Source organism: Pempheris klunzingeri, chromosome 16, assembly GCF_042242105.1.
Source record: "Pempheris klunzingeri isolate RE-2024b chromosome 16, fPemKlu1.hap1, whole genome shotgun sequence".
Taxonomy (NCBI): Eukaryota; Metazoa; Chordata; class Actinopteri; order Acropomatiformes; family Pempheridae; genus Pempheris; species Pempheris klunzingeri.
This window is the reverse complement of record NC_092027.1, coordinates 24,158,357-24,230,445: the sequence shown is the minus strand read 5'-3', so window position 1 is coordinate 24,230,445 and position 72,089 is coordinate 24,158,357. Positions and strand designations below refer to the sequence as shown.

General features: G+C 43.3%; 1 protein-coding gene across 1 annotated transcript; it reads right to left on the bottom strand.

The window, feature by feature from the left end:
- Positions 1-22,601: 22,601 nt before the first annotated feature.
- Positions 22,602-49,568, bottom strand: trim71 (tripartite motif containing 71, E3 ubiquitin protein ligase). The gene is made up of 7 exons (XM_070846891.1): positions 48,645-49,568; positions 33,685-33,852; positions 28,935-29,069; positions 25,036-25,278; positions 24,346-24,843; positions 23,458-23,598; positions 22,602-23,174 (listed from the first exon to the last, which is right to left on the bottom strand). Exons 1-7 carry the CDS (start codon positions 49,380-49,382, stop codon positions 22,602-22,604), a joined length of 2,496 nt encoding a protein of 831 aa, XP_070702992.1. The 5' UTR covers positions 49,383-49,568.
- Positions 49,569-72,089: the final 22,521 nt, after the last annotated feature.

The window sequence follows — 72,089 nt, the reverse complement described above, 5'->3', positions numbered from 1 at the left end:
TGTTATGATTGAAAGCTAATGAACAAATACTAAATGGACCTTGTGTTTAGATTGTTTTGTTGATTACTGTGTCCAAGGTCTGTTTTCAGACCTGTTGTCACGAGCTAAACTCTAAACTGACTTTTGTGAAGTGCCCCTTTAACAGAGATGACTGTTGACAAATTCAATAATAGTTTAAATCAATGAATTTTGCTACTATTTCCAAGTATTGCAACACAGTAGTTAGTCCAAGTGTAACCTTGACAACAGCCCATATTTGATGTTTTAAACACTCAATATAAAATATTCACTTTTGTTTCGGCTTTAAAGCGAATAAATAGAAGAAGTGGGTAGTTAGTCTGAGCGGTGGCATCCATCTAAACAGAATGCCACCAACAGAGACAGCAAAGAAACAGGATGTCATGTTGCTGCAATTAGTGCAAAAGATGGAAACAAAAAGTGTTAAAGTCACTGCTGAAGACTGACACGTATTTTTTCAGACTTACAACCGGGTTATGTTCAGTGATGATCCACTCTGAGCTGATGGTTCGCTCCGTCAGCCTGGCCCTGCATCTCACTGACCAGATACGGGGCCGTCCACTTTCAAGGCTATTACAGAGAATGGAAACACTTTGTTTTCTGGGCCAGTAGTTTTTTATTAATATCAAAATATCATAACTTATGATTTATTCTAAAGGGAGTTTCCTGGAAAGAGAAACAGTTAACTTTACTACTATTTAACAGATTACATACAGGAAGTCTCCAAGAAAATGATAAGGATGTCACCCATCCATCGTATCCTTATCCTTAGGAGTCGTTGGGGGGCTGAAGCCAATCCCAGCTGACATTAGGCAAGAGGCGGGGTACACCCTGGACTGTCAGTCAGTCACAGGGCCGACACATAGAGACAGACAACCAGTCACGCTAACGCTCACATCTACAGGCACTTTAGAGTCACCAGTTAACCCAACATGCATGTCTTTGGACTGTGGGAGGAAGCCGGTGTACCTGGAGAATATGCAAACTCCATACAGAAAGGGTCAAGGTTCAAACCACCAACCTGCCAGATTTGCCCATACGGACGTCATTGTAAAGTAAAATATATGTTAATCCTACCCAGTTAAGACCCAACCTGGAAGACAAACTGATTGGTTTGAGAGATACAATAATAATACTTATTTTAAACTTTCTCCTTCACTGGAGCAACACAGTCATATCATTGAGATGCTGTAGGTCTGGAAATGAGACGCTAAACGATGGTAATCAGAGCTGACATGAAGGAATTAGTCACACAGCCATGACAACAGCCACACTGAAATCCAGATAGTCATTTATGTGAGTACACATGCAACCTCCCCCTCACACACACACACACACACATACACATACACACGCACACACATAGATGCTGACAGGTACATGGAGCTCCCAGCTTATTGCATATGGATGTACGCAGTCTTGGGCCCAACTGAAGTACAGTATGCATGGTATGCTTGTGTGCCTCTGTGAATCATAATGAATATTTCATATTTGGCATGCCTGGTCTGGATCAGCAGATGGTACCTCTTCTGCCAGTCTCCTGTGCACCTGGACCCCATTCACGTATCAGCATTTAAGGATGTCTAGACCCTCTCTGCCTTTTCTCTGTCTTTATGTCTCCCTCCCTCTCCCTCTATCTTTTCTCAGTCCAAACCAGCATCTGATTAGTTTGGTTTGACAACATGAGATCAGCTGCTCAGTTGCTTCCCGATTTCCACCACATTTTGTTTATTGTCAATATCAAATGGGCTCTGTACTAAAAATATAAACTTTATGCACCAGTTGAAGTCAGCCAGCAACAAATTATGGTTTCTGGCACTTGGATTCTTGTTTTTTTTTCTGTACACCAGCCTTGTTTGTGGTTAGACAGTAAAAAGAATTTAAAAAGTAAACTGTATGGACAGGGCTGTTTTTCATGCTAGAATATGTTATATTATTCTTGCTATACACTAAAGCATAACCAACAATCCTCATCTTTCATTGGAGGCTGTCTACCAAAATCTTGGTCTTATACTGTTGTTGACTCAAAATCAAAGAAGACTTCATTCTAAGCTTGTGAAATGTACCTTTTAACATTTGACCAAAGGTTAAAATAAAGAAGTCTAAGTCTAAGTCTAAAGGGAAGAAAATCCTTACAAAGCCTCCGTCTGTGTTTTTCATGCACTGTGGATGCAGGGTGGCTGTTAATGGAGATATATTCTCGTGCAGAGTCACCATTACCCATTCCACGGGCATCCCATTAGTCAGCCATGTGGTCCACATGATGCCAAAATAAAAAAATTTTAAAAAAAGAAGAAGAAAAAGCAATGTGAATCTACAGAGAATCCCACAGAGATGAAGCCAAATGCGAGAGGCTGCGCTAAAGCTTGACAGACGATCTCAGAGCAGCCAAGCCGCCCATCTCCCAGATGGCTCCATCTACAACAGTTTGGGGGGTGTTCGCTACAAAATTCCTTGAGGAATGAATACAGCTTCTGTCGCTGTGAGAAAACTGCTGAAAAAGAGATGACTGAAGACATTTAAATTTGGTTAAATGTTGTTAAATTGAACATGAAAATGCTCTTTTTGATCAAATTTCTATTGACTTTGATTTTATGGAATACTTGTAAAACCATGTTTACATTTATGAGTGGAGGCCTCTTACTGTAAAGTACAACAGTCCTGATTATCAGGCCGTGCAGGACAACGTGGAGGAAATTGACTCTGGAGAACTTAAGACCAAAATCAATCTGCACCGCCGTCTGCCTGAGAGGCTGTTAATTAGAAAGAGGGGATGATAACATCTCTGTTTGTGTCCCTCCATCCCACCTTGTTGTTTTCTTCTTTTTTTCTTCACCTTCACTGTTTATCAGGGGAACTGCCACTACAACACACTGCTGATCAAAGAACCAACTTTTTGTAAATTTGCCCCAATGGTGATTTTACCCAAAACACAAAAGGGGGGTCACACATTCGTGAGCCTGGTACAGGTGACTCTACAAATGATTTCTATTGATCTTAAAACAGAGAAAGGTGCTAAAGGTGCTCTCTGGGGTTAATGACCACAGGTGGAGCTGCTGAATAGTGTTTCACGTTGTACCTCGTGTTCTACCAGCACAAGGATGAGGATGAAGATGAAGATGATGTGATACATATTTCTGCCAATGGTAATGTTTGGTGAATGATGAGCAAGAGATTTTTTGTGCTGACAGTTCAACTGTTCCATACCAATTTTAATATTTGTCTTTGTAATGGTTGAATGTGTACAACTGCATCCTCTATTCTATAGTAAGCCAAGCATTCAAAAAGTCGGTGTAGTCCTCTAACCATCCGGTATGAGTCTGATGTACATCACTTCCAAACAGATGCTTTGACTTTTAGCCAAGGGTAAACACAATCTTCACTTTCCTTTAAGAATAACTTCAGTGTCAACATTTTAAATTTTTAACTTTTACCCTGGAGCATTTCCATGCTGGTGATGTGATTCTACTGCCACTGATCATTAGTGTTGATGCTGCTGAAGCGACCCCCCTGAAAGAGAGCTACACAAAGCTACAACACTGTGTGGGTTGGTGGATGTAAATACCACACATCCCCATCCATAACAGAGTCTTTAAAAATGTACTACAGCTCTCCGGCAGCGTCACATCACTTGTTGTCATTGCTGACAGCGAGGACAGCAGTAAAGTTTCTAATCTCTCGGTCCGTGTCCTGTTCAGCTTGATGGATGCATCCACCATCACCACATGTCAAAATATAGCAGCATATGGTTGTGTGTCTGCTGCTCCAGGGGGATCAGTATCACAGGGGCCCAGGTATGGTGGTGGAAGGTGGATTGTGGGATGCAGTTGAAATAAGGGTCCTTCTCACAGTTATTTCCAAACATCAAAAGTCCCTCCAACTCTGAAAAAAGGCTTCCTAAGTCAAATAATCATCATGATAATGAAGTTTATTCTCAGCTGAAAGTCTTCCTCTGCCTCTCCGTCTTTATTTATGTATGCCTGCGGACCTTTATGGTGACGTGTGATTATGAAGTCTCTCTGGTCTTCATTAAAGTTTTTTATTCACAACTTCTGTTACAGAAGGAGAGAGAAAGAGAAAAGGGGATAAAGGGGAAAAGAAATGGACTCGGGGGAGAAAAAGACAGAGGTGGGGACATAAGAAGATGGTTGAGATGAGAGAGACATTAGAAATGAGAACAGATTTGCACTTCAAATGCTGTCATTCGCCTCAACCGGCATGTATACACGGAGCATGAGAGTAAAGGTAGAAGTGGTAGTGTTTAACTGTGTTTAACTGTGGGCACATTCGATACAGAAAAACTGGAGCTTACCATGGGTACATGTAATGAAGTGTAAATATCTAAATATGCATCAAACCAGTGGCGTATAATTAAAGCTGCAGCTTGTGCTGATAATCACAGAGAGGTGGCCACAGTGTCAACTGTTTTAAATATGTAAAGAAAAGCGAAAGAAGTCTCAAACACATAAGAGACTGCGGAGATGTACCTCCAATACCGGCTTCACCATAATGAAAATAATATGACTTAGCAGCTATAAACTATAGATGTAGTTTACATCAGCAGTGTTCAGTAGTAGTGAAATCATTTGAATGATGATGAATGTCTGTCTGTGAAACATCTCGTTGTGCGAGTGGCTGCTTGTCTGGGTCCTTTAAAGTTGATCAGTGGGAGAAGGATCAGAGAAACAACACAGTATTGTTAACCTCCTGCATTTTTAATGCTTATCGCTTCAATATTTGATGGGCCGAGAAGCTTCACAGATATTGTGGCATCAGCTGACAGATGACGGCTTTACAAGTCGAGGGAAAATCTCTGAGTCGAGAAGTTTATGTCTCAATTTTAGAAAAGTGTACATTAAGTGTTCTCTGCTCGTTTCTGCCTCTCTTTAATTGAATGTATTTTCAGTTGTGCTGTCGTGATTTTCTATCTAGGTGACGGCTGTGTTTCTTCAAACCTGGATGAACCGATTTTTGCCCCCCTGGGAGCAGCATATCAAGCTTTGACATATCATCACTATAAAATTCAAATGTTAGTCATGTTTACACACTGAGCTGCACCATTAGCATTATTTGCACACACTAGCACCTTTTAGCTTTGATTCAATTCAATTCAATTCAATTTTATTTGTATAGCCCAATATCACAACAGAGTGTCTCATAGTGCTTTACAAAGTTCACTGAAATAAACAAGTGTAAGCGAACAAACAATCTCTCTTTGATTTGTTCTGCCCGCTCATCAGCTGGTCACCAGCTTTGTCAGTATGACAGTTATGGAACAGTGGATTTTAGAGCTCAAAACATTAAAGCTACAGGCCATAAAACCAAAACAACAAGCTGAAAGAGGTTAAAAGGGGGAAGTGAGAAGAGTTGTAATGGTTTTGTCAATATGAAAAAATGCTTTAAAATTACACATAGTATCAGATTACTTATTGATACAAAAATATTGGACTGCTGATTTAATATCAGCTTCAATACCTAAATAGTTTCTTTTTCCTCAAATCACTGTTGTGTTGAACTTAATAGTTTCCATTTTCAGTTTGAAATCTATGAAGGGATATACAGCACTTAATACCTAATCATCCTACACCCATGTGGTTTCAATAAGTAACTGCTGGCGTGCCACTTAATCGATCAGTGATCTGTTATGCCAATAGCTCTGTGTTTACTGTACTCAACTGATATTGACTAAATCATTATCCCAGCAGAAGCAACGACGCCGTTCCAGCCTCTTATCTCACCATCAGATGACTTCTAAATGTTGTGCACACATCATTCAGCTCGATCAGCTGCTGTCTGCGCCGTCAACGAGACTTCAAAGTCAATCATATGTTCCCTGTAGATGAGTAACACTGCTGCTCTACGCCAGCACGCCAGGATTCATGATGGGTCGATTGTGATTTCCAAAGCAGCTTTAAAGGGGGGGCGCTTTCTCATTCTAATAAGACACCTTGTATCAGGCATTTATAAGATTGAACTAATTACTATATTTATGGATGATAGATCATTTACTTTTCAAGCTTTAATAACAACAATGTTTGGGTTGCCAGGTTATGAGAAATCTTTCAGGCCAATATTTAGGTTCTTCAGAACAACTTTTGACTTTTCTTTCCTTTATTTAACTTTTGCTAACGTTTACACCGCCAGACAGATGGACAGGTGGGTTCTCACTTTCTAATAAACCAACATATCTGCAGTTCTAAATGGTAAACTTAGTCCCCCTGGTGTGTAATCATAGACTTAAATTGCATGCACAAGGTGTTGTAAGCTTGTATTATTCATACCATTTCTAGTCCTTGCAGCCTCTCACACTGAAGCGCTTTTCAGGGGACCTCACTGAGGTGTGTGAGGATTCAGGGTTTAGGCCTTAGGGTGGATTTTGGGATTGGGAATGCCTCACAATACAAACATGAAGCAAACTTTGATGCACTTCACAACTGGGTCCTCTGCTGTCGTCATAGAGGACAAAATCCTTGTGTTCAAACAGAAAACTATGAATTAGTGGGATATAAAGCAAAGGACAGAAGAGAACACAGGGAAGATGGAGACGCAAAATAAAAATTGGGGGTGTTGCAGGAGGAGAGGAAGGTGTGTGATGTACAGTGCATTACTAGTGTTTGATCTGTGTTCATGTAATGACCCATATGTGTCTGTGCTGACCTTTTCACACCATGGCAACATGGGAAATCTCCCCCTGGCTGTTTCCATTTGTGACACACTTGTGAGAAACAGGAGCAAGACAGACAAACAAAAATGCTGAATGAATAAATAATAAGATTATCATATTGACAGCTGCGCACCTATTTATGTTTGACTGACTTGTAGGAGGTTGATGTAACAAACAAGAGGAGTTAGGGAATGGCAAATTGGCTGGTTAAACTATAAAAAACACAGATCCGTGGTGAAATCAAACCACTCTCTGGAGAGACCGAGAGCTTTTCCTCAAACAACAGAAATGCTGAAAAAATCAATGAATCAATGGGTAAATATTCATACTTCAAATGAAAGGAGGGAGGCCTTTTTCCGGAACAAAGCTAGAAGAGTAATGGGATGAGGAGTCTTTTTTCTCCCTTATGTGGCTTCAGATGTCCGGATGTAACTGCCTGTCTTCATAAAACTACACCAGCCAGTGCAGGACATGTTAGTCTGTGTATACCAACACTTTTACATGTGCTCTTGTCAACTGTGTTCATAGAGTCCATACAAATGGCCCCTCTTGCAGTATTTATGAATCTGGAAGTAGATTCCAGATTAGTAGTAGTATGAGTTTATTAGTTGGTGGATGGTAAGTTAACATACTGTCATGTTAGTTGTGTGTCAGAGGAAAATGTTGGTATTCCACTTGGCAAGTCAGTGAGTAATAATCAACCTTGTTTGCTGTTTCAGGTGTCCTGCCCACAGTTCTACAAGCATGGGGATTTTTCATGTTTATGTTTAGCTTGCTGGCTAAATGCTTTAGCTACTGTTACAAGAGCTTATATGCTGATACAGTATTCAGTACAGTGCATGGACAATTAACAATAAGTGCACTGGCTGGTGTAGTTTTACAAAGAAAGTTGTGCCTGGTGAATATATATACACATCTTGATCTGATATTTGATAGCCTTTTACTACATTTTGTCAGTTTCAGGGCTCCTTTTACCTAAAATTAAACAATTTGATTCAGTTAGAATGAAAGTTCCATAAGAGGACACATCAGAGCAGCAAAAACTCCCTCACTTCCTCTTCCTCTGTGGTTATTTCTCTCTTTGTCACACACGCATGAAAGGGCTCAGATTTCTGGACAGCAGCGGGTTATATCTGTGATCCACAGTCGGTCTCACTTTGCTGGGAGGATGCATGGGATGGATGGACGTGTAATTTGCGCCAGCGAACACAGCGCCCAGAACAGAGCAGAGGTCAACGAGCTCTTCCATGGTTCCATCTTGCATCTGTCGCTTTGTATGGTTATCAGTCCACTGGCTGCTATAATGGATTGGTCAGGTGTGTGTATGTGCACGCACGAGTGTGTGTGTGTTTCATAAACGTCCCTGATGCATGATGACTAGGGAGAGTAGTGGTCAGCCTAGACAAAACTTGAGGTCACAAGGCCGCGTCGAGTCTATAATCCTGTTATTGGTTTAAGATCCCCCCACGTTATTCACATTCAATCACATCCTGCCCGGCGACGCCGCTATAGTGGGGTTGCCATGACTCACTGACAGGAGGGGAGGAGGATAGAGATGTCATGATCTAATTCGTCTGTGGAAGAAATTAATCAAAGGACATCAGATAATGCAATGACTATAAGTAGCCACATGTTGCAACGTCAACACAGTGTCATCCAAACTCACCTGTTCCGTCTCCTCCAAAGAGGTTCACCTAAAAAAAACACTCCCGTCTCCAGGAGAAAAACAAGCCACAAACTGACTCAGAGTGTCTGTTCAGTCTGCCTCAACAGAAAAGTGGGCATCATCTCTTCAGTGTTGTCAACTGCTTTCATTGAGCATCATTGTCTCTGAAACGTGTGTGTGTGTGTGTGTGTGTGTGTGTGTGTGTGTGTATGTAGGTTATGGACTGGCTTAAAAGTGGGTCCCCTTTCTACCTTTGGTATGAAGGATGGTAATTTTAGGTGTTGCTGAGGCATTCCCATGCTAATAAGAGTACAGTCATGGGTGGGAAAAAAAAAACAAACACAACTACACAACACTGAAATGGATGGTTAATGTACAGTAGATGAAGTAATTTCTTGGCTTGCAGGAGAAACAGTGAATAAACAACAGGCACTGTAAGACATAAGGATGATATTCGCACCTTCTCTTTAGCAGAGCTGAGAGTCTGTACGTGCCTGTCCACCGCTCTGTTCATGCTGCGACGAAAGGCATGAAAAGAGGCAACAGAAAAATCCACACCACACACATTACGTGACACAACAGACTATAAGACGTGGAGGGGATTTCAGAGGCAACGTGACAAAAGAGAGCGAGTTCCTGCAGATCTAAAAAGAGGTCATGTGATATGTGAAATATCCAAACTACTGCGGAGGCATGAACCCTTTTTAATCAAATCCACAACATCCAGTTACAAAAAGTTGGTTTCCATGATTTCTCTTTGTGTATCTTGTTATTTTTCTGCCCTCATTATCTCATGTGCACGGTTGTTCTCAGGTGGCTTACATGAGGAGGCACAGAGCAAACATGTCTTGACTGCGCGTCGGAGTCAGTGCACATGAAAAGTCTTGAAAAGAAGGGTGTGAAATACGAGAGATAATAAATGTCTGCAGGGCCGGCTCTAGGCATAGGCCATATAGGCGGTCGCCTACAGCGCCAGCTACTGGAGGGGCGCTGCTGCAAGCCGGTAATAATTTGCATCCCCGAGTGGCGCCCCCTGTCCGGCGCTCCTGAGACGCACGCATCCCCCCCCCCCCCCCCCCTCTCCTCAGAACCGGGGGCCAATTACATGCGAAGGCACCTCTGTGGGATCACGTGCTTCTGGAGTTTTGACTCCGTCACATTCTCCGTCACCTCGACGTCAAGACTGCGTCAGCTGCTTGCTCTGCTCTGTATGTGAGAGGTCGGTCAAATTTGCCCACGCCTCAGTATCTCAGGTTAACAGTAAGACAGCCGTCTACGGCCTGCTCAGAAGGAAATCTAGAAGAAATTAAAGCTGCAAGCAGCGTTGAAGGGCCCTCGCACCTGTGCAGGAGGACCTGACCTGGGGCGTAAACACATCTGAGCTGCTGAAAAAGGCCCAGCAGAGACTGTACTTTCTGAGGGTGCTCAGGGGGAATAATATCTGTCAGCGACTGCATTTTGACTTACTGCATATGCATATGGTCCACCAGCTGCACAGTGGCTCTGAGAAAAGTGCTTCAGGGGTCATAAACACAGCACAAAAGACACTTCTCATCCCGGCCATTCCCTGTTTGAACCTTTGCCATCAGGTAGACGCTTCAGGTCTATCAAAACACGGACAAACAGACTCAATTTTTACCCAACAGCAATAACCACTCTCAACTCTATTTTGAAATGAGAGGAAAATATGTACACTTGTGTGTGTGAGATGTGAAATTAATTTATTCTCGTGTTTTTTATTTATTTAAGCTATTTTTCTGAATGATGCACTGGCTGGATGGCATTCTATTCTATTGATAAATAGTTACTCCTACAGGACACAACTCCTCAGTGAGGAAAGTAGCTATAATTACAACAATTTTTTGGATAGACGGTTTTAACTTGACAACATTAACAATTGATAACGACCAAAAAGAGACAATAGAAAAAACTGTCAATGGCAATGTGAGAAAATGATGGCAACTAGTCTGGCCCTAATTCAGGTTCAGTGTTTGGTTTTTTTCAGACCCCCCTCCACACACACACGCTGTGCTGGCTCACAGAAAGAGCAGGTCATCTTCATTTTGGTCAAGGCTTTCTATGGCAGGTTTATCAACTGAGGGGGGGGTGCGCGCGTCTCGACAGCGGCGGACGGACGGGGGGCGCCACTCGGGAATGCAAATTATTACCAGCTTGCAGCAGCTGGCGCTCTAGGCAACCGTCTATATGGCCTATGCCTAGAGCCGGCCCTGCATCCACGGCATGGGTACCTGGAGCGTGAAGGAAGGCGGCTTGCGAGGGCAAGACTGGGGGGGCAGTCTATCTCCCCAGCATTTCCCAAGGGTGGAGTAAGGGGTTATGCAGCTCATTTTATTGAAAAGCCACAAAAACACTTTTGCGATTTTGCTCATCATTATGCACTTGATTTACAGGGAAAAATATTACTAAGTGTTTTAGCCCACTTTGAGGCTCCAACCAGGTAGAAGGTACTTTTGTCTAGGTATTTTCTACCTGCCTACCGTCCCAAAGTGGGGTTAAACGCACCTTGTTGTAATAAATCACTAAAGAGGGTTCACAAATGATCAATTTCACATTACACTGAATCCATGACCATGAAACACAGGACACAGTCTGCTATATTTCCACAGGACCTTCTGTTTGGATCCACGGCTGATTCAGGTTCTCCTGCTGCATCCTGGAAAAACACAAAAACAGCACAACTTTTATCTAAGAGTGACCAGACAGAAGGTTAAACTGGTCTGTTCATGGATCATTTGGAAATTGTTCTCTTCATTTTAAATAAAGTTTGATGTGACGACATCCTGTGTTCATATTTACTGATTCCTCAACTCTTCCCACCAGACACCTGGATACTTTTATTTTAGATTCTCCCTTTACAAACAGGCACCAATAGAGAGAATTATCTACTGCAAGAATTCACAAATCCTCAGTGTTTATTGCGCTCCAATTCCAACATTTAGTGACATTAACATTATAGAACTGTTTTCTACCTGTAAATCATCATATTAGAAAAGTGGAACAACAAGTAGTTCAGGGAGAAATCAGAGTTTGATATGGATGAAAATGATTACTTTGCTCTGTGAGGAGAAAATACAAGCTCACATTTCATGTCTAAACACATTCATCTGATGTTCTAGGTAAAGTTGAGTGTTTTTACCACAAGCTGTTCGTGTCCCACAGGTTCTTCAGCCCAGAGGAGCAGCCACCTGCAACAGGAAAGAGATTTACAATAAAACTACAGCTCTTTTGATTTGATTTGTCTCAAAGGGCTCAGCAGAGCAGACAACCTGAGCTCCAGGTGACACCACAGGGAGCAACGTCACTGCTCCTGAAGAACATCCCCTTACAAACAGGCCACCTGCTAATGCTACATGCTAACACTAGCCAGCATGTTAGCCACTGATTAGCCACATTAGCAGCAAACTCACTGCAGACACACTTACTAATTAAACAGGACTTTGATTAACATTACACTAAGACTGAGGTTTAACTCTCCTGCTGCTGCAGAGTGTCTCTTTCTCCCTCTGAGGAAACAGCTGCGAGGATCGTTGAGGAACTTCTGGAGGTTCTAGTGCAAACACAGAGAACATGAGAACCATCAGTGTAAAACTGTTGTGCCCTTATTAGCATATACATATATATATATATATATGCCTCAAATGGCAGTAAAACGTAGCAGCTGTGCACATTAGCTAGCATTAGCTAATTAGCTAACAACTGACCACTGATTTGTTTGTTCGGCCATTCAGCCTCAGACTGACCTCATTAACCAAAGCCAACTCCACATCTCCATGATGTTTTCCTCCTCTCGCCCTCCAAAGACTTTATGAAGCAGAAGCAAAGCGTCCGATTCTTTGTAGCTGAAGGAGAAGAGCCGACTGCCGTCAGGAGCGCCGCATGTTCAGACTGTTATTGTGATGGACACACCATGCGGCCAATCACATGCGAGAACAGAGTAAGATAGGATCATACCATTATGTGAAAGTAGGAAGGGAGACGCTCTGAAGACAGCTAGTGAGGTGGTACAGTCCAGGTACAGAACCACAGAGAGACGGGAGCCAGGTTTAAATGCAAGCGGGTTGGGAAAGAGTGAACACTTGACTTTTAGTTCAAGAAATGAGCGAAAACCGTAAAAGAAGCAGCATCTGGCCTTTATTGATTTATTTGATTTGTTTGCTGTGGTTCTGTGTTCAGTTGATCATTCAAAGGTTTGATTAAAATATTAAACAATAGTAACTGTGTATTTTTTTTGTAACTCATTGTTCCAGGAATCATTCCAGCCGTGTCATAAACACTGATTTATTGTATGTTGATGGATATAAGAATAAACTGCACAATGTAAACATACAAGAATTATGACAACTGAGATATTTGGTAGTATTATTTGACCTCTGCTCTCCAGAAACCAAGGATCACAAGGATCTTTGCTTCTTACATATCACTGCCAATGACCACACATATTAATACAATGTACATAGTCTGCACATTATCACACAACTTTCTGAGACTCCATTGATGTATGTAAATAGAGATGTGATGTATGTAATGGAAAGAATAATTCAATGAAGTATTTTGCTACTATATATAAAGACATTATTCTTTCACCACTCATTGTAAACCAGTTCACAGTTCACAGTTCTACAGGTGAAAATGCCAGTTTGTAGATTGTAGTCCTGGTTGCCGTTGTGCAGGAGATGACAGGAGAGCCCACAGGAGGGAAGGGATCTGCGAGCTGTTGCCACGGTGACAGCGTTTGACAAAACCTCGAGAGCTTCAAAACTTAATATCATCCACGTCTTGGGAATGTTTGGACCAAATTTGAGGTGGCTGTGGTTAACCTGCTGAGAGAGAGACATCTGGGAACAAAACATGCACTTCCTCCCGCCACCAGGTGGCGCTATGACTATGGTTCTAAATTAGCATGTACATGTCTTCAGAGACGGACAGTCATCAAACAGTATAAATGTGGTGAAGATAGGACCTTGTAGAGTCGAGTTACTGCACTTTAAATTTCGATCGAAATTTGCCGCGTCGCCACGGCAACGCCTTTTGATGAAAACTCACAGTTTTCACTACGGACCAACATCAACGTCTTGAGTCTTTCCTGACTAAATTTGAAGTGGATCCGGTCAACTGGCTGGCTTGAGACATCATAGCGTGAAACATAGCACTTCCAAGTTTGAAGTGGATCGCTTCAACCCCCTCAGACTAGTTCATTCATTTATGACCCCTGTAAATTGCCAAAAATATACGGAAAATCCAATATGGCCGACTTTTTTGTACATCTTGAAGAGACACATGAACCCACCAAATTTTGTACATGTACATAAAACACAGTTCCGGGGCTTGAAATTAGGGGGCGCTATGGAGCCATTTTGCCACGCCCATTTGCAAGTGGAATACTTAACCTTTAATTTAGAGGCTATAACTGATATTTTTTATAACAATGCACCAAATCAAAAAAGCAAAAAAAAGGTCTAAAGTTCATTTTGACAGAGAAAACATGATCATATAAAGTTCTACAAGTCATTATGACAATAAGAATGATGAAATAATTGATTGATAATGATTTGAGTTTTAATTATTGTTTTAGTTATTGGTTCCTTATATATTTTACACAGTTTACTCATATTATTCATTTCATATTGAACACTTTGGGGCTTCACTGCTTCTGGATCTTTATGAGCCTTTTCCTGATGCTCAGCGCAGACGAGTCAGTGACTAAAACTATGATCATGTAATCCACCTCTGTGCTGACCAAAGGTGACTGGCGCTCTCGGCTCTTTCCGGCACGGCAGCTAAGTTTGTGCCGCCACCAAAGCGAAACAGTCTGGATGTCTGTGCTCTGTGGTGCCTTCTCAGTCTGCTACAGCTAATTGGCTCCTCTGAGAGCCACATACAGCCACTCATACACACAACAACAGACTAAGACAAACACACAAACACACACACATACACACCAACTGAGGACCTCCCAGCCGTCTGTTGGGGCCTCGCACATACAGGTGTTCCTCTGCTCCTGCTGTCCCACCTCAGTGCTCAGGAGATGTCTGGGGTCCCGGCAGCCTGCTGCTGTGTTTGATCATACGCCGTGTCGTGTCTTGTCATTTTAATCTCACAAACCTGCACTTCACGCCTCATCTCTGTCCAAACAACCACTGCTCTCACTGCCTCCTGCCGCCCCTGACTGCCACATCTCTCTGCCTGAGAGCTGGAAACATGCACTTTGACCATGATATCTCAATCACACCGATGCTCCATACAGTACATTTCACACAGCTATCGCTCTCATCCTGATTCTCATCTTACTAAGCTCATTCATTAACACACTGCAGCGAGCCCACAGCGCTGCTCTCAGAGAGACTCTCAAATGTGGCGCTGCTGACATCAAGCTGTGGAGGCAGGAAACTACAACTGAGTCTGATGCTCTTTATGTACTTGTCAGTGTTAATCCGACTCACTCAGTCCGCTCAGTAACAGCAGGAGATGGTTCAGATACTCGAAAGGAAACTTGGCAGGTTGTCGCTGTGACTAATTTGTGGGTCACCATTTCTGCTGTACTAGCACTACGTTTTCTGTAGGCACTTCCTCGTCTTGTTGGGCTGTTTTAATCGATGAGACATTATTGTTTAGTACATCTTTGTGTTAACAGCTATCTCTACTTCCAAACTGTTTCAGGAGTCTGAGACTTTCATGTTGTACATATTGGAAATAATCTAATGTGTACATGTTGACACGGGGCTCGACCTGGGAAGACACCTGGGTTGGCTAATGTCTATTTATGTTATGTACCCTAATGAAATGCGTTTTTGGGTTGAAGCATCTACTCATTGTGCAGGTGCTCAAGCTACTGATATAATGTTGGGATGTGGCTTAGATTAGCATTTTTCAAACAAATTAATTCATATAAAAATGTATATGGAAAAATTCATTTGTTTTTTGTGGAAATGAGTGCTCAGGACAAAAATAATCTCAAGGTTGTTGAAACGTTTACTGGGAAAAGTAGGAGATCGGTAACCAAGGTAACAGACACCACTTATTGAATAATCACAAATGAAGGGATTACCATAGTAGTAACAACACAGATGCTACTAATAACATTAACAATCCTTCCATTATATTCAAGTGTGAATTGGAGTGCACAATACCAGCGCCATGAAACTGAAGAAGCTAAATAGAGCTCAGCCATCACTGATAGTACGAGCAGTAATAAAAAGGCATAAGAGGCTCTCTTTTAGGGAACCAGTAGTAGTAATGGTAGTCGTGCTCTCTCCCTGCCCCCAGTGAAAGGGTCCAAACCAGTTTCAGCATCACTATGAAGTGAACACTTCTGTCCAAGTTTTGAGCAGTTGTAGCAGTTAACTGTGTCAATTAGGCAAACTAACATTATGTTAAAGAAACCTTTAGTCCCCTCTGCCTGAAAATATGCCTGACAGAGAGAGACAGACGCCACTTACACAAGTGAATAAGTGCAAAGATACAGGTGCACTCAAAATTATTCAACCCCCATTGCAAATGAGATGTTTTGTTTGCAAACTTTCAGCTGTGTTCAATGAACAACTCAAAGAAGAACAATTTAAATAGCTCAACACAACTAATATTACAGGTGGTTTCTCCAAATTCAACATAATATGCCACTTTTAATGACCACTGCAGTCTCAAAATTATTCAACCTCCTGAATAGAATCCCTCATCAGAGCGCTCATTTGCAAATCAGATGTTGTCTCATGCACACCTGATGGAACTAATCAAAGGCCTCATTAGTTGTATCAGATGTGCTTGGGATAGAACACATCAAATACCCCAACTGGCTCAGGGTCTGTTCACAGTGGTATTTGGTTACATGTTAGAGATATGGGTAAGACAAGAGAATTGGAAGCATAGTTCACAGCTAAAGGAACTCTGGCTGCACCACCTGGACGTGGCAGAGAGAGGAAGCTCTCAACGGCTGCCACCAGATTTGTGAGGAGGCAGGAGGCCAAAAACCTTTAAGTGACTGCATAGGACCTGCAGCCAGACTTGGTGGTAGCAGACACTGAGGTTTCAGTTTCTACTGTAAGGAGCATACTAAACGCTGAAGGCCTCCATGCCCGAACTCCAAGACGTTCACCACTTCTGACCGATAAGCACAAGACAAGTTGGCTCCAATATGCTTGAAACCATATAAATAAGACAAAGAAGTTTTGGGATTCTGTTGAAATGAAGCAGCATACGGTGAAAAGAGCACCCTGCCTACAGTGAAGCCTGGCGGTGGCTCGGTGATGCTCTGGAGCTGCTTTGCTTCTTCTGAATACTGGAAACCTGCAGCGTTTGGAGGTCAAGATGGATTCAATCAAGAATCAGGAAATCCAGGAGAAAACATCAGGCCATCTGTGAGGAAGCTGAAGCTTGGGTGTCATTGGACCTTCCAACAAGACAATGATCCCAAACATACCTCAAAGTCCACCAAGGCTTGTCTTCAGAAAAAGTCCTGGAAGATACTGGAGTGGCCGTCACAGTCGCCCGACTTCAATCCCATAGAGAATCTGTGGTGGTGAAGAAGGCGGTTGAGGCTGGAGGCTGTTGGCCACAAGGAACGGGCTACGATTCCTCAGGAAGGCTGTCAGAACCTGGTGCCCCACTATACATCAGGTTTGACGCAAAAGGGTGCTCTACTAAGTACTAAAGATGCTTTTTAAGAAGAGGCTGAATAAATCTAAGACTGCAGGTGTCCATAAAAGTGGCATTTTGAGTTGCATCTGTAGAAACCACCTGTAATATCAGTTGTGTTGAGCTATTTCAATTGTTCTTGTTAAAGCTGTTCATTGAACACAGCTGAAAGTTACCTAATTTGAAATGGGGGTTGAATAATTTTCAGTGCGACTATATGTCTCATTAAGCTTGAAAACCAGTGTGATTTTATGGCTACATCATGCATGTGGGAACATGATTTTAGTATTTCTGCACATGAACAACAAAAAAAAAAAAAAAAAAAAAGAGTCACAGGTTTTGAAGCCAAAGAAATACAACTTTATTTAAGTGTAAACAAAAAAAGCAAACGTAAAACTGCATAGGAAATGTTTAAAGTCCGCAGAGTACAGAGAGAGCATCAGGTGGCCAAAATATTATAGTCTCCTGTGCCTTATTTAGACTGAAGACCTGACATCTGCACTTAAACTCAGCACGATGTGTGAGTGTGTGTTAAGAGGGAGGGAAGGTGTGCTGGCAAACACACACACACACGTACACGCGCGCACGCACACACGCGCACACACACACACACACACACACACACACACACACACACACACACACACACACACACACACACACACACACACACACACAGCGGCCACGCTGAGGAAGCGCCAGCAGCACCCATCTAAACTCAGCTGGCCACGCTGGCTCGCCCTGCCTCTTGGACTGTTAGGAGGATACATTCAGTGGATATCTGCTCAGACAACACAGATGCAGCGCACAAACACAATACCCACTCCACACACAACCGGCTGCTGGGACACCACAGCGGAACGGGGAAAGCAAAATGAGCTGGCCGTTATCGGCCCGGGCCAAACACCCACCCACCCTCTCACCCTCACCCTCACCCTCACCCTCACCCTGGGGAGGCTGATGTTGAAGCTGGTTTGTTTGACCACAGTGCTGCAGGTTCCACCACAACCACATGATTCAGCCTGATAATCTGAGCACTGCTGCTGTGGAACATTCAGCGCCAAACTAGAGGAAAAACGTCATATTTTCTGTGGTCTTGTGTCGTGTAATGCTACCAGCAGCTGGTTGGAGCGCGTGAGCATCAACAAGATCCCATTTAACCCCTTTCTTCACAAAATACATTCTAAAAGGGCCAATGAGCATCAAGCGGTGAGAAGTATTTGTACTTTCTTGTGAAAAAAAAACAAAAAAAGACTGAACAGATTACTCAGGGGGAACTAATCAAAAGCCTTATTGTTTCAGATTTAAAAATAATTTGTTTTATAAGAATATGTAAATGGGCACACAAAAGAATTAGACTAGTACTGAGAGGTCATAACGGGAAAAAGTCACTACATCATCACTACGGGACACGTTTCAATGAGACACCTGCAGGGCAGGGCTGCTGAGGACTACCTGAGTTTTATTTTTTTTCCTTTCTAGATTTTCCAACCTTTTTTTTTTTTTTTCCTTCCTTTCTTTCCTTCTTTCTTTAGTGTATACAATCATTAAAAGGAGGTCTACGACCTTGCACACGTCACCTGGTACAGCTTTGCTTTTTCTCTCGTAAAGCCGTGAGAAGCCAGAAATAAAACGGTGGACAAAAACCACACAGGCCCAATGACAAAAAAAAAAAAACTAAACAAAAAAAACAACCACCAAACAGGAGTGCAGTCACCCAATCACATGCTCAGCAGCCATCACCACACTTCCTGGACAAGGACAGGAAAGCGAGCCGATTGCTAGTTTGTGCTGGAGAAACCTAGCTGCTCCTCACATGACAGCGAGAGAGCTCCCATTACCAGATCAAACCCAAAATGGCCGCCTTACGGATTCATTGTTGTTGGTAAGGAGAGTCTGTACTCAGCAGGAAGCTTTTACAGTTTCCTAAAGTTACAGGGCTCGAGTGTGAAAGGACAATATGTTTAGCCATATTAACGCATATTAGAGGGAGTTAAAGAAAATTAAGCTCTAATTTTTGAGGGGCACACCAGCCTTCTGCATTTATCTGTTGTTTCTCAGGGAATAGAGGCCCGGCCGGCCAAACAGGTTGTGCTCTGCAGAGCCTCTTGAGAACAAGAAATACAATCGCAAAGGTCAAAAGGTTAATTCCATCCAACGCAATCCTAATACACACATACACATCTTTGGGTATATATTTTGGTAAAAACCATCCCAATAGTCAGCTACCCACCCCATCTGAATTTTGCAACACCTATCTGAGAGACGTCAGTATAATACAAGGACTTTTTAAAGCATGCAACAAAATGAAAAACAAGTAAGGGTTTAAAATACATTTTCCTCTTTAAGAGTGAAGACCTAAAGATCTTAAAGATAGAATTCTGTAATCTTAATAAAAAAAAAAAACGATGCAACATGAATGAACATTTCACAGAGTAATACTGAAAAGCAAAAAACAATCTAGTTGATGAAACTAGGGGTTGGGTTCAAAGCAGCACGATCTGTGGAATCAGACTGGTTTGCCATCAATGTGCTAACAGCGCCACTCAAATAGTAAACCAGCCTGTTGTCGCGCATTAGGCGTAACCCTCTGATGTGTTTGTTTAAACCACAGTCAGAACGGTTGACTTTAGACTTGTCTCAGAGAGGTTCTCCACAACCAACATCAAGCATCTTAAAATCCGCACTGAAATATTGGTAAATTGTGCTGAAATTAGAGGTAATTCTTGTGCGTTCAAAGGCGGCATTTGTATTCTTAACTCTTTATAAGAGGCCACGTCCTCTTCCCCTCACCCCTTGCGCACAGTAACAAAGTACAAGTGGAATATGCGTGTTCATCATCATCATGAGGTAAAGATAAATGGGGTCCAGCCCTCTTTAAGTGCATCCAACCAGAGAGCGAGGATTTCTTCTCAGGTGCTCTGATTCAACATTTCTATCTATGATATAATGGTCCAGTGACATTTGTCGTCTACAACAGTGTGGTCCAAATGCCAACCCCATTTGGCACAGAACTCTCACAGATCATTTTGGCACAATGCTTTCTTCTGAAATATTTGGTTTCTTGATGACAACAAAGGCAATTTACAGTAGACTCAACAACCCAAAAGCTGTTCAGACTTGGAAGATGGAGCGATGACCATAATACAAATTTAATTTCAACTCAAAACAGTACCATGATCTTTGGTCCTAGAGCTGTGGGACATATACTGTATTGTAACACAAGAAGATTCAAAGAATGAGGTATACTTGTAATGCATAAATATGTGACGAGGTATGCTTAAATAAAAAGAGTAAAAATGAGGTATTCAGAATGAGTAACAAGTTGAGGTATTTGAATGTTTAAATGCACAGTAGCTATGAGTGACATACTTGAGGTATTCAGGAGTTGAGGTATACGAGAGAGGAAGTAAAAAGACTGTTGCTGTACAGGATATCTGAGATATGACGATGTAGATCCTGGTCATGTGCACACGCGCCCTCTCCTCAGAGGCGAGAGCCAGTTGGTGAATCTTTTCTAGGCTAAGGAAGTGGCTAACAGAACCTTAATTGTCTAGTGCTTCCAGCGGGACACAGATTGAACGAAGGGCAAAGGGATTCAAAACCCCACCATGCTTTCACCACAGAGAGTTAATATCTATTGGTTTCTACGGTAATTAGATTGAGATACAAAGGCTAATCCCAGATGCTACTTTGAGCCTACGGCCTACTAATAACGATAAAACTGGGGCATTGTTTGATGGGCTGAAAGGGGAAAAAGGGTTCTCTTTGGTGCGGGTATCTTCTGTTCTCTACACGAACTGTAAAAACCTGCCTCACACAACAAAGGCCTTGGTCTGAGCAGGATATCAAAGTACTCATGTACAATAAACTGTGCCCCAAGCGCACTTTATTCTTCTGAGCCTAACATGGACAGTGCTATGAACTCAACTCCATGAGTTTTACGAACTTTAGACATCCCGGCAACAATGATTATTTAAGAACACGTTTTTGATGGGCATTTTTAGTTCATTCTTTAATCGCCAAATCACACAGTTGGCCGTTCTAACTTCTAAGAAATTCTAACTTTGGTTGACTCCAGTAGTTGGTCAATAGACCTCCGTCTTTAGAGGAATTGGTCTACTAGCGCTCCATCTGGAGAGGTCTCCTCAACTCTAAGGATCAATAAATAGGGCAGGGCTTTGTGATGACGCCCTCTCAATGGACAGGGCCCCAGGAGCCGAAGGGAGTGGCTTTCAACCACAATCTAAATCCAAAGGATTGTAATGTTAGGGCTTTCATTTGATGTCATTAACGTCCTCTGGACAGCCAGATTAGGTGTCTACTTGTGAGGCTTTTGTCACACAGAATGCCTCACCGAAAAGGTGTCATTCAATTATATGATTGAATCTCTACATTAAGATCACTAATAGATCCAGATCTTGGAAAATTCGTCTCCAAAATCCTTTGGTGGGTCCTCCCTTTTTGAAGGAGACGCTGCTCTCCTTGCATACGAATCTTTGCATCTTAGTTGTTCATGCAACTGACTGGATGGTAACGACATAGGTCGTCTTATTCTATCAATAACTTTTCTTCATCCAATATTTTTGCAGTTGGGGGTGTGAGGATGATCAAACAATTTATTGGAGTATTTTGTTACAGGGCTTAATTTGCAGGTCATTTTGGAGATGATTTCCTAAACTTTATATTCTCAGTTGTCAGTGAAGTCATCAAATCAGCATTAGCTAGTAAAGCTAGAGGGAGAGCCTGAAAAGTACTGATCGTGTTAATCAGTTCTGCCGTGACCTGAGCTAATTTTGATTCTATCAAGTTTGGCATCGCTTCGCGCACTAATCTTAGGCTATCATGACACTGCGAACTCCACAAAGAGACATGGGTCGATGCATAAGCGACAAACTAAGGAGCCTAAAAACATGAAAAGGACACTACTGTACCCTACTTTCCTATCTGAGCGAAGCCCTCTAATTAGAATAAATCATGCAGCCTCTACAGCGGTCTGAGTATTGTCTCAGCAACAACATTCAGGAGGTTCACTTTAACTCATATTTCAAAATGCACAGCAAGAATTCCATTAATCCTGTGCAAATATCAACTGAACAGTCTATTCTTTTTTGTCTCTCTTAAATAACAAAGTATAGAGGTAGACTTTTCTTCTTTGTAAAACTTCACGGACTGAAACCCCTGCTCAGTGACTATGAGTACATTCATAAAGAGCTAAATGAGGTAGGTATGGAGCAGAGGGTACAAGATTTCAAGAAAAGTGAGAAATTCCCTGAGATGGATACTTAAGGAGAGTTTACAGAGAGAATTCAGAGCAGCTGAGACCGAGGAAGGGAAATATGGCTCTTAGTCTATAATGATTATCAATTTGTAGAGGTCCCCATTGTCATACATACCACAGATATCCGATTGGGAGAATATCAATGTAAATGAACAAAAATAATCATCTACAACTTTAATTTCCCTTCCCTTCAGCATGCTCTCAGTCCTCTCTGAGCTCTCCCCCTGTTGTGTCTGTTGATTCATTCTCTCGCCTCCATTTCCTTCATCAAAAAAACTGCACAAGGGCAAACGGAGGGAGAGAATGCAAAAAGAAACTTTTTTTTAGAACTTGAGGATGCGATTATTTCCAAAGTCAACAACCACAATGACTCCGTCAGGCGTCACAGCCACACCGGAGGGGCGATCCATCTGTCCAAAGCCACTCCCCTGTGTGCCAAATTTGCATAAGAAGTTTCCATTGGCCTCAAACACTTGGACTCTGTGGTTGCGGGAGTCGGCCACGATGATGCGGTTCTCCTGGTCCACGGCGACGCCCTGGGGCCGCAGAAACTGGCCGTTCCCGGTGCCCTCGGAGCCCAGAAAGCGGGCCGACTGGCAGTCTGGCCTGATGACCAGGAGCCGGTGGTTGTTGAAGTCGGTCACAACCAGGTGGTCCTCATGGTTAAAGGCCACTCCTCTGGGAGAGTCAAAGTGTTTCCACAGGGCCCCCTCGAATCCGTACTTGTTGAGGAAAGAGCCGTCAGGGGCGAAGAGCTGCACGCGGTGGTTCCTGGTGTCTGAGACCAGGATCTTACCCTCAGAGTTGACAGCCACATCCCAGGGATAGTTGAACTGCCCATTCTTGGTACCCTTTTCCCCAAACTTCAGCAGGAACTGGCCCTCAAAAGTAAACACCTGTCAGACAAAGCAAATGTCTTAAGGCCCAACTGTTTACATCTGCAGCACAGACAGCGTAAGCATGAGGAGCTATGTGTTTACATATGTGTACATGACTTTACAAGTTTTCAGAAGCCAACAAGCTGTTTTGAACTTGGACAATTGTACATTTTTTTTCTCATGAACTTTCCGGTGTTCTTTGGGCATTTTGATCATTGTGTGAACACAACAGAATTCCAGCAATAATGCTAAATCAATAAGAAGAAATCTGTTCTAAATCTATCTAAGTAGCGGCTCATACCTGCACACGGTGATTGTCCTTATCAGCCACAATGATTCGTCTCTGACTGTCACATGCAACTCCTGCTGGACGATCAAACTGACCAGGCCGAGAGCCCAGAGAGCCAAACTTGTGGTGGAAAGCACCGCAAGGCTTGAATATCTGGAGACGGAAGGAAGGATCACTGCTTATTAATTCCACTTTAATATTACACCAAAGCTCTCATATTAACCCACGTGCTAAATGGAGGGTCAAACTCAGTTGGCTTTCAGTGTAGTTTTTACAGACTGTAGACGCTCCACTAAGAAAGCAGGACCCACACAGTAAGTGAGAACCACTCAAGCACATGAGTATGTGGTGAGCTGTTAGGGTCACCGTGACACTGACAACTTCAAATTGAAGCCATTTGTTCTGTCAAATGCAGTTCTACTTTACATTTTAATTGTTGCATTACCTTTTAGTAACAAAGCTTCACAAAGACTGTGGTGCATCACAGTGTGTGTGCGTGTGTGTGTGTGTGTGTGGAAGGAGGAATGTAGGAAGAAAAAGCTTTGTGCACTTTTAAAGAAATGAAACACAAAGTTGGCTGCTATCTAAACATTTAGCACCAAAATCAACAATGTGACGCTAGTATGAACTGATGAGTGTCTGATAAATTCAGTATAACCATCAGGGTGAGTAAAGACAGTTGGAAACTGAGGGCACAATACAGAAAAAAGTGGAAGTCACAATGAGAATGTCAAATACAGAAAATAAAAGGCCTTCTTCACTTTTGCTTTATCTACTTTTAAGAGCTTAATTTTTATAATTTCATAATTTATCAAATTATGTTTGACACTGGCCAGGTATAGAGAAGTGGGATTTAGAACTCTGTTCGTCAACAGACACAGATTAAAGGTGGTGGTCTACCTGTATGCGGTTGTTGCTGCGATCGGCCACCACCACGTATCCCTCCTTGTCCACACTGATGCCCCAGGGGCGACACAGCTGACCGTCTCCCTCCCCCTCGCACCCAAAGGATGACACTTGGGAGCCCAGGGAGCCATAGCTCCGCCCTGACTTCACCATCACCTTGAAGGGGCTCCCCTGGATGTGCTGGTTACACACCAGCACCGACACAAGGTGCTCCCCCTCACATTTAGGCAGGTAGCTGACAGTGTAGGAGCCGTTCTGGTGGTCCGTCACCTCCGCCGCAGACAGGTTGCCATCTGTGACTGACATGACTATTGCAGACACTGTGTCTCCGCCGGACAGACGTGGCTCTCCATCATGGTCATATCCAATCACAGTGAAGGAGGCAGGCTTGCCACGAAGCGCACTCTTTAGACCCTCACCGTGGGCTTTGGTGACTGGTGCAAAGGCTCCGCTGCTGATAAGACCCATGGACTGGATAGCAATGTACAGGGCCTGTGGAAACCATGATGGATACTTTCACTTGCTTTGTGTTTTTAAAGGTTTACTTGTTGATTCAGTACAGAAAACCCCAAGATTAACTTACATCAGGCTGGGTAAACATAGCAATACTGAAATACTGTCATCCAAACTTTAGGTGCTGACCACTTGTTTGTGATCTATGATCTACAGGGTCCCAATTCCTACCTGGTCTGGAGGAGTGAACATGAAGCGGTCATCCTCTTGCGGCTGCAGAAGGCCCCTCAACGTCTTGAGCTCATGGATCTGGGTGAGCATTCGCTCCCTGGCCAGCAGCACGTCAAGATGGCGGCCCTCATCCAGCACCTGACTGACAGCGGCGATGGTGCTGTCCAGCTTGGTCAGACTCTGGTGCAGTTTCTCCACCTGCAGGTACAGAGACTTGGCCTTCACCTGACGGATCTTCTCCACCTGAAGGGAGACAGAGCCAGAGTACAGAATGTTTGCCATCACAGAAAGCACATGACAGAGGCATCCATATAAATAATCATTTTTATGTTTTTGATTTTCCTGTTCTTGAAGCGACAGTGCTACGCTGAATATGGAAGCAATCCTATTAAATACCAACATGAGTCACTACGTGTTTAATTTGATAAGAGCTCTATGGATGTTTGATGATTTTCAACCACTGCGTCCACTTTCCTTTAATTCATTTGACAAATACACAAGGTATCTCCAGACCACTGACAGTTACCAGCAGGTCTGCCCACAGGGTGGCAGCAATGTGCTGACCATGCCAAGTCTGTCACATATTCAGGAAGGAGAAGAAGAAAATTTGAGCGACATGCAGCTAGTTGCCTGCATACCAATTTTGATCTGGAATAAGCATGTCAATATTAACCAGCCATGTAGAAAGTAGAGACACATGGTCACAGATGAGGTTGCATGAGACTTTCACTTATATCATAACATTTATTTGAAGGTGACTTATGGTTGATGGGCATTAAGGACAAACGGTGCATTACTGATTTCAGTGGTAAGTCTAAGTGTAGCCAATTGACAAAATGTAAATGCTGTGTCATGAAATCATACATAATCATTATTATTAAAGACGCCATGAATGTCATAAAGAAAATGTATTTGTTTTACAACTGAAAAACACACTTGCTCTTGCAGCTTTTTTTTAAAAACAGAAATTCAGCCCTACAAAATATTTCTTAACCTGTTGTAGGCAACTGTTTTTAGGTTTCTTCCTTCTTGCCTAAACAATACAACAGAAGACAATAAGATAACAATGAGCAAACACTGTATACAAAGTATACTATTCAAAGAGATACCCGGGTCGGGGGCTGACAACACTGACAAGACAAAAAGAGTAGCAAAGAGTTACTTTGGTGAATTATTCAGCTAATCATTTAAAAAGTTTGACTCTGTCACTTAACCACGACATATTTCTGTTACGGTGAGAAGCCAGGTAAAGTTACAGTACAGTGAGTGAGAATAAAGCATTAAAGAGGGTGCTAGAACCTGAGAAGCAGGGATTGGCCTCTTACTTACCGTCACCTAACAAAAAGAGTATAACACAATAGCCTGACCGCCTCTATGGTTAGAAGGACTTTTGATAGTAGGGAGGGACTCTGAAAGAAACAATGAGTCCACAAGAGAGAGGTCTTTTGTTAATCTTAGGCATAAGTGGAACTGCAATTTGCATCTGTGAGACTAGAGTTACACTTTGTAGTCAGTGAGGACAAAGACTCTAGTTGGGCTTTCTGATGGACAGATAAATGGTTTTACTTGGTCAGTTGAAAACACTTGATGGGAGAGTTGGTATGCATTTCACTGCTGATGTTCTTTGATGTAAAAAGTACTCCAACTCCAACGCCACGTATTCACACCGTAACATGTACAGGACACACCCAGACTCGCACTCTGAGCTTTCAAGTCAAATGTTTTACTCCTGAGTCACATTATAGTGCTTTTGCGGTTATCTCAGAGCCATGAATCTCTCAGTGACACAGTGCTGAATCATCGTGAAGCGCACTCCTGGATCCAGTTGAATTTTTCTCTACACGACTGGCTGGCAGTATACGGGAGCGCTGGGGGGGAGGGGGCATCATTCTCTTCATTCTGTATCTTGTATGATTCAGGATTCTTTCATTCAGCTTGCACGCTTTCCTGCACCTGAGCTGTGGCACAGCGGCATGCAGAAGGTGGCAGGTAAATAAAAGCACCAGAGAGAAGCATGTTGACACAATATGCCACTACGCAAACGCATTTTTGCTGTGCTGTCTGAGCAACAGTCTAAAACCAGGGAATCTTCCGTTTAAATAATATGAAATAGAGAACCACAGAACCTACATTTCAGATGAATGAGCCAAATAATGTGATTTCAATTACTTAAACACCACCTCAATTGATGACAACTCACTTACTAATTGTTTCAGCCCTATTAGGGCACCTGCACCAAACTAAATTACACAATAGTGAACCTACTGCAAGACACCCTCCTGCCAACTCTGTAAGCAACAAATAGTCAATCATATACAGCCCATCAGCACCTTCCTGCTTCACATGTAGCTTACTATTGCCTCCACTGGTCTTTCTGAAATTCTCATCATCATCCCTCAGTTCTCTTGCAGATAGAAAACACTTGAACACTTGAAACATGTGTGTATCAGGCCCTGTTCACACGTGGCATCAATATGCGTCATTGAAGACGTGCTGAGATCCAATCCCAAAGACCACACTGAAGGGTGATCTGGGCCACAAATGACCTCATTATTTTGATAGTGTGTACACAATGTGTCCTGAGCCATTATGGATGGAACATTATGGATATTTTATGAATTGGGATATTAGAGATAAGATAAGATAATAATGTGAAACAGAACACGATGCTGTGCAGCTGAGACACAGAATTGTAAAAGTTATTGTTTGAACATAGCAGACATTATTATTATATATGTTTTAAACATTTGAAATAAAATGTTCACAGTCTGGAAATGTTTGTGCAAATGCTGTACATGTTTATTTGCAGATAGAGGGGTGGGGGGGTGAGATCAGATCACAAGAGGTTACTTGAGGCGCATGTGGAGACACATTCTAACACCAGGTGTGAACTGGCACACTCAGAGCTGTCCACTTGTTGTCGGAGCCCATACAACGAATGTTAATGTCAGGTATGAACAGGATCAGTTCACAAGAAAGGACAAAAGACAGACAGAAACTCTGTGTGTGACTGTGCAGTGGTTGCCTGTAACGACTTCATCAGGTCAGGGATAAAGAGTGATTCCTTTAGTGGAGTAAAAAGGATTAAAAGGGGGAACAAGGATGAGTGAAATCCTTCTTTTGTGACACTTGGACCCGAACACACACACACACACACACACACACACACCCCCTTGAGCAATGAGACCTGAGGGAATGGGATACGGCTCAATTTTTACGATGTCACTGGACCTGCTCTCTGGAGAAATAAGACTGTGGTAGACTGTTGGGTGTAAATTGGTCTAAATTGTCCGTTATGTTCCATCAGGCCCAAAGCAACAATTCTGCATATGTTCACAAATACATCCATGCACCTATACCCATTTAACTATCTAGTGTCAGTCACACTTTATATGATGTAGATTTACAGTGTTACAGATGTGACTAGTGTAGCGACATGCATGTATAATCTCCTTTTTATGTGGTTCTTCATTTACTACCCAAGTGTTTGGGATTTGGAAACATGGTTTAGCCCAGGGTGAGGGGCCTAAGGGATGATGGTTCTTTCTTTCACCCAAAACCCCTTTCGTTCTCTGGGTAACCTTAAACCTGGGAGGCCCTTGTAGGGGGTTCCGAAGTGCAGGCTGTGGGCCAGTTTGGATATAAACTTATGGGTATGCTGTTAACTTATTATGTAAACTGAGATAAAACTAAAGCATACTTTGTGATATTTATAATTTTCAGCTTTTGTTGAGACTGAGAAATGACTTATGTACGTGATTATTTACCATCTCTCATAATACATTACAATCAACCTATTGAAAAACAGTTTGTGCTGCATGCTACTCAAAAGTGAGAAAACTGACAACCAGTGCAGGACTTGGCTGGGCGCTGATGATCATAAAAGGTAAGCAGCTCACCTTCCACAGTAGTTCACACTCCCTCTCCTCCAGCGCTTTCTTGTGCCTGAGGACAAGTGCCTTCACCTCAGTCTGCACCACCTTGGCTTTGATCTCCACCTGCTCGGCCATGGCCTGGACCTTCTCCATGCTTAGCTGGGGAAACAAAACACAGTCATGTGATCTCACTGATCTGGCATGACATCATGTCAGCTTATTTGAGGATCAGCTGAAGCAAGATAGACATAAAAATATGTCTCAGTTAGGCACCAGACGTTGGTCTAAACAAAGATGCATTTCTCCCTCAGCATGACAGTGTGACAAAAGACAGGACAGGAAAGACGAAATGTTCAAAAACACCACCATCTGGTCTGTTTTATTACTCAGATGGGATAGAGATGGCCCCCACAAACAGGACGCAGAGCATCAGGAAACATTAAAAGAAAGGACACTATATGTGGCATCCTCCTGGAGAGTGGATGCACAAACACCTGCTTATTTTTTGTGATCTACTCCTTTCTCACGTTTGGTGGCTACTTTGGAGGGGAAAAGGAAACATGGGTCAGGAATAGGAAGTCACTTCACACTGCACAAACGCACCTTCCTGCTGGGCTGTGCCCCGACTCCTCCTGCTATTCAAAGCATTATAAAGACACAGTTTTCCCCCTCATAGTGCAGTACCAAACAGCACTGCACACATAGTTACTTATTCTTTCTTCACATAATTCATTATTCATTTTTGTTATCTTTTTTATTGTTTCAATATAGATTCTATTGTAACTTTAGACTACATTTTATTTTAAAAAAGCTCCCTATTAATACTCAGCAGTTCACCATGTTTTGTTCTAAAATGTTTAAATTTCCTTAACTAAGGTGCTAAAAAGTACTGCTTTAGTAACAAAACTCTATAGATTAAAGTGCAATGCCGTTATTTGTTGTTTGGTATTTACAGTTAAGACTGTGTGCACTGAACTCTAACTACACAATTAGGTAATCAGGGCTCTTTATCATCTTGATGACTAAAGGCACTGAAAAGAACTATATGGCATGAACTATAGAAGGTTCTGGCTTTTACAGCCCACAATTTGGGCTAAATGCACATTTTCCTCTTTGTCTCCCTCCCTCCCTGCCCCCATTTTATCTGGCTTTTCCTCTGGCGTTTTTTGGGAGGTCACGGGGTGAACTGGACCTCACAGGCACGAGGGGGAGGTGGGATAAGGCTTCCTTTGTGATATCGGCCACAGGGATCAGAGGTCACCTAAACCTCTACAGGTCGTGATCTGCAACCCCTGTCTTAGGACGCATACCGCCCACCCCCACTGCATCCCTGCAAGAACAAAGCCTGGCAGCAGGGTCCTTTTCTCTTTCTCTCGGCCATTTGAGGTGGGCAGCAAAAGGATCAACTAAATCAGGCCCCCAGAGAGGGAATCCTGGAAGAATCAGGGGAGGACTGTTGTCAATACACAGTGAGGGAGGAGGCAGGGTGAAATATAAAGTCACCACCTTCCTCCAGTTGTCTCTGTGCATTCTTATAAAATGCAAATTTTACATCCCCAAATGTCATCCCATTAGTTTTTTTCCCTCCATTGTTCTTTTCCCTTTCCAATGTGCTGGATGGGGGGGGGGAGAAAATACTTTTTGCACTTCAAGGTTTCATGATCTCTGCCTCTGTGTCTCCATCATCTTTCTTTCCATCTTTCCCTCAACATTCCCACAAGAGCACAGCTTGGAACACAAAGAGGGTCAAACTGACCAATCAAACCACAGAGTGAAAGAGCTCTGACCAACCAGGAGGTCACAAGTACAGGGTCAGAGGTCAGGAGAGATAATGGGTGTGGAGTGGGCAGAAATTTCCTACCTCAGGGGACAGGAGCGCGTGTGGTGTTTATGCGTGTGTGTGTCTGTGTATGTGTGTGTTTACAGATTTTCTGGCGTCAGCATTTACTCCCATGGTGACCTGGGACGGAGTGGACAAACACATGAGCACCACAAGGCATTGCCAGATGGTAGGTGGTGTGTCTTGTGACTCAGTTCCACAGATCCTGGTGCTTTTCATTAAATAAATGATTGGAGTTGCTGATTTTTTTGGTCGGGAACAAGAGAACGCTGTTCTAGCTGGTTTAAATTTTAAACTTTGCCACACCAGTCTGGCATTTTATGAGCAGCTCTGTGTTGTGATATCTTGGAATTTGAGGAACACCCAGAGTGACATAAGTACCCATCCATTAAGGTACAAAGTGTGAACCAGTCACACAGAGGTCAAGCTCTGCGGAGGAGATAGTAAATGCCAACATGTCACATGACCTGTGTTGAACAGATAGTGTTTCATGTTTAGGCAGAGTCTTTACCAAGGTCATAACACTGCCAGCTTTCAGGCACATTAGGCAACACTAGTGTGAGTGACCTATCACTACTACCCCTTTTAGCTGTGGTTTCTACACATAACTCACAGGCAAGCTGGACTTTTAAAAAACACGTTATAAGTGAAATGTTTAGATGACTATTGGATGGACTGCCAGGAAATTATCCTGACATTCATGTCCACACCACAGTATGAATATAATAACTTTTGCAATGCCTTTACTCTTCATCCAGCTCCATTCATAAGGACAAAATTTGAATACAGTGAACCCTCGCTATAACGCGGTTCACTTTTCACGGTCTCGCTACTTCACGGATTTGCATCGTGCATTGTGTTCTGCATTCTGATAGGCTAAACAGTCTCTCCGCTTCTTCTCTACCTGTGCGTCAATAACGTTGCAGTTTAATATGTACACGTACGTAAAACAGCTTGCCAAATTTACGTTACGTACGTGCAAATTCTCTTGCAATTTCAAGTTTCTCTAAAACCCATAATGTCGACAAAACGTTCTGCACCGACAAAGGCACCTGCGGTCGGGCCCAAAAGGCAGAGGAAGATGCTAACTATCGCAGAAAAAGTTAAACTTCTGGACATGCTAAAGGAAGGTAAAAGCTATGCGGCTGTAGGTCGGCATTACGGAATTAAAACCTTGTTCTTTGGTTTCAATGTATAATAGAGTATTTAATTGTATAATAATTGTAAAAAAAATAAAGGTTTCTACTTCACGGATTTCGCCTATGACAGGTTCTTTTTGGAACGTAACCCCCGCGAAAAACGAGGGTTCACTGTAGTCCAGAACCAAATGCATGCAAGACTAAAGATTAAATGTCTTTTGTGTTTTGTGCTGTTAGCAACATACTGACTAATCAAATAATTCTTTAACCACATTTCAAACTATTCCCTTCAAATCAGTGACGGCAAATCAAACTCGTATAGTGCTTTAGGACGATGGCACATCAAGACTGCAGCTCTCAAACTATTGGTGAAACCAGTCATCCTTTCTTCACTGTTAAAGTTGGAATCCAAGGGGTGTCTGAGACGCTGCCACCCAATGTAGAGCTGCCTTTCCTCAACATGGTACAGCTCAGTTGGACTCTTCTCACTTTTGGTAACGGGCATTTTGTTTTTCCACTGCAGACAGTAAACCCTAAATGCAGGCAGAAGTATGCGCTGGTCATCATAGGTATGCCTTGTGCCATTGCTGTGACATCATCTTCAGCGCGACACAAACACACAGGAACGAAGGCAGTGTGAGCCTTCACGCCTGTGTTCACTGACAAACTGTATCCTACACTGTATATTTACTGCTAACCTTTCCTCCTGCTCTGCTTACACTTACCTGCCCTGTTCCTCAAAGGAGCTACGCTACTCTAAACAGAGGCTAACGAAGGGATTGTGTTCTTTATAGGTCTGTCAACTGACCACGGCCTGTTTTTGTGGGCTGCCGTGTTTTGAAATGTTGAAGTGAATTAAAAAAAAAAGATGTACCATGCTGTGCTAGTGATGATTCTCTCTGACCAATCAGGTCTGCTGTGTTTTCATGCCAGCTTGGACCCTCTACAGAGGTGATATGAAAAAAGGTGCCAGGTACTATCCATAACATATCAATGGAAAACCAATCTGAGCGATTCTACCTGAGCTGGTACCATGTGGTGGATAAAGGGGCTTTTAATTACATACAAGAGTGGAGGTGTGTGTGATGTGTGGGAATGAGAGTAGGAGGTGGGATGTGAGTGGGTGAATAGGGAAAGGGCAAAAGTGTTTTACTTCTTTAAAAGAGGTGGGGAGTTTTCCTTTTCGTAGAATCCTTTAAATACCTCATCTACCCTCCCCCATCCTCCTTCCCCACTCCTCCTCCCCTTTGACCTTCAGCCCTGCCCCCGCCAGACCTCACCCCATGTGACCCACCCCTTTTAAGGGCCAGCTGGACACCTCTAACCCCAGGCCTCCCAGCAGCCCAGGACTGGTCACTCTCAAACACATTCAAGCTGATCATCTCTAATAGTGGGTTGCTCTGTGCTGGGGGACGGTGGAAAGACACAGCTGCTCTCCACAGCTTCTCCTCTGTCTCTCCAGGAGATTGATGGCTGTGGATCTGTGTGGTTTCATAACGAGTCTCTTTTTGGCAGACCTTAGAAGATCATGCCAAAGGCCAATTAGTAGTTAGTGAAGTTAACACTTCAATCAGTTTAACATATTTGAGTCCTGTAAAGTGATACAGCACTATTTCTTTTTGATGCAATTATGAAAACATCTGGCCACGTTCTGTTGCAGGTTTTATGTTTGCTTCAATAGTGCTGTCTTGGTTCCATATTTAAAGGGTAGAACATGCATACAGAAAAATAAATAACTGAAGGCGATTTTCCTTTTTATCTGCCGTGACAGTGTGTGTCTGAGTTCCTGTCTCACCTGCACGGCCTGTCTTCCCTGCTGAGCATCTGACAACAGCTGGATGGTGATGGCCCTGCAGTCCTGTACGGCGTCTTGTAGATAAACGAAGGTGTGGCCGATGTGACGGCCCACGCTGCACTCCCTGCAGATAGGCACCGAACAGGTTTCACAGAAGAACAGAAATACCTGAGAAAACAGAGAAATAGGCAGACTGATTAGTTTTGTGGTCAATATGAACTGAAACTACAACTGCTGTTTTGGCCACACAGTAAAACAGATCTGAATGGATTTCATTTATACCTTATCAAAACTATACTCACAAATGAATAAATTTACTAATAAAACAGCTGACCAAGCATTTTATTATTCTCATCATCTCTCAAATTGAAAGTTTTGAACCACACTATAATGTTGCTTTGTGTGTGCATAATAAAATCATTGGTGCCCTTTTCTTTTAGATTACTTAGTTTTTCTATTGCGCTTTTAATTTGGTACTTTATTGTTGTACATTGGGCTGTTGCAACACCTGAATTTCCCCCATGGGGATCAATAAAGGATTATTATTATTATTATTATTATTATTATTAGTAACATTAATACATTTGAAGGGAGCATGAATTCAGCCAGGGGCCACTTTTTAGTGTTAAAGACAAGCAATCTTCAAAAATATACACAAAACTGACCCCACTTTAACAATAATTAAGGACATTAGACCCCAAACAATTATTTGTATGCAATTGTCAATGTTTTTTTTAAAAACTGATACAAAACATATCTAAAGTGCTTTACTGCTGAGAGTCAAAGGCTGACAGTTTGAATGAATGAATGAATGATTGAATGAGTTAATCACAAAATGTCACTCTCTCTCCCTCCCTCACACTCACAAATCTAATTAATGAGAAAAGACCATGAATGATAAACAACTCATCCATATGCATGTGTTACCATGGAAGCTCATATAGGCCTCAACACCCCAGAGAGCTTCTCTCTTCCAAAAAAAAGAAAAAAGAAGACAGATTCTCTCCTCCAAAACACAGAGCCAGAGGAAGCACAGAAGGACTTAAAGGCCACCAAAACCAGATCAATACTCATTCTGGACAGTCTTTTGACAGCCCAAGAGGACATGTGCCATAAAGGGATGCTCCTCCCATTTCACATTTCCCAAACCATTAAAAATAAAATGTAAGGGTATTTATTTAAAGTATAATGTAATAATGTAAGTAGCATGGTTTTTGAGATTTCTGCTTGAGCATTTTTAGTATAGAGATTATTTAGAGGCCACCTTTCCTACATTTTCTTGGAATATATGTCTATGTATGCCATATTAGATGAATCACTATTATTTGGACAAAGGCTTGGTACATACATGATGGGTGAAGTAAGTGCAGTACTGATCGTGTTTAACAAAAAAGTCTCCGTCCCTTGGGATAAGAAGGGAAAATGTCATTTAACCTTTGTTCCTAAAACTTGAGCGTTGCTTTAATCCCCTTGTCTGAATGCTGATTGTTTGTAATGGAAGGCTAATTAAATATGCACTGGCCATCATATCCCAAAGAGACACTAGATCAATGGCCTCCAATAGCAGGAGACCTGAGTGGATGGGGAGGGGCCTACAATCAATCCATCAATAATGGCTGTTCCCCAGGGAGCGGCATAATCTAATGAGACACACACACACACCTCCCCCTTTATCTGACTTCCTCCTCCTTTCTGCCTTCTCCTTAAGCTCCTCTTGGACCCTTTTCTTCTTGTCTTTTTCTTGCTGTCCCTCTTTCTGCTAGGCCCTGTCCTCCGCTACAGTCTCTGCAAAGCTCTGTCACTCAATGCCCTGCTCTCCTCTCCCCTCCTGTTACATCCCTCCCCCATCGACATCTTCTGAATTCCAAGGGGACGGGACACACAAAAGCAAGGAATGCAGCTGGGCTGGAGAGGAGGAGGAAGGTGGAGATGATGGACGCAGGGCTGAGGCAGATTGATGGTGCACATATAGCATGGATTCTGGTGTGACTGAGTCATACGTCCTTTTTACGCAGAGAACCTGCAATATTGCTGTTTTTTTTCTTTTTACACTCAACCAAGCAATGCCAGCATAATACAGCTCATGTGTGATTTTAGATAGCATGCTAGCATTCTCACGCAACCCTGTCCCATCCTGCTGGTTCACAGCAGAACAATTTCCCCCCATTCCATGTTTGTACATTTTATACAGACCACAAGGCAACATAACAGCACAACAGGATCCACAGGACTGAGAGCAGCACCACTCACATTATCAAATGAAGCTGTTCCAATACTGACAATGAAGTGACAAGGTTTAATGAACTTTAAATGTTTATGGTGATAGAAAAGTGGATCCTGTCACTAAAATGCTAATTTGCTTACAGGCCATTTTTAGATGTTTACTGGTCTAGCATCTATTGTTTAAGTGAGGAGCCTGATAACGTCTTAGAAGACAAAATATCTGAGGTTATCAGAATTGTTGCATGTGCGGGGTCACCAATTTAGTTATATTGGTCCAATTAATGACCTACTGGTAGCTCTACAGTTTAAAACTCAAACTTAAAACTATTCTGTACACACATCTATTGCATGTCTGTCTATCCTGGGATAGAGGTCCCTCCTCAGTTGTTCTTCCTGAGGTTTCTTTTATTTTTCCCCTTTATTAAGGGTTCTTTTTGGGGATTTTCCCTTTATTCAAATCAACTGTGCAGATTGTAAAGCCCCTTGAGGCAAGTTGTGATTTGTGATATTGGACTATATAAGAAGAAAAGTGATTAGATTTAGCCTTGGCTAATGCAAATGGGAAATGTCAGTCAGCTTTATTACACCCAACCTGCCACCATCACAGTATGGCAGGTTGTGTCTAATAAAATGTGGCAATTTACTCAGAGCTCTGCAGTAACAGCTGCTCAGACCAACCAACACGGACAATAGCCAACGATTCAGCGCAATCTGATTGCTCTTGATGGTAACTACTTTTTCTGATGTTCAAAATTCTCCAACATCCCCCTTATCAATGTACGATGAAACAAGTATAATGACAATTAGTATGAGTGATTAGATAACTGAGCCCCAGGAAGCCAAGCAGAGCTCTTACAGTGGTGAGGATGTGTTAAAATGTGACAGCACGGCTGCAAGTGCACAACGCACATCGTGTTTCACGTTATAAACATAATTTAAATAACCCTGCAGGGAGTCATCATTAACCTGTAGACTTTCTCATCTGCTGTTGAATTTGTGTGTAGGAGGCGTGTCTATGTGTGATTTCAGTAAGAATAAAAATGCAGTTTTTGCATGATTTCATGAATGCGCATTCGAGAGGGTTTCACTGGTGTGTGATCTTGTTATCACTATTATTTATGCTCGATATCACAGTGACAAAAAATACTCCAAAAATATAACAACAATCACTATGTTTATTGTTGTTAATGTTTTACAAAAACAGAACTCTATGGCAATCTATGGAACAAACCTTCATTATCCAGTGTTGTTGCACCTCAGTTTCTGATGGCAAACATGAAAACAGAGGGAAAAAAATCAAATGTGGCCTCCATGTCTCTTCGTGCCATTTACTTGAACTCACGTTGTTTCCCTTAAAACAACTATGATCCTTGAGGTCCTGACAGAGGACATGCAGGACTTTAAACAAAACTGGCCAGTAAAAGAAAAATCTCAATTGATTTCAACATCCATTTCACTCATGAGATTTTATATGGACCATTCAGAAATCAATAATATCTTATGACTGCATTATCTCACATTTACAGTCACCATTTTTGTACCTGGAAACACAGCTAAATGTAAAATAGAGGAAGAGAAGCGTGTTATTGAAAACACTGGAGTACTGTTTCACAGAAGTAGATCCTATGACAAATGGCTTCAAGAGGCTTCAGATATCTTTAATGCTGTCTGCTGCCCATGTGTCATCAACAGTCCTCGAGGTGAAACACACTCACTCATACACACAAGGTTGTAGATTACATAACACATCGGCCTCTTGGAACGCCGGTCAATATTATTGACTCACACAGGATACTGTCTCTTCCCAGAGGTCTTTGTGGAAGGATCCTGTTCCTCCATCTTTATCTGCCTCTCTCAAGCCCATCATTCACAAGCTTGAAAGTAATTTGCCACAATTTTTATTTTATTCAACCTATGAGAGAAAAATGTATCACATCTTAAAAAAAAAAAATAATAATCAGACTCATTACAAGCAAGCTGTTCTGTTACACATGTGGTACAACTGGCCGGACATCTCACAGACATGCCTTGCTGGACAGCCTCACACATGCAAGAACACAGCAGAAGTGCAGTGCACATGACGCGAAATGTGAAAAACTACTTAAAAAGATGTGAAATAGGCGTGGTGTCACGCTAACTAAGTTGTAAATTCCACAGAGAGCGCCCTGGTGGGGAGGCCTTCGGGCAGAGGTGACTCACCTACAGAATTTATTTACTACACATCATGTAACGTGCGCTCACAAAATACACAAGCAGAAGCACGTGCTGACGTGTGTGCAGAATGCACAACAGAGCACCTATACAGGCACACAAATTGAAATGAGAACTTGACATGTGCTGGGTGGTTTTGCTACTGGAGAGAGGCTGCAGCAAACGTGCCTTCACTAGCTATAAAGCAGCTGAAGCAGGAGGGCTCGGCTACCTTGGGGGAAGTGAGTTATTGTATTTCATTAGTGCACCGGATGTTTCTCATACTCCCTCTCTGCCCATTACGCTCCTCCATTATGAGTTTACACTTAGACACACCCACATACGTTGGAGTGTTTTGTGTGTGTTTGAAAATGTCATGTCATTAAACCAAAGGGATACCTCCAAAATCATTTATAGAAAACACAAATTATGAAGACCATTGAAATAAATCTAAAATGATTAGTTGATTAATCATGTCGCAGTGAGATTAGAGAAATCAACATTATTTTGATAATAGCAAAGCAATGTGAAGATCTCAACCTGCGCACTGGGAAATCATGGCGGGCATTTACACAATTCTCTGATACTTTACTGACTGACTTAAATATAATCATTATATCCTAATAAATTGAATGATAATAAAACAAATTAAAATCAATAAAGTAAACAATTGTTAGTTACCAATTAGATTCAAATATAGGCCAATGGTGGTAGTGAACCAGCAAGCAAAATAAAATGATGGGAAGTGTCCTTGAGTGCGATAATTTTAATGGGTAATTACAAACTAGAAAGTAGCACAGACACACGACCCCAAAAAGGACAGGGACAAGTTCACATTTTAATCAGCTACTTATATCTTCTCTAAGAGTTTGACAGTATCACACCACACTTTAACTTGACAAGAGCAAAACACTGAAATGCTGAGGGAACCAACGTTAGAATAAATGAATGATGGCTATCAGCCTGGCCTTGGGCTCACACAGTGGTCAAGCAGCAGTAGGATCAGCCCACTTTCCTCCCTCCCTCCCTCCCCTCACAGCGACTGGGAACTGGGGGAGAGGGCACGAGCTGAACCAGCCAGTCATATCGCTCCATGCAGCACTCGCTGCCTGCGTGCACAGCCGAGTGGGGGAAGGGACAAGGGCCATGTAATGTCACACTGTGGTGCCAGAAAAACCAGGGCTGCTGCTGGAAGCTGTGAAAGCACGTTCTTCTGGAGAACTTAACCACTTTACCCTGGCGGTGAGAAGCTCAGACATCTGCAACGGTCATGTCCAAATGCCATTTCTCAATCTCAATTTCATTTTACTCTGCACCATGTCTGTCACATGTGAGAAAAATGTATTTTACGCGTACTTCAGAACGTGTTTTCAGATGCCTTTCGAACTGTGGTGTGCATGACTTGAAATCTGTGACTGGAAATGAATGGATTTATTGTAGGAAATAAAAACAAAAATGTAATTGAAATCAAAGTTCCAGGGGAAAAGCAATATTTTTAAGATCATGCGCAAAATTCATTTTCAGCCACTAATCTGTTCATCACCTATAGCTACTTTAACAGGGCAATCACTACAAGTCACTATTACGACACCTGCAGCAGAGAACAAGTGTATTTATCTTCATATCAAAACAACAGTGGAACACCTTGAATTGCACATTAATTATAATCTCATATGCACAAGGAATGGAAATTAATGAAATATGCCAATAACACTGTTAGAGACCCTTTCTGGAGTAAGTGGGAGAGATGTGAGCTTATATTAAGGCGTGAGATCAGACTCTCTGTTTCCATTTGCCCGTTTCCTCTTGGATTTAATTTTTCCAGCAGCAGTGTGCTGGGGCTCAGGTTTCATCTGCTAAAACTGTTAAGAAATTGTGTTTTCAAAAAGTAGCACACAAGTACAAAAGCTGTTTTAGAGAATTTGCTTAAATCCTTAAAACATGTGGACCTCTTCTTGAGTGTGGTTTTTCTTTTTAAACTTTGGGGATAAACTGAGAGGATGTTAAAATGATTTCCATAATCCGTATCAGTGCCTCAGGCCTATGTGCTCTCCAACTGCCTGTCAGCTGACACAAACAAGGACGGTCTAAAATGTACAGACACAGACATGTAGTATGGGCCATGCCTTGATCTCAGTGTGTTTAGCAGCTTAAGTAAAACAAATTTGGGAAAGGTGGTTCCTGTTTAGGGTTGGGAATCGTTCGGATTTGACTAATCTTTAACAACAACTAATATTTTTAATGTCACAAGTCATAAATAATCAGCTTTTGAGGTATACATTAAAATGATTAAGATGCTTTAAATGTTAATAAAGGTGCCAGAGTGTTTCTCAGTGCAAAATTCCAGGTGAAGATGAATGAGATGAGGTAAGATGGGAAGACACGCATGCATTTCACTTGCCCGTGACCATGAGTGCAGACAGACAGCCAGGTCCTGGTAAATATATGGTGGCTGTTTGCAGTACGCCATTTATTTTAAGTTAAATTTTGTGATGATTCTCGTGGAATCAGAATTTTGGAACTGGTCTCAATAAAGAACCGGTTCTCGAGGCCTATAAACTCTGACACGCCGCATTCCAACACATCAGGCAGAAGGAGGAGACGGGAGGCTCGGCTTAAGCATTCACACACAAAACTATTTCTTCTGCTATGAAGAAAATATTACATTGCAAAGTGGATGAGGCAGACTGAGAACACTAAACTAACCACCTTTCTGGACGATCAGAGCTCACTTCAACCTTCTACATCTGGTATAGTTGGGGTTGACATGAAGGGAAAGAGAGAAAGATGGCTGAACTTACTTCACTTATGAAAGGCCTAATAGACAGCACCAGCCCTAAGCCTGTCTGGTATGTCCAGGCTGGATAATCTGTGGAATACCCAATCCCAACATTCCCAGCAATCCCAGGAATACCATCTGCCAGACAAAGCTCCTTTTATGGAACTCACAGACACCTACTCTCATCTGGTTCCCTCCATATCTTGTTCTTAAACAGTTTTCCCTCTCTGTTGCCTCCATCACTCCTTTTCTCTCCTTACTATTTTCCTTCCTCCTCTGCCGCTGCCGCTGCCCCGCCCTCTCGTGGCAACCCCTGTTGGCCTGTTGCCACGGACACAACACACACACGGACATGCCTGCTGATGTTTTGAAACTCTGCCAGATACAACATGGGGGGCGGTGGCTGTAAGCCGGCGATCTGATTGGAAGGCCCGCAGCGGAGAAGGAAAACAAACCACAGTCAGCTGGCCTCCTTACCCAGCGAGCATGTGACTGACTGTCGTGTGCTTAATACCTCAGCAGTAAAAAAAAAAAGAAAAAAGGGAGCAAAGGAAGTGAAAGGGTGGGGGAGATGGGGGCAGTAGATAAAAACTGAGGGGAAAAGAAGAAGGAGTTGAACAACAATAAGAAGGTGAACAAGAGAAAGAGGGAGAAACATGAGAGAGTCACAGCTCCGAGCAAACAAGGGATGAAATGGAGAAGCTGTGTGAGTGAAATGTGGAGCAGCTGAGATGTAACAAATGTGCATATCTGTGTTCATACACATCCAGCTATTCTTGGTTACTGTGACATTAGAGGGCATGATAAACAACCCACATGCTTCACAACAAGACTGCTCTTCTAGCTTTTTCACATCAACATCACATTTGCTCATCTGTGTCATCAAAGCACAACCATGCCAGGTTTGGTCCAAAAACAGCACATTAACATGCTACACTTGCAGTAACAAAAAATATTCATTGTTTTGTACGTCATCGCCTGTTTGTCGCACACACAGACACATGTACGTGGCTGGCATACCAGCTTGGCAGCCTAAAGAGCATGGCCTTTACAGGAAATGGCCTGGTTACACAAGTAAGCTGAAACATCAACATGACCAAATGCCTGTCACATGTAGCATCACCCATAAGAAAACCAAGTCCCTGAAGCGAAACCAGAAAACAACGAAGGAACAAACAAAACAATAAAACATTATGTACTGAACCCTTTAAGTAATGCATCATCATTATGACGTACTCCAATATAGATCTTTTTTAATCAATCTGCTGTTAAATTGCCATGAAACAATAATGTATTGATAATGTGTTTACTGGGCATGCCTGATGACAGTGAATGAGAAGGCTTCGTTTTTTAACCCAGTGCTGTAGTGAAATACACAAACCAACCAAGCTTTAAGAGCCTGCTAGACGTTTTACATACTGCAGCAAAGGAAACAGTGGCCTGTAAAAACTTGAAAACACACTGGTACGGTCCTTTAACGGCATCATGACTGTGGAAACCCATCCAAAGTTTGAGAGCACAGCATGTCCAAGCTACAGCAAATTTAAAAAAAAAAAAAGCATAGTCTTGGCCTAATGTAAAAAAAGATTGGACTAACAGTGGCTGGAAGCTGTGCAATGTCCCCCGAATAGGGTTGAGAGCTTTAATGTCAAATGTGTTAACAGCACAATCTCATTGAGTGAGGTCAAATAATGGCCAATTAAAACCCCATTTGTGCCCAACCACTGAGTAGGAAGTAGCAGCTTCCAGCTTTTGAATGGGTTTTAAATCCTGTTGTCAAAGAGAATGTGATAAATGCCTTCCTTTCTATCCATTAAATTTATATGGGCCAAAGTCCTCAAATGGACATCAAAGCTAGGACACACACACACACATATATACACACGCCCCCATAGCCTACATGAAAACACATTCACAACACACAGGAAACAGGGAACGCTCTCTAATTACTGGGCACATGTTGCGCATTAAAACCCTGGAAGTCTAACTTCATATAATCCAACTCTGCTGGCTGTGTGGAAACACATACACACACACACACTAAAATCCTCTTCAGAGGATAACTACCTACAGATGGGAGATACTCTTAGAAAGGAAAACGCTGCAGCCGCACACTCACACGGATACTTCCAGGAGTGATGAAATGTAATCACTTGCCCCTCAACAGCAACAGCTGCTAAATCATGTTGAGGAGGCTTTCTGCATCCATAATGTCTATTGTCTCTGACACAGAGCAGACAGAGAGCGCTGATGAGAAAGGCAGGAGTCTGCAGAGGAAATACCCTGTGTATGTGAGAGGGAGAGAAAGAGAGAGAGGGAGGGAGAGGGAGAAGGGGAAAAGAGAACCCAGGAGGTATAAACTCAAGTTACAGGAATTCCTATGGCCTTGTATCAGCGTCAGTGTTGGGTTAGGTTTCCTTACAAACATTCTCTGCGAGCAAGCTCCGGAGAGGGGGAGTAAAACTGGTGATCACAAAGCCGACCCAGCATATGTTTTAAGTGATAGTCTTCCTCTACAGGACTGCATAATAGGGCAGTAAAGGTTTACCAAGAAAAGTAAAATTGTAGAAATGTGTGACAAACTACAATAAAATCCCTAGACCTCCCACTGTAACTGAACATCCCACTGTCTTCCTTATTTTCATGCTAAACACAAATGGCCCCCGAGGAAACACAAGAGCATTGGTAGGCCATCAAACTGATTAGTTCAACTTCACCTCATCCTTATAAACACGGTGCATTGTGAGCGGCCATTGCCCGGCAACCACTTTCTGTCCGCTCTCAGTCTGTTTCAGTTACCCCCCCACCCCCACCTCCGCCCAGCCCCTACTATATAAAGACCACTCGTGTGTTGCAGAGACGTCATGCACGTGCACAGCCAGGCACATCGCCATGGTGACAACAATTTAATCTAAAGCACAGAGTGACATTTTGTAGGATTATCATATTGATTAGGTGTCTCCCAGACGGCGCAACATATGTATTTGTGTGTTGGAGGGTGACATCACAGCAAGGAGAGGGCGCTCCTTTGATGTAATCCAATTTTCCATTTCCACTTCACAGACAACGTGGGACTTCTCTGTCTGCCAGTGCTTCAGATGAACTGACATTTGTGCTGTTTAAGTAGGCCAACATATTCACGCATGTGTGCACATACCCTATATGTTCTTATCAGTGGGTGGCCGACTCCCTTTGCTGCCCAAGGAGCCATATCTTCCAACTGAAACCCTTATTTCACAACCAATCTTTTGGGAATCAATGAGGTTCCACAATTACTCATTCTTTCTGTTACCAAATGAATTTCAGTTGAAGTGTGCGCACTAACAATGAGTTAACTCAAAATTATAAATGTATCTGTGCGCAGAGAATTGGGAGAAAGCTCAAGCCAAAGCAAATAAATGTGATATTCACTCCACGGCCTCCATGAGGGAAACAAAAACATGACTTCTCTCTCCATTACAGTTGATGAAGTTAAGCATGAAATGAGAGATTTTACTTGTCACTCCCTGTCAAAGTATTCCCATCCTCGTTTAGACAATATCACAATGTCAGGCCTGACTCACAGGTCGAAATTAAAGGGTCTTTTCCACAGCAGATGTTTTGAACAGTCATAGCAGGAAGAGCACAGGTGTAACAAATAATTATCATTATTATTTTTTAAGCATTCATTAATTGCACCACATATTGATCAAACACTCATAATAGCAGGGCCCTGAAATTGGAACACCTTAATGCAATGCAGTCATTGTTACTGTTATTAATTACACGTGCTAAATTACCTCTAGTTCCAAATCATGACCGTTGGCTCAGACGTTGAGTTTGTGCGCCAATGAAATCCTCATAAATGAGTCAAGTAATAAGTCATTTAATTGATTGTTTTTATTCTAGTACCCCTTTCAGACACAACGGAGGGAACACTTCCACAATAAGCCAGCAGTAAGCAGTAACCATCGTCACCAGCAGCCTCCTGGGAGAGGAGAAATTCCTTGGCGGACTTACGTAATGCTGCTGAGGGTACAGACCCCCAGCTCCTGGAAAAAAAACCCTCTGTCCATAACTCACACTACACAGTCCTCTCATACTGGTATGAGGGCCCACACACACCACACAGACCTCAAAGTGTGGACAAAAGCAGATGTGCGTTCTCTGTTAAGAGATGTGCTCAAATACATCGAAAAGGCTACAGCTGATGACCAGCTGACTGCAGACATGCATGTGTATGTGTGTTCTGGGCTGACATGAGAGGAAATAACTGGTCAGTAGTCTATAGGCGAAAGACAGAAAACAACACGACTAAAACATATAAGTAAACCAATAGTTTTCACACTACTGGCTAAATATGATGACAGGATAGCAAAAACTATGACTTAAATTAGAAATGACAAACTGCACGGTGACGACAGTGACTGTAAAAGAACACCATTTTGATGAGATCCCATCCTGCATGTAATAAACTTCTTCTAGCAGCAAAGGTCTCAGTAGCTCTCTTCCATAACCAGCTTCCACAACCCATTAAACTGGACAACAGACACTGGCTGGAGCTTTGCTGTACAACAGCATTAGCATTACTGCCTACACAACAGTTTGAGACAATATGAACTCTGAGGCTAAAAACAACCAGTTTCAACCCACGGGGTGCATCAGAGGGAACCAGGAGGCTCTGAGGGCCGGGGTACACTCAGAACCAGGTTGTACAACATGTTGACCAACCAGGTGGGCAATCAAATGTTTTTACAGTTATTGAGAGACTACACTGATCAAATATGGCGATATAAAGGGGAATATTTTCAGAGGGTGTCTCCATGAAGACATGCACGGTGTTACACTCGGTTGTCAACGTGAAAAGTGACAGAAACAGCTGTGAGAAATTTAAAAAAGAGAGCTGGAGAGATTTCCTGAGTCCGACTCCTTTCTCACCTCCATCCATCTGGCCAATCACTGTGTGAAGCGAGTGTGAATGTCAGACCATCGGTTTCGGAATGTTACTGTCTGACACCCCCAGTCAGACGCCAAAAAGGTGTGTGTGTGTGTGTGTGTGTGGGGGGGGGGGGGGCGATAGGGTTAGGGTTAGGGTTAGGGTTAGGGATAACCGATTCTGACGGAGCATATTGGCCCCCAAAGAAAGACTCCTAAACAAACTAAGGCATGGCAACTTTTGCATTAAGTAAATTTGCACTGGATAAGAAAGCAAAGATAAAAGGCTGCAACATGACACACTGATCCCAAATGTGAAAATCCTAAAAAGGCAGAAACTGGTTTTTCAAAACAGGCCGGGTGTATGAGGAACCACTTTAACCTGATGGATGTGGAGCTGGGTGACGGACAATGACTGCTAGGTAAAGAAAGACTAGCCGGCTCCTGTGTCACTCCCTCCCCCAGGGCTGAAGCAGAGTGAGTGAGTGAGTGACCGACTGAGGCATTACTGGGAAATGAAGCCCTTACTGGAAAACTGAGCCCACCTATTTACTGGCAAAGGACTGGGGGTTCGTATGGGGGGGGGGGGGGGGGGGGGGCAGGTCACCAAAAAGAAATTTATTGGAAATCTGAACAGGGTTTTTGAGACTGAGTGCTTCATTAATGTTCTGAAAACTACAAACAGAATTACTCATGCATTGATGCTGCTGCATCTTTATTTACACTCAGCACATTTTAATGAACACAGAATAACTGAAACCCGACTTTACCAACAAACACCTGTCTGATAGTGGGGATGACAAAGGACAAGCTTTAACATTGGCTTACTGTTGCCAAAAAATGCATCCCCCCCCCCCCAGCAATGCAAGCCATCCTGCTTCCATTTCAAAACCACCCCTTTGCTTTTTGGTTCACTCCAAATCCTCTGTGGCACAATGTCTCCATTTACGATAACTTGACTGACGCCTTGTTCACATACAGATTTAAATGGCCGGCTCTCTCTTGTCTCTCATTAGCTTGAGGACTTAAGGTACCCCGTGGAGTTATTGACCGCTAGTGGAGCTATTGAGCCATGTTTTGATTGTGTCACGCTAACGCTATCTGCATTCCAGCTGCTTGTTTCATGCCATTTCACTGAAAGGTGGCAGTAACGTACCAAAAGGTGCCTGCAAAGGTGAGGAAGAACGAGTCTGCAGGCTAGCAAACGAGTGCACACATTGCACAACAAACCGTTTTATGAGGAGAAGAATGTCTTCAAGATGTTTGTTAGGCCTCAAAGCTACACGCAATGCATTTAAAAGAGCCCCGCTGAATGTAAACATAACTTGTTCGTTTACACAGGGTGCCTTCACTTTACACGCACACTTGTTTCTCACATTTTCACTGAATTAGCGCAAGACGAAGTAATTCATTTCCTCAGCAATAAGCTCCCGAGCACTGCTTTTCTCCCAGCAACTTGTCTACGTTCTGTCATAGAGAATTGGGAAGGCATTGACTGGCATTATCAGTGGTTTTTTCCAATCAATGTTGTTTAAAATTCTTCTATATAACTGAGTGCAGTAGAAGGCAATTATTTGTTTCATGAGGGAGTCAAAACAAGGCTCACAAAGGACACTGTCATAAAATCGAACCGTTCAACTTTCCCATTTGTCACAGCTGGGCAGATTCTGAGTGTTTTGAGTTACAGTGTCCAGCACCAGCATGTTTCAGATTCAGCCGACAACGAATAGCATCCTGCCACATGTCCAGTGTTTCACTGTTGGCCAGGTACAGAGACGCACACAAGCTACTGTAACTCAAAAGATTAATGTGTAAGCCAAGTCTGTGCATTGGTCATGTGAATAAGTTAACATGGCTGCAACTTTTGTGATACTTATACACATCATATTAACTGAGTTACTGGTGTGCATGTCAATAAACTGTGCGATCTCTGCAGTCAAGTTACTTGAGCAAACCTCCAGACCTCATTCAGCCAGACCTTTGGAGAAGTCTTTTTTAAAATCTTTTTATAAATGATCTTTAGACCAAGAGGTGTATTCTCAAGCAGCAGTGAGATTATTCATGTGCTGCACAACAGAAACCAGAAGTGGTAGAAAAATGATATTCCAGGACCCCCTACTAATGCCATTTGTTATTCTTCCTGGCCATATGACTAAAGCCAGTTTCCTGTTTTACAGGCCTTTGTACTTTAGTTTGCCCAGATCTAAAAAAAATAAATAAAAAAAGACTTTGGGCCCAGAGTTCCAACTTGTCTTTCCCATTATAAGACAAAAGCTAGATCTCCATAATATATCCATGGATAGGACTTCTAACGGCCATAGAAACATGTGTGCAGTTACTTCAGGGGCCTCTCTCTGCCCCGAATGGATGGTGTGGTACAGATTAACCAGACTCTGCATGTGTCTATGCTTACACGAGTGTGTGTGTGTGTGTGTGTGTGTGTGTGTGTGTGCGCGCAGGGTCTGGGTGTGTGTGTGTGTGTGTGTGCAGGGTCTGGGTGGGTGTGTGTGTGTGCAGGGTCTGGGTGGGTGGGGGTGTGTGTGTGTGTACAAATCCAGTTCGTCTCCAGGGAAGTAGGTGAAGAGCCACTCAGCTCCCTTTGAACCTAAGGCCATATGGCCCCCAGTATGGTTCTATACTACACACATAATGCTATTACACTATAGGAGTGTGTGTGTGTGTGTGTGTGTGTGTGTGTGTGTACAATAAATGTACCCTGCACAACAGGATTTGAATGTAAGAGTGGTGTGCATATATTTCCCATTCATTTCTATAAGGTGTCATTCATATGGATGATCACAGACATCTTCAGTCGCCCCATGTGGTTTAACTTTTATTGTTGCGCTCTACTCACCTCATTGTCGTGGTGTTGGCAGAAGCTCATGCGATCCTGGAACAGGGACAGCAGGGCGAAGTTGTTCTGCAGGGACTGGGCGAGGGACACCGACACCCCCGGCTGCCCTGGGTTACTGTTGGTGTTGACCCGGCCCAGGTGGAGGCTCTCTCCCAGGCGCTCGATGAAGTGATCCTTGGTCAGCCGCACCCGCTGGTGTGCCCGCACACAGTTGTCACACAGGTACTCCTGACAGTCAAGGCAGTGGGAGGTGGCTGGGTTCTCCTCGTCGCAGGAGCTGCACTGAGGCTCTCCCAGGTGGTGAGGGTGCAGCAGGCCCCCATGAGGGTGATGGAAGCCGGAGGAGCCTCCACCTAAGCCTCCCCGGTGGTGGTGGTGGCCGTTCTTGTTGTGGATCTGCTCCTCGGAGCTCACCACCACGTCCAGCAGGTTGCTGAAGAGGAAGTTGGAGGAAGGCAGGGAGTCCACCCCCGCCTCAGAGATGGACACCTTCTGGTCGCAGGTGGGGCACCGCAGCTTCAGCGGGTCCCCGGGACTCCGCTGGCCCTCCAGGCACTGCCTGCAGAAGGCATGGAGGCAGGGCAGGACGTGGAGCCTCCTGGTGGTCTGGCTGGAGGAAGACGAGGTATGTGAGGAAGATGAGGAGGTAGAGGAGCTGGAGGAAATCGGAGCAGAGGAGCCGCACAGCTCCTTGCAGAGCGGGCACGTCTGCAGATCCGAGTCTGGAAACGAGGCCATCTCCAGTGTTACCGAAACACAGGCGAAGTTTACAACATGCGCAGCAGTGAGGCTGAGGTATTCATCAGGGGACACATGGGCCCTCTGTGGTGTGTGGAGAATAAAGTTGTATTTGAGGTAGATTCATGAGGTATTACAGTCAGTTCAAGAGTGGAAACGGTGCTCATCGACTTACAGATCCTTCTCTGTATGATCTAACTGTGACCTGATGTGAAACAGGGAGGTAGCCACTTCTTCAAAGATTGTTTCTGAGGTAACAAAAAGAGAAATATTAAGATCATATCAGTCCAGCTGTGTTGTTAAGGCGTCTTTCTTTCCAACAAGACCAACAACAACAAGGGACAATGCTGGCGCTGAAAAAAAAAGTGTCCGATGTTGCTTCGTGGAGGCTCATAAAATAAATCCGAAGCTGGAGTGACTCTGGGTCGGCGTGGAAACACTGGGGGCTCCGTCTCTCCTCCCCCACCGACTGGGCAACATGACTACGGGGCTCTGCGCTTCAAAACGGCACCCAGGCGAGTATCTGGGGGCTTCTGACTGCGGTGTAACCCTCCGCTCTCCGCTGTAGGCCCGTGTCTTCGTGGAGGTGTCTGTCTCTAGTCCACCATCGGGGCCCGCTCAGCCGGCGACGGGCGCAGCCAACGGTCGGTCGGTAGTCGCAGCGCCAGCCTCGGACAGCGAGACCGTGAATTATTCATCAAAGCAGCGCTCTCACGGTGAGCCGTGGGTCAGCGGGGCTTCAGACACAAACACACACTGCCTCCGCTGAAGCCGAAACACCCGACGCGACGTCTACCACGAGCCTCCGCGGGTCGTGGGTGAACTCGCCGGTCCGCCGTGTGAGGAGGCCGCTTCCAGCTCTCCTTCCCCGCTCCGTCGGTCGGCTGCTCCCCTCCGAGGCTCTCTGCGTGGAGGAATGCGCAGCGGCTCTCTCCTCCAGCAGCGTGGAAAACCGTGACCAGCACCCGGGGGCAGAAACTCGGTCCGGCGGCCGTGCAGACCTCTGAGCGCGTCCCTCACTCCGGTGTCGCTGCCGCTGTTGACTCTCGGGCGGATTAACGTTGACATAAACACAAGGTGTGCGCTCCGGTGGGCGCGTGTTGCTCGGGCTGCAGCTCCTCGAGCCGCTCTTATCCGACTGAGAAAAAAATGGACCCACTTCCGCCCTACAGAGGAGGGGAGGGGAGAGGGGGGAGAGAGAGAGGCGTGTGCGTCAAACGCGCGCTCCCGACAGTGAGCGGAGTGTGTGCGCGCGTGCGTGCTTGCGCGCGACCACGCCGGCCGTCAGTCATGTGTGAGTGACAGGGTGAGCGCGCACTTAAAAGTGAATCTAATGCAACATTGGAGCAGGAGAAGCTAAAGGAAATGGGATAAAGAGCCCAGAGGCGTTTGTTTTATCAAATGTGTTGCTCCCGCAGGATTTGCAGCATGTAGACTTAATTCTGACTGATGTCCAAGTGTCACACAGGGTTCACTGAGGCCTCAGGCTGCACTATGTTTATGGAATTTGTGGTCTTAAGTGAAGAAAGTAGGCACATTTCCACCATGGTGCACAGTAATGTCCTTTTGTTTGTGGTGGTCACAGTGTTCCAGGACACCTGTTACCTGCACTGAAGGAGAGGATTAAACCTCTCATGTCACACTTCTATCGCCTGTGAATAACACTGAAATCAGCCCTGATTTTATTGGACTTCTTTGTCAGAAGTGAAGAGAGTGGGATTAGTGCTAGGGCACGAAACATCGTTACATTTTATGCATAATAATTATATATTTTATGACAAAATAGAGGGGGGGGGGGCAGTCAAACCATTGGGTCAACTACAAACATTTCTTAGCAAAAGATTCTCAAGTAAATGCATCTACAAATGATTATTTTGGTTAGCAGACCTTATGGAACAATTACAGCAATTTTAGTACATTTCAGACGTGTTAGATAAATATCACAGCAAAACTATACGCACTTGTAGGAGTATAAAATATATAAGATGTGTAAAGTAATCAATTAGCATAGAAAAGGCTCTTTAAAAATTGTGCATGCAAATTGACTAATTAAGCAATACAACCTCATGTTTTATGTATAAATCTGATTTCTTGAACTCTGTACCAGAATATGGGAGATATCTAATTTCTGTGGCTCTCTGTTCAGACACCGTGCAGTATGGTGGGGTAAACAGTGGAACAGTGCTCTGTGGACTTGTTAGAGTCCTGGGATATGGGAGGGTGTCCGCTTGCTGTGGTTCTTTCTTCTCTTCCAACCCCCCCTCCCTCTGAAACACAGGAGAGGACTGTACAACCAGGAGAACTCAACTCAAAACCTCTCAGGTTCTTATTCAGCAGCAGAAGTCATGCAAAATGAGAATCTGGGTGAAAAGGTGATGAAGAAAAGACGGCATCAGCGCACCCCCCCGCCACGTCTCTCTATGTCCCCTCACGTCTGAGAGGCACTTGATGTGGCCGCGCACCATAAGCACGTGTCTAGCATCATGTAATTTACATGCCGGAGAGGAACATGCTGACAGTGTGGTGGGATTTATCCTCCCTGCATTCACTTCAGAGAAAGTGGCTCCTTTTACAGCTTTCATGCGCATGAAAGCTGTAAGAAATCTAAACCACAGCATGAAATATGTCCTTCCATCCACGGTCCAGCTGTTTTCTCACCATGTTTGATTCATTAAGGAAGGAGCCGTACATCATTACAGCCGTGGACAAAAACCTCCCTTGTTCTTTCTGGCTGTGGTAAATGTTAACAACATAATACGACCTTCAGTGGAGCCACAGCACATTTTTTAGACAATACTAGATTGAGACATAGGACATTAGAAATAACATGTAACCCATATAGGCATCACTAATACGGAAACCTGCAACTAATGACACTGTCAATTATTCTGTTGATATTTTTTCTCTTTTTGTCAGTGAATTATTTGAACGATGCAGTGAACAAGAGTCCAAAACTCAAAGACGTTCAGTCGTAATAAGACAAAGGGGTGCAGTAACAAGGCTGAAACAATTAGCAGAGTATGTTAATAGCTGCTGGTTAATCTTCTGTCAGTTGACTGTTTGTTCCGGCTCTAAAAGACCTTTGCTGAAGGCGAGACATTACAGGCAAAAACATTGTTTGTTCATCGGTTACATTTGAGATTCTGGGCTATTTTGCTGCTATAGTATGTCTTCTTTCAGACTGGTGGAAAGCAAACATCCAAAATACACATTTAGGTGTTTATTTTAAGACACTTTGTCTATTTGTGTGTGTAGATTGCTCCTAAATCAATAATATTAAAGGGAATTTTCTCAAAATAAGTTTTTCCTCTCACTCTGAGCCAGCAGCACTTACATCAAACGTCCTGATAACTGATAAAATATATATATCCAAAATTTCATTCTGTAAAAAACTTTAGTTTTAATATTTCAACATTAATGAATTTTGCTTCCAGCTTTATCCCACATTCAGACTTCTGTTCAGGAAATGTGTGCAAATTGGCATATATTTAGTTAGATAGTGCATTATGTGCACCCTTACACAAAGTTTCAGAAAATTGTAATGCAAAAGAATAATTTATCTAAATATGTATAATCAAGAGGGGAAGATTCATAGTGATATCTGTTTGTTAAAGTTTTTAGCCTGTTCACCCAGACAAAGCGAAGAACTGGGTCAAAAATAAAACCAAAGACAGGAAGCTGTATGTGGAGCGGGGAAGTGAAGACGGGAGTCATAACAGTGGGGCTGGGTTATTATGTAAGTGAGATCATATGAGACACTTAACCATCTTAATTTGACATGGGTCACTAATGCTACTCCATTTATATCGGGGGGGTTAAAGCAAAGAACAACAGTGACCGGTACAAAAAGTGGAGATGGTGAGCTGATTCACAGCAACCTCACCAGGCGAGCAAAGGAGAGCCAGGGCAGATAAAAGGACGAGTCTTCAGAAAACATGCCGGGGGTTAGGCCAATAGCTCAAAGTGAGAAAACATCTCCTCCTAAAGGAATTTAAAAAAAGCAGTATGATTTACACAGGCCCTTCATGGCGCCTCTGTAGGCCACTGATGAGCCCATGTGACACTGGATGCACAATCAGTGCTTGAAGAGTCTGAAGAAGTCTGAGGTTGCCTTTCAGCACCGCCTCACAAGACTGTGAGGACATGTGAGGTGACTGTAGCCAGGAATGGGACTGCAGGCGGCGAGGGGCCAAACGTCAGGCTGAAAATAATACATTGTTTATACCAGTTATCGTCATCCCTGCCAGTTATCTCGTCAGCTTTGGCAAAAGTGGTCAACTGAGGGATCTCTCATTCCTCTCGGGTCATCTCAACCGCAGCAGCTGGACAGATGTTTTCAGTCAAGATGGAGATGAATGTTTTGGGACTCTCTGTGGACTTTGAAGAGGATGATGATGAATTAAATAACTTCCCAGCTCAGAGGCCTCATGTGGAACTTGCTGAGAAGCTGCTGTCCATGTAAACATCACTTATCCACACAGAGGTCTGTCTTCCTCCTTTTTCTTTAAAATCACCGGCACGCCTCCAGCTAATCATGCATTGCACTGCTGTTCATCTCATCACAGTGCAGTACCTCCACCTGGTGGCTCAAGTGCTTTGTAAGTTCTTCACACTTAATGATATGCAAATACACACACAGAACCGACTTGACCAGTCCACCCGTCCTCACTGGCTGCGTCATGGTGTGGACATGATTAAAAATCCATTATGCTCTGTTACTATTTGGGGAAATGCTCCATTTAAATGCAGCTACTATAATTTATGATAAAGGCAGCAGAGGATAATTATAATTATAATTATTAACAGAGAGAAAGGTTTTAATCTTTAAGAGGACCATCATTAGTCCAACTGCAAGGCTCACCATATATGTGCGAATGTCAAATCAGACTTTGAACTGTTGGCCTTTTAAAAGTTGTATACCTGCAGGATTACCCCTTTAACTGCGGTATTCCAGTAGTGCTGTCTCAACTACTCGTCCCAGTCACTGATGAATGATTTCCTCTTGTGGACTATAAGGAAATGTGGCCCTCCACTTTGCGGCTGCTGCCAATAAGGTGAGCTGAAAAATTAAAGAGAGACCTGGAGATGATGGTTAAACCCTCCATATAAACAAAAACAATGGTAGTTTATTTTAAGATGCATTTTCTGTTTGTGGAAAAAAAAGACTTTATGGAGACTAAACTTTATGGAGCAGAACAACTTTTTATATAAAAACTTCACACAAAGAAAATGTAAATTACAGCTCTTGAACTGGTAACAATTGAGGTTTTGACAATCAGTAATATGATACAGTAACATAATACTGTCAAAGACTAAACACCATTATAAATATAGACCTATATACACTCAGATTGTATTTACATTTGTATTATAAACAAAATGTGATAACCCTACAAAATTATGCTGGACGTCAGTTCCCCAACAGACTCGTCTTCATATAGTAAATAGTAAATCACACAAACACTGAGTGACGTAAATTAAAGACAAACTATCTTTAAGAACTCCTCAGGAAACAACAAGCAACTAACAAAAATTCCTTTAAGACATTTTAAAACAAATTTGAACAAAAATAATTTATTAGCCTTTTAAAAGACTTGAGTGTAAAGTTCTGGCGTCAGTCTTTGGTTGTGATTCTCTGATTTTCTGCTTGTTAGTCAAAGGCTGATTTGAAGTACGACCATTCGTGTAACAAACGTACAGCCAACAGAAATGCATGTGCGTTCGTTTTCCTGATTTCATTGGTTGTTTTCCGAGTCGACTGATGCATCTGGAACACGAGTGGTTAGAAGGGGAAGGAGAGTGAAGTACTTGAGTGGCTGCGGGGGAATAATCGTTTGGTTCAGTGCACCCACACCTCATTGGCCCACATGTGATTGTGGCGCAGCCAGCATCGGGCAGAGGAAATGTCAAGTGTGAACACTTGCTCCTGTGAGGAGGAACTAACTGCTGTGTAGTGGACGGTTAGCTTGGGTTGAGGGATACAAGCTGCAGAGAGGAGGCGGCTGCCGGCCGACAGGTACTCGCTCTCGCAGCTTTGAGTCCTGGAGGAGGAAGAGGAGGAGGCAGGACCGTCACGTACGTATAAATCACATGATGCAGCCAGCGTTCGTGCACACAGACGCGCACGTTACCTTTTGAGAGTGATGCTGAGACAGGAAGTGGCGGTCTCTGTCAGGTGGAGGATGACCGTTGCGTTGACGGTGATGAACATCTCGAAGGTGAGTGCCAGCTCCACCTCCCCAAGTCGGCAGGGAACGATCAGAGTCATGAAACCAGGCGGAGCCGACACACCAGGGTAGTACCCCACACTCAGAGAGTCTGAGGAGAAGATGCACATTGGTAAGACCACTGAATCAAGACTGGAACCGCCAGTGAGACCAGAAGGTGATACTCACGCCTAAAGACTTCTCGTGCCCGTAGCCAGAGGTTTTGCTTGCCCAGTTTGTGTAAAAGTGTCTGCAGCACAGCTTGGTCAACTGCCAGGTTTTTAGAGAGCATGAAGTCCGCCGTGTCTGACGCTACAGGGAGTGTGTGTCTGTCCACGCACACTTGCAGGTGAGAGTTAAACAGAGGAATGTACTTGGAGATATCTACCAAGTCTGAGGAAAACATTGAAACAAATCTTTTAGCTTGGCACATCTACAACTACTGTTCTTACCTGTGAAACTTTGAAGTCAACAAAACATATCAAAATGCTCAGACTTTACATATCATAGGTATCATTGGGTTTTGCCTCAATATACTTACATGTACTTGTTCATCCACTAAAAGTGCTTGTTTTTGCCACAGACAGGCTCCGATTTTTATTCGAAGAGTTCGACAACATAACAAAAAAGTATCCCTACAGAGATAGACCTGGAAAATCCTTTTTGTTTAACCAGACACAGCCGTTATTTTGCGCTCTTAAAAGCCACCAGACTCCACTGACAAAAACCTTGCAGAACTCCTGAGTTGCTGGCCTAGTTACTGTGACTGGACTGGATCCAAACTAACTCTTAAAAACACCAGTCACACAATGACACAAACAAACTAACCGTAGACCTGCAATTCCTGTGTTCTGCGAGGTAAGATTACTGCTTTTTGTCAGAATGAAATAACGGCAGTTTCTCCTTTCTCCCTTTCAGTGGCAAAACGAGCACTTTCAGTGGATGTACTTTGACTGGTGTGGTTGCCCCAAAGAACTACATTACAGGCACTCTAGGTTTTTCACAGCACATTTGCAGCTGCTGGCTAAGGAAATCTACTGGGCCAGTTCCAAACGTTTTGTAGCTACCAGTCATTTGGAGCCAAAATCTGCAAGAATGGGGCCCAGGTTAATAAAAAATACTGCCGTTATCTTTTAATATTATAGGCAATGAAAATAGTTTCTCCCTCACTGTTTGGCTCTTTGAGTCCAGGGAGATGACAGAGGACATCCAGCGTGTCTCTGTGAGAGGTTTTCTCAGCCAGACGGATCAACACACGAGTCCTGCTCTCCAGATCACCAGCCTCACAAGGCCACGAGGACGAACTCAGGAACCATTCGTTTTCTGAATTAAACAAAGGCAAACGCACATTTTTGCCAAGGCACCATTTGGGTTTTTTTTTTGGTTTTTTTTAAAACAGCTTTCTAAAGCGTCACTTATGAGATGCCCTATTCAAAAACGTCAAGAAACAAAACAAAAAAGTGTTTCATATTAGGGCTACAGTCCAGGGCTGTTTTGTTGTAATGTTTGTAACAGATGGAACTATATCAGCATCCAACTCCATTTCAGTTCAGAGTTCAGATCCTGTTCAAAGAGGAGTTTACATTATTCTGCCTAGAACAGAAGCAGTAATATAGTAATAATTATATATAGGAAGAATTTGGTAATATTTCAAAGCACCAGTAGGTTTTATGACTTAGTTTTTTTTAACTCCATGTTAAAGGAGTACTATCAAAATCAAACTCATTCTCAATGTGTTTACGCTGTATTGTAATGTCACTACCAATATTTTTTTAAATAGGTGATTTAGCAGATTCTTTGACTTTCCCCTACGCAGATCTTATTTAACCACTAATACTTTGCCTACAGCAGCATTCTTCTATGAGGTTAAGATTTGCACAGCATCAACATGGAGTTGTGAAGCTGTGTATGACGTCATGGCTACCCATTTCCTCCAGGGTCAGAGGCGTTACCTCGGAGTGTGTTCAGGGCTCCCTCCGTGCTGCTGCTCAGGAGGAAGAGCTCGGTAGCCACAGTGATCAGGTAGCAGCGTGATGCTCCGTCTTCGTTCCCAAACAAACCCTTCAGTGTCGAGTAGTTGACTTTTGAAACAGACAGCACCTCCACCACCCTCCGACCCTACATATGCAGGGTGCACACGCACATACAAAACAATGAAAAACCCACATGCTAACATTACTGCATCTTAGATTATACAGCTTTTCCAAAAAGTGATCTTCTGTGATTACCAAGATAACCCCATCATTGTAAAGCTGCAGTATGTGTGTTATCATCATACCAAAAACGTTCTGCGTAGCTAATCATAACATAAAAAAAGAAACAAGAAAAGGAGAATGTACAGATGACTGAATGATCAACTGATTCAGAAACATAGATTATAGCTGGCTACAAGATGTTCTCTCCAGATATTCTGCCTGGCAGTGACAGAGATCAGATGTAAATAGGAGACAAGCATGTTACATGCAAAAAGGTGGTTTAGTTACCTTGACCCATTGATGCGTTTTGTGGTATCTTAACATGAGAGAGACTCCAATTCTGCCTAAAAAACTCCTGGCCAGGCTGTCTTCGCCCTCATTCTGACACACTGAAATCAGAGGAGTCAAACTGTCAGGAATCAGCATGTAGTGTTCAGTCAGGTTTTTTTGCCTTTATCTAACGTATGAGGTTTTTACCGGTTTCAGCGAAGGCAGCAAAGGGCAGTGCCAGCTTGTCTTTCCTCTCAGACAGCAGCGCTATGGCCATGTGGCCGCTGATTCGCTCCACTTGGTTGGGATGTTGGCTGAACTGGCAGATGGACTTGAAAACCTCCCCCATGCGCTTCCAGTCCTCTTGCTTGCTACAAAGCTAACAGACAGAAAACATAAAGGCAGGCCCGAATACGATGATCACAAAACCATTTCATCCTTGGATAAGCTGACAAAATCTACTGGAGACAGGAACTAACCTCTATTTCCACAATGGCATGAGCCAAATTCAGATACTCTGGAAAGGGTGCACTGGTGGATATCCTTTTATAACAAAGAGAACTATTAGCAACTCGTCCACTTAAACAACTCGTGAAAAAAATATCACAATATTTCAGACACAAGAGTCAAAAATAAATATAGATGTTAATTAACCACTCTCAGTGCTCAACATGTGGGAGATGAGGGAGTTCATCTTACTTGTGGCTGCCAGACACTTGGAGTGAGTTCGGCTGGACTGTCTGCTGGAACTCAGGAGTGTTTTTTACACAGTCGAGGCAGTCCAAACTCAGCACAAGGCCTGCACTGGCCATCTGTCAGAATACATGCACAATAAATTCTTCCATATACCGATACATCTCCTATTGCCGTACGGTAAGTGAGGTGCACAGGAATCCAGATACCTTGGACATGAGCTTCATGAGTTCAGGTACAAAGCCCACGAGACCTTTGTCTCTCACAAAGTTAAAGAGTGCCAACAGGAACTCGTGGTCGGGCTAGCAAGAGAGGAGCAAGTTCAGCATCATAGTGTTAATGGGTCATTTGAAAAATGGCCATTCAGTGCTTCTTTCCTCATAAAAATAAACCATGCCCTGCCCTCTACTGGACCACAATGTGTACTGCAGCATTGTTCAGAGGTGGGTGAGAACCACACTGACCACTATCTTGTGGGCCAAGCTGGCGCTGAGGACTGAGAAGACATCAGAGACCATGCCGGTTTTGAGCAGAGCCCAGAGGAGTGATAGAAGCACCGGCATGGAGAAATACACTCCTGGCGGGTTGTTCTGGTAGTAGCCTGTAAACACAGCTCCTGGAGACACAAGGACACCCGTAAACAGTCAGGCAGGGAGAGTAGACAGATGATGCAGCAAGGGTAAAACAAAAAGGTAAATGAGGACAGAGAGGTCAGGACATTCCATCGCATACAATGGCTTTGTATATACTGTGTCCATCAGAAGTTATATTATTGGCTTAACTGCAAAACATACCGGCTTTTTGAAGGCAAATTGGATTTTTGGTGAACCGCGTCACGGTATCAATGCAGAACTGAAAGAGGAAAAATGCTAAGTGAGTCCACGATTCTGAAATGAAATGCACAATTACAGCTACGGCACAGCAGAGGGCGATGTTGCCTGTGTGATCAACACCCATCAGAAAGCTTTAACAAGGGGCATCACCACCAAGTTCTACTGACTTGTAAATCAAAAGTTCACGGTCTACTTAATCCACTTCCTTTTGTGAAGGGTTTGGCCGGCTGATGGCAAGCTAGGACGACAAATTTCACTGTGGACGTACCTTCTCATCCCCGTCCACAGGTACGTGCTGGAACCAACATATCTTGAAGCCACAGGAGAGAGACTCGCTGAAGTACTGCCTGCAGTACTGAGGGTTAAAAGGGAGGAGAGAGGCTGCTACATTGCTCAAATAAAATTAACATCGTCGTCGTCTGTGGCAGAAGAATATCCAACAAATGTCATTAACAAGCTCGGTGTCTTTGTAATACATCTCCAGGCACTAATTGTTTGCCTCTAACCAAACAAACATCAATACTGTTTGAATTTTATTAGGTTAAAACTAATTTCTGTAGTTTCCAAGATATGAATCCTATAAATTAATTAAATGTGTACTTTTAAAAAAAAAAAAACTTTCATTATTCATTATTCATTATGAACCCTGAGCACCAGGGTTCATGGGTCATACCACACTACTTACAGTAAGTCTAGTCTTTGGAAGAACTAAAAAAAAAATAAATACAGTCAGGTTTATAAATGAGGCCTACGTCTGTGGGGAGACAGTGCTGACTGCTGATTTATGGAGTACTTACAGCATTCGATTTCTGGCGCCTAAACTCGGCCATGTTTGCTGGGCTTGTGGTCCATGGTCCTGTGTCGAGAGCAGAGGAGCAAAACAGCAGCCACACTGAAGTTCTTCCACTACATAAGCAACGCTAAGCATTTATGTTGCCAATGAAATGACAAATTGACACAGCTTCATGCTTCAGTCACTGTCTATGCTGTTTTTACCCCCCTTACCATTCTTTATGGTCATGAGTGGAGGGATGTGATTAAGGGAGGAGCTCACTGTCTGGATGGGCTGGTTCCTATTACATGAAGACAAAGACAGCAATCATCAAAACAACGGAAGATTTACTGGGCTGAAGAGACATTTAATCATGTGGCTAACAGCTACCTTTCCAGGCCTCTGTTTACATGATTGTTGTTGACATCAAGCTGACCCTGTTCAACAAGACAAAACAGATTTAAAGTGGTGAACTTTGCTTCTTATTGTAGCAATGTAACCTGACTATTTAAATTATATGTTCAACACTCCCATCATGTATTAGCGCAAAACCACAGCATCTGATCTTAATGCAGTTACTGTAGTATGTTGTTGAGCTACTGTATGAGCGGGGCATGATCAACTTCTGTGCAATCCTATGTGGATTTTGCTGAAAGCGTTATTCTGAAAGGTACCAACACATCTTTTTGTGATCTCTGTGTGCACAATGCTGTCTCTCTCTCTTCTCACTCCGGAGTTTTACTTTGGCAGGCACAGACAGCATTGACGCAAGGTCTGCTGCCTTGCAGTGAAGCACTAAGTGACCCAGGAGCTGTGGCCCCTCACCACTGTGACACATCAGAGCCACTATGTTACCATGTTTTTGGTTTGCCTCTCTGTGGCGGGACATGTGCCGCTTTCCTTTTTGGGAGTTGTGCTGCTACACTGAGGTCTCCATGGCCTGCTGTTGCTCTCTGGTAAAAAAGCACACACACAAAAAAAAAAAAAAAAAAAACACAAGATCAGATGATCTTTGGATACATTAAACACACGCTTTTTAAGATTTATGACATTCTAAATGAATGCATTTACATTGTAATTAGTTTGAAATATTTAACATATTAAAATAAAATCAACAACAAATGCAGCTGTGTGTCCCTGTTTGTTTCTGTGTGCCTGTGAAGCTGGCGGGGCTTCCTGTTCAGCCCACAGTGAAACCTGTAAACTCAGGACTATGGAATAACAGATAGTAGATAGGACTGCAGCCTAACAGATCTGATAGTGGCTTTTCTCAGTCTGTCTTTGCTAATTAGACACCATATGCTGTGGAGGTGTTGTGGGTTTTTTATAGCACATAAGAACCGACTGCCTGCTGAGCTGATATCTAATTTTAATGGCCTTGATGGTTTTATTGGAAATCTATAGGTCACAGAACAGAATCTCTGATCAAAGGTAGAAAGCCATGAGCTTGTAGTATGTTTAGAACTGTTTTTACCAGTGGGCAACTAGCATGTCTAAAATATGCATTATAATGGATCCAGACTGGTGCACCTGGCCATACCTGTGATATCAGGACTGTCGCAGTAAGAATCAATCTTAACTGGAGTCAATCTGAAATACAAATAACACAGACCTTTAATTTGTCATGGCCAACGTGATTCATCTGTGACTGTAAGGAGGTGCTGTCAAATATGAGAGCTCACCGTTGTCCCCGTGACACTCCACCCATCTTGAGCGACTGTGCTTTCACCACTCCGGTAGGTGTGGTTTTCGGTGCCTCTCTAACCCTGGTAGGACCCAGTTTCAGCAAACTTTCCTTGGGCAGGTTTTCAAAAAGCTCTGGGTCCTCCTGGATCACACTGACAAGCAGGACGTCCTGTTCGTAAGCTGTGAACTCATCCAAAATGCCCTGCGGAGTATGACCTGCTGCCTCTGCTTCATCCCATTCTCTGACAGACGTCTCAGATAGCCTTGACCCCTCTTCGTTGGTAGAGCCCCACTGTCCCTCATCACTAAAGGCTCCACCCTCATCTTCATCACTGCTGGGAGAAGAGCAGGGTTCTGTCAGGACACCCGAGGCAAGGGTGGCCCTCGTTTTAGGATCCGAGGGAACTGTTCTGTTAACCTGTTCCACATGGTCTTCATAATTAGTTTCATCCTCTTCATTACTATCATCCACATCTTCATCGTCGCTGCAAGAAGACTGCAGTTCCCGCAGAGTAGTTACGGTTTTGAAATCTGTCGAGACTCCTTCCAATTCTTCACTACCATTTTGAAGACAATCCTTGGAGCTTTCATTATTGCCACTAGCAATTTGTGGCATGTGACATCCAGGTAACATTTCATCTTTGCTGATGTCTCCGTTTATCTCCTCCTCCTCCTCGTCCTCGTCCTCCTCCTCCTCCGAACAGCTCGTCCATGAGTGCCCTTGAGGTGAAGTGATGGGAGAGAGAATTGGTGGGAGCATAAACTCATTAGAGGTAGCGTCTACACTGTTTTCTGTGAGGACATTAGGCAGTGATCTCTCTTTTACAACCACAAGATCATAGTTAACGGGGCTTGAATTATAATAAGGCTCCAGTTTTGGCGGGCACCGGAAAGGTTCCTCATCGCTCTCTTGCTCGTCTTGAGGGAGGAGGAGGGAGGACACACATGAAAGAAAGGAGTCAGAGTTTTGTGGAGGAACAGAGGATGAGAGACTACATGAAGACATTTGGGTCTCATCTTCAGAGTCGAACAATGTTTTTTTTGTAGCTTCAGCCATACATTTGGGTGAAGAGGCATCTGCTGCTGTCTTCGTTAGTAATGATGAAGGCGGAAGAGAGGATGGTGTGGCTGAGTGGCTGCTCAAGCCACCATGTGTGAGTGAAGATGACATGGGAGACAACGTAGTGGCAGTTTCCCAGTCACTCAGGCCAAGTGCTGAGGGGGAAGGGGTAGACACGGCGCTGTCGGCCTCAAGTCCATCAACTGGGGAAGATGGATCAGTGGCTGGCTCTCTTTCATGCCGTCTTGGGTTGGAAAGGGTAGACGTATCTGAAGCAAAGCTGGCTAGTGATTGTGGAGCCTCCATTAAGTGGGGTGCCAACTCCATGTTTTTGCTGTCTGACCAGTTTGAAGACACGCCATCATGTCTTTCCCCATTTCTCTCTGCGAAAATTCTTTCTCCACCCTCTTCTCGCTTCTTTTCATTTTGATGAGAAACCTGGCGGTTTGGGAGCATGCCACTGGCTCCACCGCTGGATGAACTTGGTTGATTTTCATTTATTGGAGTGCCGCAGTTATCTCCAGTTGATGGATCAGCAGGCTCTGTTGGACAGGCTGTAGCATCAGTATGTGCTGGGACAGCCCCACCTTTGTTAGAAAAGGGCCAGGGCATGTGTGTACGTGCACAGGAAAAACGATTCTTTCTCAAATAGACCCTCGCTCTCTGGCAGGTGAATGACTCTAGTTCATCTGTGTCCACCTCAGCCCTCCCACAGAGCAGCTCTGATGACATTTGTGCTGCATCTGTTTTTGAGGGATTGTCCATCTCACCAAAAGGTGGGTGGCGAGGAGTGGGTGGCGATATCCCATTTTTAAAACTATCGCCAAGCTTTATTCTCTTGTCTGCTCCTATGAGTTTAATTCCTGACCCAGGATCCTCCTCAGCATCTCTGTCCCACATGCCAGTCCTGCACTCACCCATCTTTCTACGCTTACCTTGTAAGAAAGAAGCAGAACGGGCCGCAGAGCCTTCACTTGTCCAACCCTTGAGGAAATGACAAGTGGTTTGGCTGGATAACGTCTGTGCAGCTGTGCGTTCTTTAAGGTGTCTCCGGTGTTCAGTCACAGTCTGAGACTGACAGACACGCTTCTCAAACTTTCTAGTTTTAGCCAGAGCACTTTCCTCAGTGTTGTGGTTGTTATTGCCCAAACAACCAGGCCTAAACCGAAACCCAGCTCTCATGTCCTTTTTGAAGCAACGCACCACCTTGGTCTTGAGAACATCCGGTAACACATAGACACAATCGTGACTGAAAGCATCAGATTTTTTGGCTATGTCACAAAGCATCACCTTCGGGTACTGGTCTATCCATACGATAATCTCCTGAGAGGTCTCAGTTTCTTTCTTGATCTTAGCCTTTACCGTAGGCTGCTCTGGCCCTGGGGCAAAGCTTTTTTGCCCTTGCTTACCCAACGTCCTCTGCTGAGGTGAGCAGTCACCACAGAGACCACAGCCAGAGGCTCTGACAGCTCTTCTCAAAGCCGCTTCTGAACCAGCCAATCCAGTGGGGTCTGGATGAGTATTTCGATCAATGTCTGCAAGTGGAAAAAAACATTTGTCAAATAGTGCAAAGGTGAATGAACCAATTATCAAGCACTACAGGGACCCACCACGTCACCATGGTGTGGTGGTAAACATATTGATTCCCACCAAAATCAGCCCCATTTGGGACTGTCCCATACACTGCAGGGAAGATAGCAGATGAGACAAAAAGCAGCAGTGCTTTTATCAGAGTTAGAGGTGTTATCAAATGCCTGTCATTTGCCAAACCAAACAATTACTCTTCATCTTTAACATTTTCTCCTTCATCAAGCTTAAGCTTGTCTTGGTTTGTTTGGCTTGTCATTCAGTTCCACCAAGCCTCAATGGGTTTGTAATGGTTGGTGCTCCATCGGCCACAAGAAGTGGGAAGGAGCCCATTCCATAGAAAAAAAAACAAAAAACAAAGCCACACAAAGGGTAGATTTATGTTTTATTGGAAGTGTTGCCAAGCAATATGTTTTGGTTTTACAACACAGGACTCTTCAGCCAACTGGTTGGTTTAGCAGATGCCCATCTGGTTAACTTTCCCATCTCAGTGGAGAGCAGCGAAGAGTTGTTTCACCAAACATTTCAATGGAGGAGTATGTGAGAGCGGTTAGTCACACACAATCCCAGATGGGCCAACACCACTGTACGCCCAGTACACTGGGCTCTTATTCCACTGGGTTCAATGGGGATATCAAGTACACCACCCAAATATATATCTATATATATATATATATATATATATATATATATGTAAGCTTTTTAGCAAATATTCAATGAAAGCAATTGATAAATCCAGCTCAGTCTGATTGTCTGTCACAGTGGCTTCCCAAAAGGTCCAAGCTAGTAGTGTGCGGGGGAAGTGGGCAGCTCCTGGGGGGGTTCCCTCACTGCTATTAGCCGCCAGTTAGCATCCAAGGCCAATTTAAGTCAGCACAGGAGAACATCTGTGGGCGATGACTGCCACATTAAGTGGTAACGCTACTTAATTTAAAACGTCCTCTCTACACGTAGCTACTGACAGACACACCTCTGGTAGTTAACTAGGTCACTGAAGTGAAGAGTTTTAGCCGCGCAGTTAGCTTAGCATCTGACACGGTACAACACACTGAACGTTAGCAAGAAAAAGTTAGCCAACATCGTTACCGGACAAAAAACCTCTGCTGGAACATGCTAGCTGGAGTCCAAGGTCAGAGGGGCAACTAGATTACTAATGGTCAATTAACTGACCAACCTTGGGCAAACAACACAGGTAAAGTGCACCTTACTTGACAGTCCAGCAGGTATCGGTCGTGTTCCCGGTAGCACCTGTGGTGAGCGTGCAGCAGCAGGCTGAGGATCCCACCCCGTGGAGCCCGCTCTACCCCGGTCCCTGCCGCCTCTGGCAGCGTGGCTCACACCACTTTTACGTTTAATACCCTCCAGTCTGGATTTACCCACACCAGACTTCATATCCGACGGTGTCTGGCTCTCTGCAGCCGTGCTTGTGGCCAACGTCTCCCTACCGGACTGATTCTGACGTGACATTTCGGAGGTTTTGTCTGTTTGTTTTACCCGGCGGGGGGCAGCACTGTCCGAGGCCGTGCAGAAGCACCAAGTGAACCCGAGTCTGGGGTCGCAGAGCTTTCTGAGAGCGTCCGGCCTGCTCCTGCTCCTGCTCCCGGTGCTTGGTTTGCTCTGCTGGCCTCCGGTGCAGGGCCCCTCCGGTTTAGACTGCGTACTCTCGCTGCCCTCACATGACTGGTAGCCCTCTCTCCCCGCTGCCTTCTGCGTACCTACGCCTGTGCGCTCGGGCTCTCCTTCAGGGACGTTCCCGCTCACTTTCTCTGAGCCCATTGGGCCTCTTTGTACGGGTTCATCGCTGCTATGGACGGATGCGGTGTCTTTCACTGACTCTGCTTCACAGACTTGCTGGTTTTCCTCTAGTTTTCTGCACCTCAGGACTCGTCTCCGCCGCGGAACCAGTTTGAGCCCAATAACATCTTTTAACGCGACTCGGTTCAGTTTCACTCTGCTAGAAGATGGGTACATGCTGACAATTAAAACAACTATCCAAAGTTACTAAACAGTACGTTGTCAGCCTGATTACTATAAAATAGTGCAAGTACACCTGCGTAGCTCCGTCAGCAAGAGCTCGGCACCTGTCGCCCATCTTCCCTCCCTGCTGCGCACATTTATTCACTGCCAGTTGACATGGAAACGAAGGTGTGCTGGACACACACTGCGCATGCGCGATGTGACACGCCCCATAGGGCATTTTTATTTTTGCTCTTGCAACAAAATATGTAACTAATTCTTTTTTTGCCACATAACACACCGTGCACATGCAAATTAAGGATGCACGTTACAATGCTTGAGCCGTGTGTTAGTCGTGTTTGCGGTATTTACGTTCATATGACATGATAGAGAGAGAAAAATGGTGACTAAAAAAAACAATGGATAAGAAAAATAAGCAAGTCATATGAAAACAAAACCATGTGACAGTGACACACAGAAATTGAAAATAAGAATATTGTGTGGTATATCGTGGTATATTTTACATCAGCCTGATGAAGCTTTGTATGTGATTACTTTAATTCACTGATATGCATTACTCAAAATCTACACTTGGATCTCTTATGACTGTGAGATGTACAAAAAAAACTACATTGATACAAATATTCTACATTTAAGATCTGAGAGTGACCATTAGGTAAACTGTGAAGAGGCAGCTTGTTGTATGTGTTTTTGGTGGATGAATAGAAAATGTGGTGGTGCAAAAGGTTCTGCTGGACAAAGTGAACAAATGACTGAGATAAGTGGAAGTGATCAGTTATGGCTACAGCAGCCCAAGACCACAGCTTGAACATTAGAGTTACACACGGTGGTCCTGTATGTTGCTGTTGCCACACTGTGCACACTGGCATGTGCACACACTCAAGCTGTTCATGCAGAGGTCTAAAAAACTGAACATACATCATGTATTTAGGTTATTTTCTGGAGGAGCATTTCCTTTACATAAAAATACTGATATTTAACAGGTGCTTAAAATATTAAACAACAGAATGTTCTCAGAGACACAACCTTTTCCTCTTAAGCCTTGTAGTAAGGATATGTTTTTCCTCCTTAAAATATAATCAAGTACCTGTACAGCTGTATATATAAGTATATGAAGGTCAATTGCAGAGACTTCATCAGAGTCCCAGCATCAGCAGGCTCATCTCACTTTGAGACATTGAAGTCAGTAACATGGTGGCAAGAGTTTAAAACAGGATAAAGGAGGGAGGATAAACAATCACAAAGGGAAATACAATTTAGGATCTTAAATAAATGTTGCCCCACATTCTGCTCACACTTTTCACAAAATTTGTGTCAAGGACCTGTATTTTTGTGTTGTCAGTTTGGGTTGAAAACTGAGATTTTGCTGTCAGCACCCATCATAGGGTAAGTGGACCCACCCCCTGTCTCATCTCAACCTAAATCCAAAACCTGTGAATCGATCCATAAATGTCCACAAGTGGGAATTTTGTTACCTTACTGCATTTTTTTTACACCAAAGTAAATAATCAAAATTAACATAGTTAAGTTTTAAAAAATTTACCATAACATTAATGGCGTGAATGACCCCAAAAATGCAACAAATAAGGGCCCAACAATGGAGCCCTGTGGGATCCCATTGTCAATTGATGACAACAAATAGCTATCTGTTACCTGTGTAGCCATTAATGTGTAGTATTTGGTCCTTTTGAATTTGCCATAATTCATTATTTGGAAGGAGTGATTGACACACACTCAGTGATGGGTAAATGAATGTAGCCATTTTGAATAAAAAAGCCTACAACAAATGCAAAGTCATAATTTTTTCAAACAATCTTTAATTTCCACGTGATTTCCTAATATTTTCTGGAACATTAAAGGCACAAAGTCAGACATGTTTTTGAAATGCACATTTCATTTAGTTTTCTGAGGGAGAGTACTGTTATTACTGTAATTTATGTCATTATCCTTGTGTGTTGCATGTGTTATATGGACTGTGAGATTGTTTTAAAAATTCATACAGGATATTTTCTGTCTGTCTTACAATTCACATTTTGAGAGAAGAGGAAATGGATTTGGACACATCAGTACTAGTGTTGCAAGTAGTTCATCACCATTACATCAGGCATATGAGAGAGCAAAATAAATGCTGACTGACTCCATCGAGAAGTGAGGGGTGAGGGTGAGACCCTGGTGTTGGGAAGTAGCCGGTCCTTGGACTGCGGCGGCCTGATTCACAACACCAGCTGTCCCGCCCCACCGGGCCAGCAGATGGCACTCTAAGGGTGGAAGAGGCTTTCCATTGGAAAGACAAGAAGCAGTTCCATCTCATTGCGTCCTCCCCAGGGGTTCAGAGTCAGCTCTCCCTCTTCCTCTCTCTCCGAATCTTCGCTACATCTACGACAGCTGTGAAAAGAGAGCATGCAAATTAGATTTTGAGGAAACCGTTCAAGGTGAGGCGACATGAGGTTCTCTGGGTTCCTCTTGTTGAGTTCTCATCATAAATCCAGACAGGAGGGATTCTGGGAGCCTCTGCCCCACCTCTCTACACCTGACAGGCATTAAACCACCCACAACCCCCTGCTTCAGCTCTGGTGCTACTGCACTTCACAGCTCCAACAACATCCTCTATGCAAATTTTATAATCACACCACAGCAATGAGGGATGTGTGTGTACGTACAGTGAAGAGGGATATAAGCTTTTACTTAGCATATGAAATGAGTTGGGATTAGAACGAGATAAAGAGCAGACTGAAGAGCAGAGGGAGTGCTACGAGAGAGGTCACTCATAATTTTGCTTCTGTGAGGCACTTTAAATCTTCCTGACTGCTCTCACAGGCATTGGAACGGCACGCTGGGCTCAACTGAGTGATAACAGAACACCAGCAGTCCCACCAACGATTGTGCACTTCAAATTAAAATGTTGTAGAATATCAGCAAGAGAAAAGGACACAAAAATCTGGAGCATTTATTTATAGGAGAGGAAGAATGACCTATGAAGACCAGCAAGGCTGACTCCGGCAAATCACTTGATATGTAGATCAGACATATAAAGTTTGTCAACTAAGGATTATTTTCATTATCAGTTATTCTCTTCAGATATTCAGATATTTGAATCATTCAATTAAATAATTAATCTATGAAATGTCAGATGATGGAGAAAATATAACAAAAAGAGCATCAAATGCTTGGATGTGAGACGTTAGAACTAAATCATGTTTTTGCTTGTAAAATGACTAAGATGATAAATCGATTATCAAAGTAGTTGCCGATTACTTTTCTGTTAATCTACTCGTGGCCTAATCGATTCAGCTCTACATTAACCGCAATTACATTGACTGCAAAGGTTAGCGTTCAAAAGCCCGTCACACTAGCAGTAGAAACTAAATGTCTCCTTGTTAACTCATACAGGGAATATAGAAACAATATCTTTTGAAAACACCAGGTACATGTTTGATCTAATGTTTGATGACACATGGGAGGCTCAGTTCTAACCATCAATTCAGAAATAAATGTCATTGTCCTTCAGGTGTACATCTTACAGCCAACTATAACGACAGAGAAATCTGCGTGTAGAATATGTGTTTATGGAATCCTGCTCTCCTTTGTTTGCTCTCCCGCTCTGTGTTTGCCTTGTGAGGCACTGGGGGTGCACAGCAGTTGTTCTTCCTCTCACACTTGTCTCCTCGTGTGTTTCTGTCCACAGAGAAATATCTCTCCAGAGAAAATAACATGGTTTTTTTTATTATGAATAATTTGAGACATTACATTACATTACAGCGACCCCTTCTGCAGATAATCCAAGCATAAGAAGATCACTGTTAAAAAACAAACAAACAAAAATCAACTTTTGTGCGAGGAAGCGTTTGGCTACACATTTGCATATGGTTTACAAGGAACATATTTTACCAATCTGCATCCATTTTAGCGGGAAAGTGCATGCATGTCCATTTTATGCGCATGAATCTCACCAGAATGACAAGATGGTGCATTCATGTGTTTAGCTCTGCTGTTAAGTGAAAATGTTGCAATTAAATCTGATTTATAATAATTGGCACAAGTGGATAGAGAGTGATGGACCAAAAACCTGACATGGATGTCATGGGTAGGAGATTCTATATTAGGGGTTGAGGTAAAATGTTCACACTCTTGACAGAGCCTTAAAATTAAATCTGTGAGCATTGTTCTTTTGTTTATTGCAAGTAGGCCTTTGTTTAGACTACGGGGTTTGTTATATTTTACTCCGTCCTGTAACCCAGCTTTAATACCGGGGGGGGGGGGGGGGGCAATAAAGATTTATGGTCTCATGTATTCACATCTACTTCTTTGTCTTCCACTGGACCGGTGTGAAGCTGACGGGAACGCGGGCAGCAGCTGAATTCCTTTAAATAGCCTTGCCTGCCTCATCATATGGTTGCTATGGCAGCCAGCCCCTTGTTTCAAGATATCGTCCACATGCTTCAAGAGACCTCCTCCACCTGAACGCTATAGATCCACGCCGCTGCTCGACAGAAGAGAGATTTGCCGAAGCCTAACAACCCGTATGAATAATGTCTTGCGAGTCTGCGTGTCTGCACGGTGTGAGAAATGATCAATATTTGAGCTATGCATTGGTGTGTGATCAATCCGCTGTCACCATAACGTCTCTTAGTGGGTGATTTGAGGGAGCATTTACTGAAAAAAATGTCAAACCTTTGAATGATATGAGGGAGGGAGGAAGAAAAAAATGTGAAGAAAGTAGAGAAGGAATATGGTGGAAAAATCTGATGCTGGAGGAGAACGAGATCAAAAGTGAACCAGATGAGTGAACAGCTGGTCCAAGAAATGAGGTGATACAGAGAGAAATGAAGGGTGAAAGAGGGGATGAATGATCTGTGACATTTTTAAGAAAACGAAGGTATTGAAAGATAGCTATAGAAAGGAGGGCGTACTGGTTGATGTCATTTCTTTCTCTTCTTAATAACTCCCTCTTCTCCCTGTTACCATCTCCTCTTCTCCCTGCCCCCATCCTTTGTCCTGCCTCTCTCTCTTCAGTTTTTTTACCCGAGCTCTCAATTACTCATATGTTTAGCTGAGGGTCAAACAGGACATTAACAGTGCAGGTTTGTAGGCAGCGAGGAGATCTACATGGATGTACCTCTCAAGCTGACTTTGTCCAGAACCTCTCCCCTAAGTGCACTCACAAAACTATTGTGAGGCTCAAAGGTGTGAAATCAATTACAGGGAGAGAGAGGGAGAGGCAGCAGGTTTCACAAAGCCAAATTTAAAGAGCTTTTTAATGCTGCCTGGAACTGAATTGTAGATCAATCCAGCAAATAAAATATAGAACAAAGTTTTGCTCTATATTTTATTTGCTTTTTATTTGGGTTATGTCTGACTGAAAAAGAAAGTTATTACATGTAAATGTGTCAATTCAGTGTCATCATGTCAAAACAAATTCAACATAAGA

Excerpts from the sequence above, each read along its gene's own strand:
- trim71 (XM_070846891.1), bottom strand. The coding sequence starts at position 49,382 with ATGGCCTCGTTTCCAGACTCGGATCTGCAGACGTGCCCGCTCTGCAAG. Across the intron at positions 33,853-48,644 it reads GCCAACACCACGACAATGAG|GTATTTCTGTTCTTCTGTGA; the intron begins GTGAGTAGAGCG and ends CTGTTTTCTCAG. Across the intron at positions 29,070-33,684 it reads AGGGAAGACAGGCCGTGCAG|CTAAGCATGGAGAAGGTCCA; the intron begins GTGAGACAGGAA and ends TTGTTTCCCCAG.